The 72,089-nt window shown below is 46.8% G+C and overlaps 1 protein-coding gene across 1 annotated transcript; it reads left to right on the top strand.

Moving 5' to 3' along the window:
- The first annotated feature begins 24,939 nt into the window (after positions 1–24,939).
- LOC144105002 (uncharacterized) lies at positions 24,940–59,373 on the top strand. Its single transcript, XM_077638224.1, has 6 exons — positions 24,940–25,005; positions 26,095–26,320; positions 32,847–33,010; positions 45,704–45,849; positions 54,245–54,316; positions 59,303–59,373. Exons 3-6 carry the CDS (start codon positions 32,868–32,870, stop codon positions 59,371–59,373), a joined length of 432 nt encoding a protein of 143 aa, XP_077494350.1. The 5' UTR covers positions 24,940–25,005; positions 26,095–26,320; positions 32,847–32,867.
- Positions 59,374–72,089: the final 12,716 nt, after the last annotated feature.

Below are 72,089 nucleotides of genomic sequence, written 5' to 3' on the forward strand. Positions count from 1 at the left end.
AGTGGTACGCCAAAACCACAAGGTTTGGTATAACCAAGACTGCAGAATAGCCAAAAAGCAGCAGAATAAAGCCTGGGGTATTTTTCGCAGGTATCCAACAGCCGAGAATATTATAAACTTTAAAAAAGCATGTGCAAAAGCCCGGCATACCCGCCGCAAAGCGGAGAAAACTTCATGGCAAAACTACGTATCATCTATAAACAGTTTCATTACATCCAAAAAAATGTGGGAGCAAGTTCGTAAATTGAAGGGCGGATTCTTCACTTTCACAATTCCCTTTCTAACAGCCCCTGGTGCACAAACAAGTATAGAAGAACAAGCAGACATCCTAGGTGAACATTTCTCAAGTGTTTACAGCTCTTCACACTATACACAACAATTCATAAAATACAAAAAACCATGGAGAAAGAAAGACTTCCTACAAGCGCGTGCACAAACGAAGCATACAACAGTCTAATCACAATTCATGAAATAAGAAAAGTTCTGTCTGCAGGCAAACAGACTGCGCTGGTCCTGATCAAATTCATTATGAAATGCTGGCATATCTTTCTCAGCCATCTGTAGAAGCATTTTTGAGATTTTTTAACAAAATATGGATTTCAGGAAAAATACCCCAAGCCTGGAAAAAGGCCGTTGTACCATTCTTGAAACCGGGAAAACCACCAACCTCCCCTAGCAGTTACAGACCCATAGCCCTTACTAGCTGCCTCGCTAAATCGTTAGAAAGTGTTGTCAACATGAGGCTGATGTTTGTCCTTAGACCTCGGGAACTTCTTGATATCCACCAGTGTGGATTTCAAAAACCTTGTTCAACAACTGACCATCTGATCCGCCTTGAAAATACAGTCAGAGAAGCATTCATACATAGTCAACACTGCCTTGCAGTATTCTTTGATATGGAGAAGGGTTTTGATAGCACCTGGAGGTTTGGGATCCTGCGCGACCTCGCGGACCTAGGGATCCGTGGAAGGATGCTAAACTGCCTAAAAGATTTTCTTTCTGACCGGTCTTTCCAGGTACGCTTAGGCTCCATCCTTTCCAAAAAATTGATTCAAGAGAACGGTGTACCTCAGGGGTGTATTTTAAGTACTACCCTTTTTGTCGTAAAAATAAATTCTATAGCTAAAATAGTTCCAATGTCAATTATGTATTCGTTATATGTCGATGACCTCCAAATAGTATGCACGTCCTCCAGCCTATCAACCTGTGAGCGACAGATTCAACTGACATTAAACAAACTTGCGATTTGGGCTGAAAGAAATGGGTTTCAGTTCTCAGCACAAAAAAACAGTTGCTGTTCTTTTTTCACTCAGAAGAGGTTTGCAGATTGACCTCACCTTGTACTTAAATGAAATTACACTACCAGTTAAGCAAGAACATAAATTTGTGGGCATAACATTTGACAAGAAACTCACATTCCAGCCACATATAAACACCATCAAAAAGAAAGCCCCCCAATCCCTGAATATATTAAAAGTACTGTCACGAAAACGCTGGAGATTTGATAGAACATGCCTTTTACAAATCTATAGGTCTGTAGTACGCTCTACTCTAGACTATGGATCATTGTGTATGGGTCCGCGAGGCCATCATATCTAAAACGACCGGACCCCATGCATAACCTTTGTTTACGACTTTCAACTGGTGCATACAGAACATCCTCCATAAGCAGTCTCTATGTCGAAATCAGTGAACCCTCCCTTACCGAGAGAAGAACTATGCTCACATGCACATATGTCCTGACAATCCGTTCCTTGCCGAAACACCTCTGTTATTCCATTGTTACAAACTGCACCTCCAGAACACTATTCAACAACAAACCCCAATCAGTTAAACCTCTGCTTCTCCGCTTCGAGGATTGTTGCCAAACTTTAGGAATACTGGTTACCCTTCCTGATGTCGCCTCAGGGTATGACCCATTACCCCCATGGAACAGCCTTCCCACTGTGTATGACTTCACGTTAACACAATACCGAAAAAAACAAATGCCACACGAGCACATATTACATGAATACCGGGCACTAAAAGCAAAATATGCGAACTACACAGAGTTTTACACTGACGGCTCAAAAACAGCAGATTACGTCGGAAGTGCGGTAGTGCAAGGAAACTGGCAAAAGGTAGTAATGCCACCAAACTATGCATCCATTTTTACTGCAGTGTTATGCTGTCTCTGTAGCTGTAAGGAGAATAATAAATAACAGTTTGTAAAAGAGCATAATCTACACAGATTCCCTTAGTCTTCTAACAGCATTACATTCCAGAAATGCAGTCGGACCCTTAGTAGGAAACATAGTACATAACATAGAAAAAGTTAGAACACAGGGATATATCATAAAATTCTCCTCGGTGCCGAGCCATGTTGGAATAGACGGCAATGAACGAGCCGACAAAAGTGCTGCACAAGCTCGCGGGCGTGAATTTGGAAAAGTCAGCGTGCCCCACAAAGACTGCATGAAATTAATACACAGAAATCTGAAGGCTAAATGGCAGACAGTTTGGGATAATGAAATAACCAACCAGCTGCATTTCGTAAGGCCTGTCCTCGGCGAATGGAATACATTTACACACCAGGAACGTTTTACAGAAGTAATTTTATGTCGTCTCCGTATCGGACACACACACACCTGACGCATAATTTCTTAATAACCAATCAGGATAAGCCTCTTTCTGAAAGATGTGGAGACGAGCTCACAATACACCATATTTTATTATCATGCCCAAAACTCGAAAAACTAATAAAAGTATTTTACTCAGTTTTAGAACCAGTGCATCCCATTTCACCCTGCGCTGCTCTTAAGTGATTATAAGTCTTCTGTTTTTAACTTTTTATGAGAATCGGCATTTCTTTATAAACTCTGAATTTCCCACTTGTCGTTGACACACCTCGGCCACTTTCTCTCTCCTGAGAAGAAGGCCGAGGTGTCTATTTTATTGGTTGGTAGCCTCCAGATCCTTGGCCCCTTAAGGACGACTGCTTGGCTACCCGACCTCCTTTGAAGATTTTAATACTAGCCATTTATCAATCTTGTCTTGGCTCTCTATACTAGGTACAAGGAAATAACTCTTGAAACTTTATACACCACTTTTTTTTCTTATCTGTAACTTCTGGTGAAAACATCTCCTATACCTGGAACTTGGCGCATGACAGCCTTAGCTGCTTATGAGACATTAAACCCAACACAACACGACACTTCTTGCACCCGTTATCTTTCCCAAGATGAGATCGTATATTGGTTGTTCTACGCATTTTGCCACTACCTGTTCAGAATAAAATGGCGTGGACACTAGAACCTGGCTTCAGGAAAGTACCTTACGGTGCTATCTACAAGAGTGACGGCCGACGCTTCCCCTTTAATATCCTCGTCCTTCACGAGGCTTCTCCGAACCAAAACTGTGTTGGCTTCGCTATCTCTAAGCACCAATATAGGACGGCCCCCTATTTTCCTAACCACCACCGGTATTGCTGCTTTCGACGTGGGTGTTCCACTCGCTGCCTTATTTTCCAGCGGAGTTTGCTCTCCTTTAAGGTGTAGAAATTAAGGTGGTGTGAGGAGTTCTACCCCAGAGTCGACAACATATGCAGCTCGGTCCTGCATTCTCTATCGGAACTCATCCAGAGTATGACCGCTTCTTTTACAACTTTGACACACAACTTTTGTCTTTTGGGCAACGCTACTAGCCTGACAGTCTTCTGCATGGTGTCCCACCTTGCCACAGAGGAAACACCTTATTGGCGCCTTAGGTGCACTGCCTTATGCTCTTCGTTTTGTCGCATCTGTCTGTTGAACGTTTTGAGTTTCCACCTTTGCCTTACTCAAATTTCTCAGCCTTTGATCCTAGAGGAATTGGTCTGCAGTGTCGACAAACTCTGCCAATGTACACAACTTACTTTCAGTTATAGGGCCAGCTTTGTAATGGCACATGCTAAAAACTGCTCTGTCACCAGCCTGTCACGTACTTCTTCAAAACTCTTTTCTGAGTTTGGCACATCAAGCCACCCGTCGAAATATTTGGTTACCCTGCAGGAAAACTGCTTAACGTTTTCGGAATTCTCGGGTTTCGCGGTGCGGAATCTCACGGAAACCCTCTGCCGTAAGCCTGAATCTTTGGAGGACTGCCTTCTTGACTTTCTCGTGTTCCATGGAATCAGCAGCAGGCATCCTCCCAAACACATTCAGCGGCTCCGCGAACTAACCACATGCTTAATGCTGTGGCCCATTCACAGCACTCTCAGCCTTGCCCCAAAGCTATCCGCGCGAATCGTTGCAGATATGTGTCCAAAAGATCTCTTTTCTCATCAAAAGGAGTCATCAGCTCTCTTGGACAAACTCGGGCCGGTCTAGGATATTCTGCTCCCGCTAAAGAACGCTTATCATTGTTCGTGATCTCCTCCTATCCTCCACCGACATGCGCCTGTTCCCAGAAAAGAAAACCCTTCTCCCGTTCTATCCTTTTCTCCTGTTCTGCCTGGCAAGCTCTCCTAGCCTCCCACTCTTCTGCCTCTCGAGCGTCTGCGTGTGCTTGCGCCCTTTTCTCTCGCTGCCTCTTTGCCTCCTCTTCATAGAGACACATCGCCTCTTCCTTGCTTAACTCTAGCTTGAGAGCCAGTTTTAATGTTCTTGCCTAATCCATACTTGCTGCCGCTGAGATATCGAAAAGGTCAGAGACAAAACAAAAATAATCAAGGAAATGAATCTTGGCACAGGCTCCCCACTTTGTCACGGATTCCCGGAGATCATTCGGACCGAGAAAATGAAATAAGTGACAGGTGTACCCACACAGACGCACATTTTATACGCCCTACCTGACCCAAACACTAGCACACAAAACTACCAATACTAACACAAAACACAGTCTACCAATACACCCGACCCGGGAACACTACTACTAGCGTCTACTACTAGCGTTCTACTATTAGCGGTCGGCGTTTGTGCTCACTGTTCGGTGCTGATGAGGCGTTACATCGGGACAGTAGCCGGCGTTGAGGTGGCGTTTGAAGTGCTCAAGGTAGCGTCGCTGGCGGCGTCGTACAAGCTCCCGGACCAAGCGCCCGTGGACGTGATGCTGGCGAATGTTGACGTTATGGGCACCACCCGGATGGGTGGCAATAGCGCTGGAGGCATCCCTGGCCGAAGCAGGTGGTTGCGTCATCCGTTGACTAACCGGAACGTGTTCAGGAACGTCAGGAAATTCACAGTGCGATGCCGCAGAACTCTAGGTCACCGGAGCAGTAGCCGGCGTTGCTCTCTTCCAACCGAAGTGTTCGTGACCTGCCCGAACATCCGCTTCCCTTGTCTTCTCCTCCGTACCACGCTATTCCTTGAGCTTTTATAACCGTGGCGTTAGTACACGTCATCCTTGTCGTCGTCCTGCTCTTGTTCTGTTTTCCACCAATCACCGAATACTACTTTTAAAATTTTTATTCTTGGGTTAATACACGTCATGCTTATCGTCTTTCTCGTCGTCTTTTTCCAACCTCTTTCTTTCATACTTATATTTCAAGCTTCCTACTGTAGGTGAAAAAAGCTGCCCCATTGCAAACTCCACCTCCGCCCCTGTAAAATGGTGGTGGTGGATTTCTCTCCCGAGTTATCCAGCAAGCAACCGCCCGCCTCACCGTTTATACAGCGACTTCGTAGTTTATGTATAATGTCCGCAATAGTGCCTTGATACCGATACACTAGCCTATTCATTTGCCCCTCTGCGTCGGTTTGTTGGCCCCGTATCTGAGAGGTGCGTGAACAACTGCCATGTTTTTTGCATCCGAATTGCCCATTTATTCGGTCACAAATCTGCCCGCACTGTTTGCACTACAAGTCGAACGTGTAGGTTTTGATTTCTCGTTCCAGCTTGGGTACCTTCCTACGGAGGACCCATTATACCATTGTTTCCTCCACCTCCGAAGGAGACTGGCACGCGCTTCCCACATGTGTAAAAGTCTAGAGTCCGCCATAGAGCCCTCCTCCTCCTTCGGAACCTCTTCTGTGGTGTCGTTCTCGTCCTGCTTGCGCGCCTCAATCCAGGCTATCAATTCCTCGATTTCCCCGTTCACTGTGTCTTCCCAGACTTTCCGAAATCTGTTCCAATCCGTCACTCTAGTTCTTTTCCCCTTGTATTTGTGCTCAGCTGCACTAAATAGAGTGTAAAAGATACAGTTATGCCATCACAGTGGTGGTCCCGTGTTTACCGGCTTTGCATCCCTAATACCCGTCACAAATGTGAGCTCCGGACAGGTGACTATGCTAACGCTGTTGCCTATCCTCGTATGATCTAACAGGTTGTTCAGCATCGCCCATCGCTATAAGATCGTCCATCGCATGAACGCTATAGGTACAAAGCTGAGCAAGAAGAAAGCGAACTCAACCAGTTGGAGCTTGTACTTGAGAAGCAACGAGGCGCGGTCTAAAATGAAGTATGCGCAACTTCGACAGAAGCAGAGCGAAAAAAACGGTGTTCCTAGGCGGCCGTTATGCCCTTTAATGGTACAGCGAGGGAGCCATAAGTGCGATGCGGCTTCTATCCAGACAATACCCACTAAGAGTCAGACTGTCAATGAGTGTAAAGACGTCAACGCTGCCAATGCGAAGCAGTCGCGTAATCGCCAACGGGTGAAAACTAAACACTAGAGAAGGGTTTCGAAAGGGATAGCTGCCGTGCTGGTTTGACACGAAACCAGGGTAAATGAACCAATGCACGCGTCTGGTCGGAACGAAGGTGCAGCAGGAAAATGGGGGCGTATGACACAAGAGCGTGAGGAAAAGGCACGCGAAACCTTTGCCGAGCCTGATCAGCACGTTGACCTGAAACAGGGAACAGTGCAGGCGTGCGACCGGCAAAGGGGTAAAGCGGGAAAAGAAAAACAACCAACCCGACCGCCTAAGGAAAAGGCACGCCAGACCGTGTCCGAGTTGAAAAGCGCGACGCCACGAGAAAGAAATTTGTTCAGGCGTCCTAGCAGCATGGGAGTGAACTGGAAAAAGTAGAGGTGCCCGAATCTACAAGATCCGTATGTGAAATTGAGGGTAGCCTTGAACGGTGTGCATAGTACAAAGCAGAGCTGTACCGCTGCAGGGTGTATTACAATGATTAGCCAGGCGAGTACCAAGGCAACCAGGAAGATGCGCAAACGCAGCAGGACAACTCTCAGAGGTATGAAGCGCATAACCCAGAGGCAGTGAAATGTCCGCCGGTCGATTGCGTAGAGTTAGTGCGCAGATGCGACGCAAACGCGATTGTTATTCGTCAAACCGAGAAGTGTGCCATTAGTTGGTATGGAAAACCAAAGGGTTTGGTTGATTCCGAGGTGCAGGCATGTGGCTCGCAGCAAAAAGACGATAAGAGCACGCCACGGCCGGAGCAGAAAGAAATGAATGGCTCTCCCCTTGAGTTAGCAGTGCTAACTGTATCTAATACAACGAAACATAGGTTTGTTCCAAAACCTCAACAAAAAGAACCGCATTACTTATCAGAGAGGAGAATCTGATCATAAGACGCGTGGAATATGTCATAAAATAAACCCGCAAAAAAGGCCAGGAAATTATCCTTTAAGGAAGAAAGTGGCGGTAAGCCCCCAGAAAGGCAGCGACAGGCAAAAATAGCAGTCATGTTGTCTTATGAAAAGTGCCGTCAACATAAGAGTAAGTCCTCTTGCTAGAAACTCAGCATCCGCTTCTCTGGAAAGCAGAATAAAAGTAGCAGCGAAGAACTTTGAGTCCTGAAGCACTCAAACACGCGATTCCTGTAAAATGTGTGGGAAGATCTCCAGGCGAAACAAACGACGTCGAAAGCCACCACGCCAAGTTTGTAGCGCCCCGCTACAAGAAAAGACGCGGGAAACTCGCTTGAGTCTGGTGTGTCAGCAGACGGGTCAGACGGGAACAGCGCAGCTGGCTCAATGTGCGAAAAGGGGACAGAAAATCGTATTTCTTAAAGACCATTGGAGTGTAATAGGGCTCGGCACTATACGCCCTACCGAGAATTTTACATTGTCTGGACGGAACACAAGAGATGGAGACAGGTGTCAGGGAGTGAATAACGCGAGAGGTGTCTTTATTCGTCGCTCCTCCTCAGCTTGACGGAAGTCAGATGAACGGGACCTTGAAGGGCGCGGCTTATGTGTTAATCCCTTAACACAAAAAAGAGAGAACTTGTTCTTATAGTTTTCTTTCAGTTAGCATTTTGAACGATGTGGTTGTATTGTTTGAATATGCGAGCAAAAGCAGTGGCTTAGGGCTAATGAACGTTTTTGCTTGGTCCTGGACAGTAATGTGTTAGGATGAAGAACTTCCTTTGTAGTTGTTGGTTTATGATTTGCGAAAAGCGGTCGAACAGTAAGAAGTAAAGTTAGGTCTGGTTGCCAAGAATTTGGATCACTATCACTTATGTAGTAAACTGTCATTTGAAGAGAGAATGTGTTGTTTTGGATATCATGATAATTGAAAATCTAAGATGCCTGTCGAGGGCACGTAAGGTGCGAGTTTGCACAATGCTTTTAACAATTGTTAGCCGATAGTGTTAATAGAGTTTAATGAAACGAATCCCACAGAGAATAGTGTACAAGCATGCGGCTTGAATCGAACGCTGAAATATATCTGCTCGTTTCAATGTAGTCGCAACTTCAAGATGGCAAGCTTCTGGGCCGATATTTCTTCGGAAAGATCGTGTAAGGACAAGCTGAAGACAATTTTGTACTCAGAAAGATTCTTTTAGTTGAGAGGGGCATGCAGGTGATGCAGGCTATGCGTTTTTTAGCAATTTTTTGTTGCAGAACTGAAAGCTTTGAGAGACCACTCCTTAATCGTGCAAAGTGGCGGTTGGACCTTGGCGATTTTTGGGTTGCATGTAGCCTCGCTTTTTCGCCACGACTATTGCTGTCAGCGGGAAAAGAGTGAGTTTATACATTGCCCTTAAAAGGCATTGGTATTGCTTAAAATATTCGTGAATCTTTGGCGAATTCCGAACGCTTGCTTGTGAAGTATTTCCATGTTGCGGGGAACAGCTAACTGACGCCTTCAACTCTTGAATATTCGAGTTTGAATGACGTTTCTGGAAGACAACCCTTTAGCACGGGATAGAAGAGGGCTAGTACCTTTTATTCCAAGCCATGGAAGAAAAGGTACTTGCCACCTTCCATCCTGCACCGAAAGAATTCTCTTCTACGTAGACGACTTCTGCATTTTCAAGAAACAAGACGCCTTACGCTACCTGGACAGCCTAAACGCCCCGAATACGCATATACAGTTCATCATTGAACTTGAGAAATGCGGCTCTTTTCCATTCATAGATGCATTGGTTCGCAAGGATGAGGGCGCCCTCACCTTCTCGGTGTATAGGAACCCTACGTATACAAGTCGCTACCTCATTTTTATATCTTGTCATCTTGCTGGCCGCAAGACGTCGGTAGTATTGTCCCTAATAACACGTGCCGTACGCATTTGCTCAGATGAAAATTCATTGGAAAACGATGTGAGAACGATTCACCGAGAGCTGACTAATGACGGCTGCCCGAGTCGCTTTGTCTGCATTAATCAGAAGCGGATATTAAAGCCGAAAACACAAAGCAATAAGACATTTCAGTCACGTGCTGCCACTCCTTACGTGCAGGGAATCAGCGAGGCCCTATCGCGCGTGTTTTACAAATGACATTGCAGTAGCGTTGAAATCCGGGTCAGTTGGTACATGTTCAGAAGTAAAACCAGTCAAAAGACGGAACACAGCGAAGAGACGAGGCACACACACGACGACTGGACTAGCAACTGTGCTTTATAGAAGAAAACAGTCTCCCAGGAAAAGTGGCAAAGTTTGCGCAGCTCAGTTAACAACAATCTAGATCTAAAGATAAGCTGTGATCTAACGCCGTTGCGAAAGGAAACTATGTTCCTTCTGCATGAGGTAGATAGGACTGCTGACGCAATCATCTCCTTGAATACTAATGAGGAACGCTTCGAGGATTCCGCGCTCAACTTTTCCCTTGCCTCTGCCGACAATACTAACATTGGAAAATAGCGGGTAGCAACCGCATTCTCGGCAATGTCGACGCAAGTTAGCGCCGTCAGTAGGGTACAGAGAGTTGTGGTGTTTTCTTAGTCTGTCATTAATACATCGGCCTGTTTGCCCAATGTACACTTTTTCGCAGGTCAACGGAATTTTGTAAACCACACCTGTGGCACAGTTGACGTAGCGGTTTTCATGCTGCGTCGAACAAACCGGCCAATAAGTCCTTCCACGTACAACACGTGAGCACAGGCGTGAAAGCTTGCAGGGAGCTGAAAACACAACATTGGCGCCCTGCTTTCCGGCGACCTTTTTGATGGTGTGGGCGACTTTATGCACATAAGGCATGGCTTCAAAATTTCTCTTTTCCACTGTCTTTGGGTCAACCCTTTTGACGGCTCGAACCTTTATCTTTTGCAAGACCGTCTCGGCCACTGCCCCCAGAAGTTCGTTTGGAAAACCGGACGCCTCCAAACGTTCATACTGGATATCGAAGCTAGTCTTCATGCTGTGGTGGCAACTCTTTTGCAGTGCATTACGGAAACAGTTAGTAGCAATCCCCCTCTTGACAATCTTGTAATGAGCTGACGAGTACGGTAATAAGGACTTCTTAGTTCTAGGTATGAAGCACCAGCAAACATGGCCATCGTCACGAAATGTTAATTGAAGTTGTAAAAATCTAATCGAGTGGTTAGCGCATTGCCCACATCCCGACCAGCGAGCTCCGTAACCAGCTCGTGAACGTGAAAGACAAACTGCCGATTGAAACATTTCCAGGTTTTATTTACCAGATCCCTTCTGCTGGTTGCCCCGAGGTGTACGTTGGCGAAACAGGAAAGTTCACCAGAAGGCTTATCGATAACAAACGTGACGTAATAATACCCACAGGAAGAACGTCATTGCCCAGCATGTGCAAGAGCATGCTCACACGATTGACTTGGACCACGCCACTGTCATCGCGAGTGAAAGGAGCATGTGATCTCGGCAGCTGATGGAATCTCTAATCATCCAATCGACACCGGCTGCCATGAACTGGGTGCAAAGAACCATGCCACCCATCTTCGCGGGCTCTTTACGCCACGTGTTACGTATATCAGTCGCGACGATTTCTTGTCCCGCTCAGTGATCAAGGAGCCCGTACGAAGTTCCGAAACGTCTTGCATTTCATGACTTGGCCAGTGACCGCATTCCGTTTTTTCCTCATATTCGGCCGCATTTTATTACATACAGGAAAAATAGGATCCGTAGGACGTATGTTGATGCACAAAATTAAATCACCTGTTTAAGAAGGCTCTCCGCAATGTAATCATTCTAGCTATGACGTAAAACGAACATTACAAAATTTTCGTAATTATTTTCCTGAAGTAACAAAACTACAGTTCAAGAAACATCCTGTGTTGAGCCTTGTGGCTGAGAACTTTGAAAGCCAACCCAACAGGGTTCGTAACGTAGCTTTAATACGAGGTTCTGAAGAAATATGTTCTTGGTTTTCCTACTTACAGCTTCCACAATTTTTAGGCTTGGGCTGAAGACTCATGCAAAAGACCTGTAGACACAATATGCCGCTTTTTTTTTTTACAGGACGTGCACAAGAAAATTCAGAAACAGACTTTGAGATGACGAGATTTCTTGTGGAGCGCTGTAATACCAGTGCCTGGTTGACCGTAAATATTGGGAATGGTGGTAATTTGCACGCTGGTAACTTATTTCTTATATAAACTTTTTGAACTACTATAGTTAAGCAATTGATTTCAATTTACGATTTCTACCATGCAGTTGGTAATAGTTATCCACAGTTTTTTTTTCAGGAAGTGTGAGGAAATTTTGTGTCATGGCTATGAAAATTGTAAGGCACTCCTAGAATTTCATATAATACGGTGCAGTTAACGTCGAGCGCTAAGCGTCTCTGTGGGAAGCGTGACCCTCGTCACCTTCCCTGTTTCGCCTGCGCAGCGGTGCTCGCCGCTGATTGCTGCTCCAGCCCAGAGAGGAGAAGAAAACGCCATTTTGCAAGTGCACCACTGTGTGATGTCTGGCCATTGGCTACTCTTCGTCTTCGCCGGAAATTCACACTTTTCAAAACGAGCGCGCCACGGGGAAGCTATATTGCACTTTTACGCCTAGGCTAATCGCGTTTTCGAAATTCTATAAATATGTGTAGCTATTACACAACGGCCGGCAAAAAAAAAATCTATTTCGAGCAATGCACCAAACAGTTGCAAAGTTAACGGTGAGACTTTTTTAACCAGGTTACGAGTAAATACTATTCGCGTGTTTTCCTCTATCAGGCAATGCTGTCATTAGAACGGTACAATAAACATCTCAATACCATAAAAAAGTTTTCAAAAATTATGGTTCACTATCACTGAAAAAAAAAAACAATTTATGCGAGAAGCCATGCCTGATATGACGCTCTCTGATCACTTGTAAGCTTCTGACGCGGATGCGGTGCTCTATGGGCACAGAATTTCTGTCTATCGAGCCCCTGTACGTAACGCCTCAAAAATATCAGTGCTTCCAGGGCCCTTGTTGGAAGGACCAATAAAAAAATAACCCCACAGTAAGACGGGATTCATCCGGCATCACAACACAAACGAACAATCTCCTCGACCAATGAGCCATCTCGCCTCCTGTTTACAGCCACTGAACAGGAGGCTCTGCTCTCAGAGTCCATGCCTTCTCCAATCCCGTTCGTTTCTCGTTGTTTCCGCTAGTTCAAGTCCTGTTTCATTTCATTAGCGCTTCCGCTCCTGATCGCCCAACTTGTCATACACTTATTTCCATTTACTTTGTCCTGCCTTTATATGCGATTGACATCGGCAGATGAACTGAAGGAAACCAGAAGGCCGAATCATGGATTTCTTGGTAGAACATCTTCATGCGTTGATCTTTCTCCTATATAAGTGCCTTTATTTCTATACGATGTACCAGCTCCATGGCGGCATAGCGCAGTAGTGCGGGGCCGCCTGAGATGGGAAGCAGTGGGTTGTAAGCACCCAACTGCGGGTGGCAAATGTAGCCCTTGTTGGCACCTGATTCGGGGGCCGTGCGCTCTCAACGTGGTGGATATTATTCGCGCCATGCTTCGTATGACGAAGCGTTGTAAGGCGTGAATTTTGAGATTGCCGAAGGAGAGGGGAGCTGATATTGTCGTCAGACCCGCTGCACTCGCCTGGCCTTTGAGCGACACCTTACATCCGTTCCAAATACCTTCCCTAGTTGTGCGGGCGAAAAGAACAGATCTATGCCAACGTCACAGTTTACTAACGGGTTGCCCTAGCTATAATTACATTCCCCTAGATTGTGCAGAGGGCGCACAAAGCGGCGCTAATATGAAGATTGCGATGCAAGCTCAACTAGACTCATGCGTCGTGCATGCTCTGTATTAGGCAGTTGGATCATTGCGGGGAGACCCTTCCTCTTCTGCCGCTCTAAGGACAGCGGAGATCTACGATTTGAAGTGGTCGAGTTCCAAATCTGAATTGGGGCCAGTGCTTGCGGAATTTGCGATGGCGGAAGTGGGCGAAATATATGAATTACAAAGAAATGATGCGCAAGCATATGCCATCTCATTTTTTTGCTTTTCCGGTAAAAAGTTTGTTTCCAATGAGATAAATATAACTGCACAGTCTTTGTCAAAGGTGGGGACACAAGTCAGTTAGGCTGTGAACGTTTGATGAAGGCAGTACCTGTCCCGGAGCACCAAGGCAAAGAAAGCCTCATGTCATATTTATCCTGTTCTCAATATTTATTACGTTCGGAGGGGAAAAAACACTGTAATGTAAAAACAGAGAATTTAGCCGAAATTTTATCTTCTCCATTTAATACTCTGAGTACAGTCACGGGCTCAAATTTAAGATCTCTTTATTTATTTCTGTCCCCGTGCGTGAGATAATTGTGATCGCATAAATTTCTTTCGTTTTATTTTTCGAAATACTCGCTTTTCTTCTTATTGTCAATTTTAAGCCCCCTTTATCACATGATCACAGTTGAATTGTTTTGACTTAATGCTGGGTTACGCGACACATGCATTCTCTCATTACTCTATGAGTACTCCGCTTATATGTAAATTGAAAATTCTAGTGTTTTATGTCCCCAAACAACAGGCGAGAATTGAGAGACGTCGCAGTGGAGTGCTCCGAACTGGTTGAGGCAATCCAGTGTCATTTATTTTGCGCCGGCATCACCCAGATAACAGGCATTTCTGTATTTCGCCTGCATCGAACTACAGTCGCACCACCCGAGATCGAATTCTCGACCCTCAGATCAGCGGCCGAAAGCGAGATCCAGTTAGTGAAAGCTGTTGGTTACTGCTTTTCTCTCGCTGCATGGCATCTGCAAATGACCCACAGCAGAAGGCGTCCACAGTAATATTAGCTAGGTGTGTTCTGTGGGGCGGAAACTATAGCTGTAGGTATTATTCTACACAATAGATGTTTGGAAAACCATCAGATTTTTGCGTGCATTCTGCCGAATGTTTCCAAGAATAGTTCAGAAAACCATTAAAAGAAGAAGCTCATGTATAAAAAAATATCTTTTCTGTAACGACATGACAGCCGCAGTGGCGGTCGGTTATTATACCAAAACATTCATGATATGTTGTTAAACAGATGACATTCATTATACGGAATTATGTGTTACAGAATGATGGTAAGCTCAAAAACTGATGAGCATATAAAAATTATTATTTTAAACATGAAAAAAATTGAACCTCTATATTGATTCAGCAAGGAAAATTTGCCTCTTGTTTTGCACTCATAAATTAATCGCCAGTATTGAGGTGATAAGGTGGTTTCAATCAAACGCTACCTGTCTCAGCGTCTACGGCGCCCAATTCCAAAGCGTGAGCTGTTGTACCAAGTCAAGTAGGAGGACTGTGATTTCTAACAAAGTAGGCGGTATTCATGAAAAGCGTGTATCTAAATAACTTACAAGCTCTGCTGCATCAGATGAGAGTTAAAAATTGCAGCCGTAGTGACTGCGGTACACTAAAAGAGTATGTTGCCTCTATAGTGAGCTTCCTGCCCGCCACACACCCAGAAAAGATAGGCAGTAGACGCCTCATTTCTTTCAGTGGAACTAGACTTCGAGCCTTCCTTTACAAGAACAATCCTTGGTCATAAACAAACCTTGCCATAAATTGCGGGTATCAGTTAGAAGCGATGTGAATCACACAGCTCTCGAGTGTTTCGTTACAGATCCATGAGGACGTCACTAGTTGCTGCTTTTCTCCTAGAGCGTTGTGCACTTGGCTGATGAAGGTGAAAAGATATATGCACGTAAACATTTGTGAATTAATTTGATGTCTTTTGGGCTATCGGGATTTTACACAGTTCTTTCGGAACAGGACTGAAATTTCAATGCAGTAAATGCTCCGTGTCTCATGTGAAATAATGGTGTGCTTATGAGTAAAATAACGACACAATAAATATTTAACTCACAGCCGACACCTGAGGAGCGCCGTGAGGGAAGGGATCAACGAGAGGCTTACAAGAAGAAAAAGTGTCTATGTAGTGGAGAGCCCCGAAATAAATCCCAGCTTCTGACCTTCGCCAATGTCTTATAGCGTATGAACTTTTTGCATTTAGTATACGTACCAATTGATTCGCTGCTATAGAGGCCAAATTCAGGCAAAATATTTTTTGCAATATACATGCCAAACAGGCATGAACCGACGAAGAGAGGTAAGGTTGTCAGAATTACTCTATTTTGATTGAAGTGGTGACGCAGATTACAATTATTCTTCGATCCATCTTCCTCAAGTTGTCTGGTACGGAGCGTCTTCCAAGGTCGCTTGCAAAGCATTGTGTTACAAAAATATACAGCGCCAACTGACTACATTTCTTGTAGTTACACAGATTTGCTACCAAAAAAAAAGTAGTCTACAGCATTTGTCAATATTAGCTCTACAAAATACGAGCAAGCAGATTGCTTTCTTTCCTCTGTATTATCGTTCTTGGAAAACGATAGGAATAAGCGTCCTTTCTTTAATCAAATTTGTCGCACCTTTTTATTTTCACGTGAATTAACCCAAGAAGAGAATGGATAAAACCATGATGCGTCAAGAAATGCGTGCAGATTTACTCGTCGCGTCAGTTTCGTTCCCGCTACGTGTTCTAGAAGAAAGACTTATTGAACTCTGCTGAGACATTAAAAGAAGTTTTCACGGGGTTCGCAGGTGATAGTGTTTTACTTAATGATTATGACTGCGCTTAAAGATGGTGTCCACTGAATTTTGTATGGCGTACCCCGGAGGTACACAGGAAAAGCGTACCGTTTGCAGCGCACCGAGCTATGGGTGAATGAAATCAAGGGAGAACAACGAAGGAAAGGAGGGACACGGACAAGAATGTCAATAAATTTAGGATTGAGTGCTCGTATCAACGAGGTCTCTGCGACATCATCATGCGATTCGCGTAATGCGGTCAAACGGACAACTACGATTTCACTGCTCCTGCTTGTGACGGTGGGCGCTGAGAGACGCGCGTTGTCGTACCAGGGTAAGCACTCTCAGCTATGAAGCACTGTTGTAGCAGACATTAGATAACACAGTGCACGTCAAAGCTAATGCGCTGCGTAATACAACAAAAGCACTTTTGTGCGTTAAAACTAAGTGTGTTGCTGGGAAAAACCGTCTGGTCTGAGGTTGATGCCTCCGAGCACAAATAAACTAATATAAACACTTTACGGCCGCGAGTGAAGTTCCTATCTAGGGCGGCATGAACAGATGCGCGTTATTGGCCACTGCCTTAGGCCGTTGCGCCAACGCTGCAATGCGTCTCGGGTGGGCTACTTGTTGACTATCGCCGCAAGCTAACATACCGCGTGCTGAACTCAAAATCTTGTCGTATTCCTCGTATTCTTCCCCTTAAAACATGCCGCATACCCCCATGGGGGATTGGCCAAGGTGTAGTGGCATAAAAAAAAATTTAAATAAGGGATTACGACCACATTAGAGCCAAGCGCGAATTTTGAAAAATATCGTATTCTGGTTTGTGCGTCGTCGTCTTTATCAAGTCCCATTTGTGCGCAGTGGAGAAAAAAGCCGGAGCTGAAGTGAAAAACGAAGCGCTTGCGTACCAAATTAGCAGTTGGACTGAACACGTCGCTTGCGAAATATCCGAAATATCTGTGGTTAATTAGCGCGTGAAAGAACCTGTCACAGTTGACAAGTGGAAAACAGAGACAAAATTCTCGTTTCCTCTTGCAAAGGAGAGGCGGGAGAGACGACAGACTCAGATGTAACAGAAATCCTGGATTTAACGAAATACATGGCTATAAGTAAAATAATAATGCGATAGCGTTAAAGGACTCGTTACGCACGAAATAAGACATCGGCACTGTCAGCGTTGTAAGCGATAAATATGGCAGCGTAGGGTGGCCTAGGCCACCACCCCTGGAGAAGCAGCCTGGATGGTCTGACCATGTAAAATCGTCTAAACCAATCAACGGGATTGTGAGATAACTAAGTGGACCGGGAGGCCGCAGTTAAAATACTTGTTCACTGAGAAAGGTTGGTCGAAAAGAGCAACGCGGGTCGCACAACACCGGTGGTAGCACCCGCCGTTTCTGGGCAGTAGCACATCCCTTAACCGCTGCACCACTGCGCAAGGAGTGGTATGAGTAAAGCTGAAATTTGGGCGAGTTGGTAAGCATTCATGGTGGGTGAACAGCGCAACAAAGGCGGGACAAAGGCAAGACAAGCGCTGACTAGCAACTCAGTTTATTGAAGAACGATAAGTGGTAATATATAGTGAACGTAAACAATAAAAATTAAAAAAAAATACAAAAGGAGTGAACTACATATGTCATGTGCAAGTCCAGATATTGAATTTACTTATCACTTAATGTCACAAAAGAATTGCTGATGCACTTTTCTGCTAGATTATAAATGTGATATGCTTACATGATTTCTCGGGTCCCCTTGTTCTTATGGTAGAACAGCACTGCTGTCTTCTTGTAGTATGAGTGGTATGAGGACTCCCAGGACATATGAATCGAAAATTAAGAATGATAATTTCCGCATATGTTCGCATTCATTCCTTATTGAGGTGCAGCTTAAGTGCCCTCTCCAATTTTTGAAGCGCTTCTCATTACTACTAAAGCGGAGCCGAAAGGTTGTATACTTTCGCATTTCCGCCGCATCAATAAATTTATCGCACTAAGTTGAACCCCCGATATAACCCCTGTGTGCAAAATCGACAGGTACACAAAGTAATGTGAATTTGCTGGCACACCTACACAGCATATATATTAAATCTCTTGTTTTAGTGGAATGGAGGCTTAACTTTGTAATCATGTATATTCTGAAAGACTGATCATAATCGTCTAACGTATGCGCTGTGGAAAAAATTTGAAAAAGAAATCTTTCCCAACTACTCGTATCCATGGCATTTTTAATGGCTTATTAAACATCTTTGTAAGCATACATTGGGACATTGGCTTAGTCTCTACAAGCTCTGATGTCCCAACTACTTGTATCCATGGCATTTTTATTGGCATACTAAACAGCTTTGTAAACATACACTGGGACATTGGCTTAGTTTCTAGAAGCTCTGACGTCTAAACAAACTCACGCTATGACAGACGGCGTACTGGATGTCTTCGGATAATTTCTACCACCTGAGGCTCTTTAACGTCCCCTCACATTGCTCATTACGTGGGCCTCTAGCATTTCATTTCTATAAAAATGCGGCCGCCATGGCTGACAAACACGCGTCTTTGTGGTCATGAGCCGAGCACCACAACCACTGAGCCACCGCGGCGGCTACATTGACAAATTGAAACATAGTTTGGCAGCATTTGCGTACCCGTATGAGTACGTAAGTTGCTACAGTTGTATTTCCTACAGGGATATTGTAGAGCTCCTGAAGTCAGACTGTACCGATAACGCACCAGTGTTAAGCCTTAAGTGCACAACCTTCACTTTAAAGGGAGAGGAGTTTACAAGCAAGGAAGAAGGTGGCGCGATCATCAGGCGATTTCCAAACTGCCGTAAGCGTCAAACACCGCCGATCCCTTAGGCTAGGCGACACCGCCATGGACTTCAAAACAGTGTCGAAGGATTCTTCTTGGATGTATATGCCAATATGGGCGCGAAAATTTACCAAAAAAATTCCGCTGCACTGAATGCGCATTTTGATTTGGACAAAAGTCAAAATATGCACAAATTCGCATGGAACCAGATTTTACTAAAACTAAACCTACGAAAGAGGGCTTTTATTTCCGCGTATAAACATTAGGAGCGCCTTCCCCGCACTAGCTGGCTTTCTTCTTTTGATGGGGCTTGTGGCCGCTCATTTCTTGGAATACATACCGTTGCTTGTGCCATGGATTCAGAAGTGCACAAGTGATGCAGGTCCTATGCACCTCACACTCCCAGACCCATGACTCCAAACGGGCTTGTTGTGACATTCAAGACTGCCACGGATCTCCCCGGAGAACACTCGAACCGAAAGAATGGACTAGGCGACAGGTGTACCCACACAAACGCACATTTAATACACAATACGTGACACACACACTAGAACACAAAACTAACTCACAACACAAAGGCTATAAATACACACGACACGGGCACACTGCTACCGGCGTCTACTACTAGCGTTCTACTATTAGCGGTCGGAGTTCGTGCTCACGGTTGGTTCGGTGCGGCTGCGGCGTTGTATGGATCCCGAAGCCGGCGTCGAGGTGGCGTTCGGCGTGCTTGGGCTGGCGTCGCTGGCTGCGTCGTATAAGCTCCCGATCCAAGCGCCCATGGAGGTGTTGCCGGTGTTGTTGGTGTTGGGGCATCACCCGGATGGGTGGCAACAGCGCTGGAGACACCCCTGGCCGTAGCAGGTGGTAGCGTCCTCCGTTGACTCCCCGGAACGGGCTCAGGCATGGCAGGCAGTCCACGATGCGTTGCCGTAGAACGCGAGCTCTCCGGAGCAGTAGCCGGCGTCGCTCTCTTCCAACCGATGTGCCCCTGACCCACCGGAGCCTCCGCTTCTCTGCTGTTTCCCCCCGGGCCTCGCTCTCACTCGCCCTTTTATAGCCTTGGTGTTAGTCCACGTAAGCCTTGTCGTCATCTCTTCTCCACCTCACCGAATGCTTCTCCACCAATCATCTCCTCCACCTCACCGAATGCTTCTTCTTCCTCTTCTTTATTCTTCGGTTAATCCAGGTCGTCTTCTTCAGACCTCTTTCTTTTAAAATTTAATTTAGGCTCCTTAATATATGTTTCAAAGGCCCCCTCTCTCAAGAGTTTTTCCATGAAAAACTGCTCACGTCATACTCATCTTCAAGCCATCCAGCCAACCGACTATCTTCCGTGGCGATTCTGGACCCAGCACACACCACACCGCAGATGTCCAGCACACACCAAGCGCACACCACTAACACAGCACACTAAATTGCGTTTCCAGAACACTAACACACCACTGCCGTTGTTCGTACAGAGCCCTTAATAAACATGTTCGTGTCCACAACACACTCCCTTGAATGATCACATAACACAAACAACAGCAGCAACAACAACATAAATCCCAGAGATACAATAACACCGCAACAACAACACCAAAAGATACATTCCAGAGATAGCTAGAGCTGTTTGATTCTCTTCTTGGAAAAGAACGGTTCCTAATACTCTGTCTGGTACTTCAGTGCGAAGAACAAATTCTTTATCCAATGCCTATAGCCACTCTTTGAAGCGGCAGGTCGATGGCTGGCATCTTGCCCACAGGTAAAATACCAACCCTTCCCTTCGGAACTGTGCGCTGGCACACGTCACACGAGCGAACAAAGAGCTTAACGTCACTCTGAACACCCGGCAAAAGAACTCCTCGCTGATCCTAGACACCGTTTTTTGGTCACCCTGGTGTCCGGCCATAAAGGCTTCATGTCCTACGCTTAGCACGGCCTCTCGCATATCTATTGGTAACACACGCTCTTGGACCTGCCTTCCTGATCTAAATATGCACTCCCTGTGCAGACGACCATTTACCAACTGATATTCGAATGACGTACGACTCTTCTTTCTTTTCACTTTTTCCCCGACTCTTTCGAAGCAGGTCTTCAGGCTCGGGTCTTCTTTTTCCCTAATTGCAATTTCGCCCGGTGTTACGCTCAGGCACATCGTAACAGGAGTGGAGAGCGGCCGCTGCGTTGCTCGGGCAGTCGCTTGAGCTCTTTCTTGTCTTCACTGCCGCCGAGGAAATTACTGCACCCGTCTGAGCTGTCGCAGCGCTTTCCTACTTTGGATGTTCTTCAACGTCGAGCATCCTCCACTCGCGATCGGGGTCTTCGACACTTCTTGCACCCGTAATGTTTACCAAAATGAGATCGTAGATGGGTTGGTCTACGCATTTTGCCACTACCTGCCCAGTATAATATGGCGTGGACACTAGAATTCTTGCCTCACGAAGGTATCTTACTGTGCTATCTACAAGAGTGACGCAGACGCTTCCCCTGTAAGATCCTCGTCCTTCACCAGGCTTCTCCAAACCAAGACTGTGTTAGCTCCGCTGTCACTAAGCACCAATATAGGATGGTCCCCTATTTGGCCAACCACCACCGGCATTGCTGCTTTCGACTTGGGTGTTCCAGTCACTTCCCCATTTTCCAGCGGCGTTTGCTCTCCTTTCAACTGCGGAACTTCGGGTGGCGTGACAAGTTCTACCCTAGAGTCGACAACGCATGCAGCTCGGTCCTGCGTTCTGTATCGGCACTCATCAAGAGTATGAGCCCTCCTCTTACACCCTTTACACACAACCTCAGTTTTTTGGGCAGCGATACTAGTCCGACAGTTAGCTGCACGTTGTCCCACCTTGCCACAGAGAAAACACCTTACTGGCGCCTAAGATGCACCGCCATAAGCTCTTGGTTTTGCCGCATCTGTGTCTAGGACCTTTTGGGTTTCCTTCATTGCCTTACTCAAATTTCTTAGCCCTTGAGCCTTGAGGAATTGGTCTGCAGTGTCGGCGAACTCTTCCAATGAACACAACTTTCTTTCTTTCAGGAATAGCGCTAGCTTCGAGCTGCAACACGCTAAAAATTGCTCTGTGACCAGCTTGTCACGCACCCTTTCAAAACTCTTTTCTGTGTTTGACATATCAAGCCACCTGTCAAAATAGTTGGTCAGCCTGCAGGAAAACTGCTTAGCGGTTTCCGAATCCTCGGGTTTCGCGGTGCGAAATCTCTCACGAAAACCCTCTGCCGTAAGCCTGAATCTTTGGAGGAGTGCCTTTTTGACTCTCTCGTAGTCCATGGAATCAGCAGCAGGCATCCTTCCAAACACATTCAGCGCCTCTCCGACCAAATACATGTTCAATGCCGTGGCCCATTCACTGCGCTCCCAGCCTTGCCCAAAGCTATCCGCTCGAATTTTTGCAAATATGCATCAAAATCATCTCTCTTGTCATCGAAAGGAGCCATCAGCTTTCTTGGACAAACTCTGGCCAGTCTAGGAGATTCTGTACCCGCTAAGGAACGCTGATCATTGTCCGTGATCTCCTCATATCCTCCCGCGACATGCGCCTGTTTTCACAAAACAAACTCCTTCTCCCGTTCTATCTTCCTTTTCTCCTGTTCTTCTACCTCCCGAGCTCTCTTCTCTTGTCGCTCTTCCGCCTCGCGAGCTCTTCTCTCTGCCTCCCGAGCTCTTTTCTCTTCTCGCTCTTCTGCCTCACGCGCGTCTGAGCGTGCTTGCGCCCTTTCCTTTCTCTGTCTCTATCTCATAGAGATGCATCGCCTCTTCCTTGATTAACCCTAGCTTGAGCGCCAGTCCTAACGTTCTTGCCAAATCTATCCTTTCTTCCGTCGAGATATCGGAAAGATCTGAGACAAAGCAAAAAGAAAAACGGAAATGAATCCTGGCAGGCTTGCCACTTATCTTTGTCACGGATCTCCCCGGAGAACACTCGGACCGAAAGAATGGACTAGGCGACAGGTATACCCACACAAACGCACATTTAATACACCCTACGTGACACACACACTAGAATACAAAACTAACAAAACTAACGCATAACACAAAGGGTATAAATGCACACGACAAGGGCACACTGCTACCAGTGTCTACTACTAGCGTTCTACTATTAGCGGTCGGACTTCGTGCTCAAGGTTGGTTCGGTGCGGCTGCGGCGTTGTATGGATCCCGAAGCCGGCGTCGAGGCGGCGTTCGGCGTGCTTGGGCTGGCGTCGCTGGCTGCGTCGTATGAGCTCCCGATCCAAGCGCCCATGGAGGTGTTGCCGGTGTTGTTGGTGTTGGCGGCATCACCCGGATGGGTGGCAACAGCGCTGGAGACACCCCTAGCCGTAGCAAGCGGTAGCGTCCTCCATTGACTCCCCGGAACGGGCTCAGGCACGGTAGGCAGTCCACGATGCGTTGCCGTAGAACGCGAGCTAACAGGAGCAGTAGCCGGCGTCGCTCTCTTCCAACCGATGTGCCCCTGACCCACCGGAGCCTCCGCTTCTCTGCTGTTTCCCCCCGGGCCTCGCTCTCACTCGCCCTTTTATAGCCTCGGTGTTAGTCCACGTAACCCGTGTCGTCGTCTTCTCTTCTCCACCAATCATCTCTCCCCACCTCACCGAATGCTTCTCCACCAATCATCTCCTCCACCTCACCAAATGCTCCTTCTTCCTCTACTTTATTCTTCGGTTAATCCACGTCATCTTCTTCACACCTCTTTCCTTTAAAATTTAATTTAGGCTCCTTAATATGTGTGTCAAAGACACAAGCCGCGAATCGGCTCTCCTGTTAGAATGGAGTGCATACTGGGCCAGAACTGCCCGCTGCCAACGAGCGCACCCACAAACTGCCGTGAGAGGCTTCCACGTAGCGGCTTCAGCGCGGGGCACGCCCACTCGGAAGCACCCAGTGTTACCATTACGAAGAGCCACGGCACTGCGAATGGCGCCGACGTGTCGATCTTAATCGGGCTAACATTCTTAAGCCGCGCATTCTTCGGCTGCATCTTCACATCTTCAATACCATGGCGCCAGGAGCGCAGGAAGCGAGTGATGATGTAAACGAATTCAACGCGTACAAAGGGCATTTCGACTTCGTTGTTTCTCATGTCCCGCGTACTGCTATGAGGGCTGAAAGACTCTTGAGTTCCAGATCGCGTAATGCGCGGAGTCGTGCTTGGGCGCCGCCTGCCACAGTATCGTCCATGTCTTTCCGGCGCAGTTCCGTTATTTTAAAGAATGGATTAGGCAGCGCTGTACTCATAAACAACCCATAGATTCACAAACCAGCATCGGTTGAGAGAGCAACCCTCAAACTTCATGTACGCTGTAGTCGCATACGCGCCGTGAAGTTGATTCATTCCCCTCTTACACATGCAAACATTACTTTCCAGATTCATTTCAAGAAATGGGTTGCTATGCGTCATTATATCGTTTTCGTGACCAATCATTGCCTCCTAGAAATAAAAGGCCTCTGCAGACCTCTTGTCATGCAACACTTGTTGACCGTTTTACAGCATTAACCCATAATTTCGAACACAAAATGTCAAAATGCTACAGCTGCAATGATCTTGGAGGCCGTCGCTTCATGAACTTTGTGTTCTAAATTCATGCAGTGGTAGGTTCAATCGGGCAAGGTACTCATCACTGGAGGAGTGTTGAGGCCGGCTCTTTCCAGGAGGCACTCGCACACAGGATGTACAGCAAGACAAGGCCGCTGTAAAGCCTTGCGGCGCTGCGGGCCATCGATAGAGTAATTGTAACAAAGGGCGCGATCCATGCACAGCGTACGTACAAGAAAGGCGACGACGAAGAAGAAAGATTCTGCTTTATTTGAGGCCAACCAACCAACTGCAACGGCAGGCACCGCGTCAAAGCAAAACCAACAAATGCAGATGTAAAGCCTTGCGGCCCTGCAGGCCACTGATAGAGTAATTGTAACAAAGGGCGCGACCATGCAGCTGCGCGCGTACAAGAAAGTCGACGAAGAAAAAGAAAGATTCTGCTGCGCAGAGCCGCACCGAACTGCTGCGGCCGGCACCACGACAAATCCTAACGAACGTGAGTGCCGCTTCCACTGCAAACGCCTCTTGACTTTCATCTGAGAGTAGCCCAGAGTGGGGCAGTGACCCCGGTGAAGTCCTCGAAGCAGGTCCTTCACAGGCCATTCTCTGGGATTGTTCACACACACTCGAGACCACGCTAATCAGGTAGTGTGCACTCCCGCGGGTACATATAACGGCCTTTTGTCTTCTTTGTGCCTAATGTGATTTAGGTTATTTCAACTCACTGCATCGATTTGTTTCAGACGTTTAGTACACGCACTCTCGTGGGCAGTAGTATTCTGCATACTTTGCGGGAATATCTCGGGGACGAAATGTTTGCCTGACTTCATTTTTCAAAAGGCCGGGCAGCACATCACAGGTGGCAGGGGAGAGTGCATTCTAGTTGCTCGCCGCTAAGTGGGCTGTCTTCTTGCATGTGGCTGTCTGCGTTAATCGAATGAGTGACTTCATTTTCACGCGCCTGTAGGGCAGGCTTTGTTTGCAGCTTGACTAGAGTCACTTTCACTTTAGTCTCACTGGCCGTACAGCGCCGATCAAAACCCTCTTTTTAATTTTATGTAGCTACGTGGCTATTGGGCAGCAGAAAAGCACGAAAGACGATGAGTGTAGTGCTTAAAGGCTATCCGCTATGCCGTAAATAGGCGCGTTGTTCATTATAGGTAGGCGATTTTATTTTCATTTGCGCCATCACCATTCATTGCACAGTGCCTTTAGAACAACTATGTAACTAAAATATTAAAATTGTATTACATTACGCCCTGCATATAAGTCGTGTCGCCTGAACAAATATTGTTGGCAGCAGCGGTGGCGGCAGGGGCTATCGACGAGCAACTTTACAAACCTACCTTCGTGTTACAGTGTCAACGGTTGGCAAGGTTTTCCGAGGGCTGACGTCACTGACAGTCTGCGAGAGTTATCTTCGTGGAAGCATCAAGTGGCCTACGCCCCCAACAAGCGGACTACAGCGCCTCTGCTGCCTACAAAAGCCCGTGTGCCCTGCAGCAACCCTTTCACACGCTTGGCAGCAGCGGTGGCAGCAGCGGCTATCGACGAGCAACTTTACAAACCTACCTTCGTGTTACAGTGTCAACGGATGGCAAGGTTTTCCGAGGGCTGACGTCACTGACAGTCTGCGGGAGTTATCTTCGTGGAAGCATCAAGTGGCCTACGCCCCCAACAAGCGGACTACAGCGCCTGTGCTGCCTACGAAAGCCCGTGTGCCCTGCAGCAACCCTTTCACACGCTTGGCAGCAGCGGTGGCGGCAGCGGCTATCGACGAGCAACTTTACAAACCTACCTTCGTGTTACAGGTTGGGTTTGCTTCACTGTACTTTCTTCTGTCACTGCCGTTGCCGTTGCTACCACCGCACTGTTTCTGTCTTTGTGTCGTGGAGCCGTACTGTACGCTCTTAGCTGATTCATAGTCATGGGAACTTTGCCTGATGATACGTGCCTTTCCTGTTATAAGTTTTTTCAAGAAGGGGAAGAAATGATGCAATGCGCTGAGTGTTGCCAGTATTACCATCTAGGCAAATGTGCGGGTGTTAGTGAGCAGGCGTATAAAAAGAAAAACATTGAGGCAAGAAAAATCTTGAGATGCCCGGTATGTCGATTATCAAAATCCCGCACCGATGAAAGACAGCTCTCAGGTTCTCCCTCCCCAATTTTGGCTCAGCACCTTGCTGAAATAAGCAAAGCCTTAGTCGCTCTTACAGCTAAGGTGGATGATTTATCATCCTTAAAACAAACTCTGACCAGCATTGAAGCGTCTGTGCAACACATGTCAGATACATATGATCAGCTGCTACTAACGTCTGAAAGGCATGAGAAAGAAATCGATGATATTCGCAAGAGGGTCGACGAAATTGAAAAGAAACAGGACGCAGAAGACATTGGAAAGTTGAAACTTGGATTGAATGATATGGAACGATACAGTCGTTGCCAAAATATGGAAATTCGAGGATTGTCCCTCTCAGCAAATGAAAACTTGCTGGAAAAAGTGAACCACATTGCCAATCAGCTCGATTAGCCTTGGCTCACGGAGAGCGATATTGAGGGATTACACCGACTGTCCGCTCGACCAGACACTGTACCGCCTGTATTGATCAGGTTTGCGAAAAGATTGACAAAAACAAACTGGATGGCTAAGCGTGCAGGCCTCAAGGACGGTGTCTATTTTGTTGACAACCTGACTGTCTTGAATAAGAAACTGCTGTGGCTTGCAAAATCCGCCGCCAAAGAAAAAAGGTACGAATTTGTCTGGACAAAGGAAGGGAAGGTCTACGCTCGAAAGGAAGCAGGGGCAAAGGCCATCAGGATTGGGTGCGAGGAAGATTTGGCTAAGCTAGTGTAGTCTGATCTCGTACACGCACTTCATACGAAGATCCGCTTTTTGTCACCATGCCCTACTACAATACTAATACATTTAAAGACTTGCTCACTAATGCTAGCTACTCTGTAGATAAGTCTTTATCTATCTATCATTTAAACGCTCAGAGTTTGAAAAATAAAATGGAGCACATCGAAGGCGAAATAGAAACTTTATCGCACATATTTGATTTCCTAGCGTTTACGGAAACTTGGTTTAGCTGTCGGGAGGATGTTATCCCCCTGGCAGGGTATGAAAACGTATCTCAGTTCAGGGTAAATAAACGAGGAGGGGGAGTATCCCTGTTCATAAAGAGGCGCCTGCATTTTGACGTACTGAACAACTATTCACTGGTGACTGAAATTTTGAAGTTGTTACCATCCGGTATTATAATATAGCTATAATGGTGGTGTATCGTCCCCCTCACAGTGATGTGGATGTGTTTTTCCAGTTTGTTGAACCTTTTTTGGAATTTACCAGTCAACAAAAAATGCACGTTGTATTACTAGGTGACCTGAATACTGATATCATGAATGTTAATCCAACACAAATCAGATTAATGGATATGATGTTATCTTATGGCTGTGACAACATCATTGATGCGCCCACTCGAATAAGTTGTCAATCGGAAACCTTACTCGATGTATGTTTCACAGACTTTTCACCCTGCAATACCAATTCTGGTGTTTTCTCTTCGGGAATAAGCGATCACCTTCCCTTTTTTGCACTTTTTTCATGTGCGAAGGTACCAGATACTTCTGTCTTTATACGCAAGACATTTGACCAAAAGAACATTGATAAATTTTGTTTACTTCTGTCTGAAACTGGCATGGATGAAGTATTAAAAACAGAAAACCCATCTGCCGCGTATAACATCTTCCTTGACAATACACTGGATGCGTTCGACAAAGCCTTTCCAGTTGTAGAAGTCAGGAAATGTAGGAAAGCAAGAAAAGAGTGGATCTCTGGTGACCTTCTGAAGCGTATTAAACAAAAAAATGCCTTATTTGCACGATTTCTTGACACTCGCAATCAAGACGATTTTAAGGAATTTAAAAAGTTTCGAAATAAACTAAACCTTGACTTAAAAAAGGCAAAGTCGCTTTTTTATCGCCTAAAGTTTTCATCAATGCAAAACACTAGATCACTGTGACAAAGCATTAATAAACTCATTGGAAAGAAGCAGCACGCTCTTCCTTCGGAAATGCAAATCAATGGAGTAATGTATAGCGGTGTCTCTCTCGCCAATAAGCTGAATGCCCATTTTTTAAATGTAGGAAATTGTACTTCGTATAATCTTCCCTTAGCTGTAAAATCAGTCGATTCCTTTTTGGTCCCAGCTTGTAAACATTCAATATTTTTATCCCCCCCTTCTGAATATGAAATTCTTTCCATTATAAACTCAGTTCGTAATACATGCTCTCCTGGCCCAGACGGCATTACTGCACTCGCAATAAAAGCTGCTGCTAAGATTATTGCCCTTCCTCTTGCGCATATTTGTAATCAAATGCTTTTTACAGGAGAGTTCCCGGATAAAATGAAGTCTGCCCGTGTTACAGTAATTTTGAAAGGAGGCAACAAAAATGATCCCAATAACTACCGTCCGATATCTATACTGCCTTTGTTCTCCAAAGTTGCTGAGCGAGTGATCTTCACGAGGGTATACAAATTCCTGCATTCCAACAATATCATCTGCAAGGAGCAATACGGATTTCAGCCCGGAAAATCCACGCAGGCAGCTCTGCTCGAGATAAAAAACAGTCTGATCCATAATATCGAACATAAGCTCTACACTGTCGGTGTCTTCCTTGACTTCTCCAAAACCTTCGATTCCATCAAGCACGACATACTACTTCATAAGTTATACACGTATGGTATCCGCGGAACACCTCACAGGTTACTACAAAGCTATTCGTCAAATCGCACTCAGTTCACGCGACTAAATGATGCCATATCCGACGCAGAATTAAACAAATTTGGCGTTCCTCAAGGATCCATACTGGGGCCCCTTCTTTTTACACTATACATCAATGATATTGTAAACATTTTATCTTATTCTAGCATTGCTCTGTACGCAGATGATTCTAACGTTTTCTTTTCCGGTTCAGATCTTCGCGAACTCGAGCGTCGTTCAAATTCCTGGCTACATGAACTTATGTTGTGGCTTGCAGTGAACAGATTGGAACTGAATGTCAAGAAAACAAAGTTTATCATTTTCCGTCCCAATAATAAGCCTATAGACTATCCCATCCAACTCCAGTTCAACAATACATTGATTGAATCCGTAAATTCTTGTAAATTCTTGGGCGTATTCTTTCGTAGTGACCTAGGCTGGGGTGACCATGTAAATTACGTCCGTTTGCGTGTAGCTCGATCTATTGGTGTGATAAATCGCATCAGGTACTTGTTGCCCATACAAGCTAAAAAACAGTTGTATTTTGCCCTCATCCATTCACAACTGGTGTATTGCAATTTAATTTGGGGCACTTGCAACAAAACTGACACAGCCAGATTATTATCATTACAAAAAAGAGCTCTGCGCGCAAGTTCTCCTAATCCTTCCTCAGGTGACTGCTTATTACAGTCCTTCAATGTTCTTCCATTCCCACTGTGCTATAAGCTTTCAGTTGCTGTTCATATTTATCATAAAATAAAGCAGGACATCACATCTTTCAGAAACAAGTACGTGAACAGAAACATACGCTATAGTCTGCGAGTCACATCTTTTATTTCCAGTCGTGTCCGGACAAACTACGGCACCGAACACATTGATAACCAAATTTCTGCAGTTTGCAATGTGTATCCTCCCATAATTGACGAAGCTGTAACTTGTAAAACCACTTGTCATTTCAAAAAGAAAATGAAGATGCTTTTTATGCGTACGACTGACCCATCAAATACTTGTGCTATGTAGTGTTTACAGTGATAGCCTCACTCCTGTCATATTTTCTATTGTGGTGCGAACTGTAGCGTTACTGGTCTTTTTCTTTTCTTTTTGTTATCCTATGTGCCTTCATTAACTTTCAACTACTGTGAAAATTGAACTAAAGAGCTTCTTGAGTTTTAATGAATTTAACCACCCTTCTGCCTTTGATGTGTGACCCGGGGTGAGGCCTCGTCAGGAAGAATGCCAGCAGCTTCTTCCTTTTGTCTCATCTCGTGGGCATGTACTGTGCATACAAGTTCATGTCTGAATAAAAAAAATGATTGATTGATTGATTGAAAGTAAAAGTAAGTGTCTTTCGCCGAAGCATGGTTAGGAATATTTTTATACCGTGCGTGGAAGAGGAATTTCTGACGCCACATCATTTTCGTCTGTTCACTAATCGCTTTTCTTGAAAGGAAACTATCCTATTTATAGAAGTACCCATTTTAACAACTTTAGCCCCCATTCAAAAGGATATGGCTTGAGTGCCGCTTAGGGGCGTTCTACGTTGTCCTTGTCCGATCTGAATGCAACCACTTCTGCGCTATATCCAAAGCACTGCAAATAATGGTACACAGGGTGAAGGAAACAGCCGCGTTCATAGCGCCACTGCAGGTGCAGTTTTATTCCAAGCGTCCCTGCTGATAGGCATTGCAATATGCATTACGAAATCAGGGCGGAAGTTAGTTGCAAATACATTGCTAAAGTAATACGACGCCATCACCTTGGCGCACACTCGGCTAGATATGTCATTGCTTTTTTGTCAATGAAGCGCGGAAGATAGTCACTGAACTTTCTCCTCTTTTTATATTGTACAAGCGCGGACAAAAGTAAACACAGCACTCTTTTAGCTTCCTATACTTTTCACGCGTTGTCTAAGGGAAATTGCCAGCAATGGTGTATGCATTCTGGTAGAGGACGCCAGTGCGCTTTCTCGTGGGCGAACAATGTTCATTCAGACCCTACAGGAAAGACGTGCTTGCACTTAGAACGAAATCGCGTGCTCCGTTTACCTGTGTCCGCACCTGTACAGATCCTCCGACGATATCTTCTTACTTGCTGCTCGTGATTTTCAAGGACACATGGATTTGTCAACAGTGCAGACCAGTGCTTACATTTGCTACAGCTGTCGCGAAGATAGCTTCTTACAGCAGGTTTTTGCACATGGCCGCTGTGCTCGAGCATCCGTTCAATAGCCATCCAACGATTTGCCTTAGTTTTCGTTTCCGCAAGATATACGCACAGAGCATCTTCGTTCTATGTGAAAGAAAAAAAAGGGATCTGCTTCTTCATGGCGCATCCCCATGGCATCCGCTCTTCTACTTTTCCAGTCGCGCTCAACAGACGCAGTTGATTGGGCGCAGAGGAAAGAGCCATTTGCACCTACACCACTGGCAATCTTTGTCTGGTTGTGACTGAAACGAGGTAACGTATGATTGAGAAATATGTCCGTCCGTCTCATGCCTCGGTTGGCCGATGTCAAGCGTAGAAAGTCCTAGAATCGGAAGGAGAACACGGGAGCCGTCGGGTGACGGGTGGATGAGTGTGGAGAGGAAATGCCCTTATCCTCTTCCAGGAGAAGATAGGTGTATTTCTCAACACCAAACGATTTTCTGCCTTAAAATTGATACCAGGTGGGAGCCATCAGAAATCCGAACTTTTTGTGCGAAAGCCAAACTCCGCGCCTCCACATAAAGCAATAACCAAGCACTGAAAAACTGTCAAAAGATTTAAAATACTGTCTAATAGTTATTCCAGCTGTGTCTTAAAAGCGCACAAAATCATAGCAGTGTTTCTTCGGTCATGTGTACGGTTGGTGATCCTAGTTTCGAGATGTCACCAGCCACTTCCCACAGCAATAGATTCTTCACAAATTGTCACTTATAGGGGCCACAATGCACACGAGCTTTGGCACTATCAGACATTGTTCCTTGAAGCAGATGCGCGATGCTCATTTCAGGTTCCAGCGCTTGAAATGATTATTACGCATATTCCTATACAGAGTTAAAGGCGCGGTAAACTTCTTCATACTATTTCATAGTGTCCCACTCATTATGTCAGGCTTTAAAATCATGAAGGTTTCGGAGGGCACAGACTTCCACCAGTATTGACAAGGCTTTTGAATTTCCCTACCCAACTGTCCTCGAAATAGTAGACACATCTCTTAGAATGGAGCCAGACTGTGAGAAGTGATTATATGTTACGTCTTTTGTATTCCCTTTCGTCAAAGGCAACTAGCACATATTGTTTTGAAGTTGCTTTTGCAATGATTCATTACAGAATGAAGAAATTTCTCTTTATCTTGTCTTTCGTCTGACTCATTCAAAACGGAGCTGGTAACAATCCATTGTTCTTGCTTCTTTATTTTTGTCTTCCACTTCACATTGCTACATTTATGGGCAGCTTAAGGCCGCAAGCATGCACAGCAAACAATTGTTTTCAGGAGAGGTTTTGTTGCATGTTACCCTCTTAGTATCTTCTAACCTTAGTATACAACTTGATGAACTCTAGTTCACCAGGGGACGCCGCGCCTGCTTTCCAGGGTGCAGTGTGAGTTTGAGAGATGAGCGAGGAGGAGGATGTGGGAAAGGAAGGAAAGAAGGAGGAAGAAGAGGATGACGAGGATGCCGGAGCTGACGACGGGGCACCCAGCAAAGGAAAGAGGCCACCGGACTCCATCATGGTGCAGCGGAAGTCAGCCCGAGGGTAAGTAAGAGACCAGATAAATGCTATGACAAGTGCGTCAACCACGTCTGGAATCAGGGAATGAAGAGCAGGCAGTTTTATGGGACGGGAGGTGATATATAGAGGGCTTGTGCTTTATTTACTTCGATGGAACACCTTTCGACCTATCATGGCCTAATCAAGAATGCTTACACAAAACTTAAGATCATACTAGAAGTCCACTACTTGGCAAGCAGTGCACCTCTTTAAAAAATAGCTTTGTTTTCGTTGAGTGGAGGTTGTTGGAAGCTCCTGCCGCAAGATTATTCATACCCAAAAATTCTTGACAGTAGCACTTTTCAGCGGTGACCAATTATGAACGCAATTTCTTTCATTTAATTGAAGATTACGTTATAAAAATCAATATATCGCTTGATCGTCCTACGACAGTCTTGTTTTTTTGTATTAACGTTCTTGATATCGTCTGAAGCGTTTCCCTGTGGTTTTCTGTGGCAGTCTTAACTGTTAGATGCGATCGCTAGAAACATATTAAAGAAACATTTTGCTACTTATCAAAAAGATGGAATATAACCTTCAATACTCAATAGCGTCGGACAATTTTTCAGTTTAAAAAATTTATGCCCGAGATTGTTGGACACGCCTCCACGACATGCTCCACGCCGTTGGGGCATTTAGATGCAAATGGGGCTCGGGAATTTGATGCACCGTCTGTGTCCAGGTAGGTCTATGTCGCCACACAAGCAATTGCCCACAACAGTCTTCTTCAGGTACTGTCTTCTACTTGCAGTCGAAATCAGAGTTAAGAAATTTTATAACATGACAGGACACCTAACTCTTCCATGGCTGCTTTCGTGGTGGGCATAAAATGTATCAAAATGGACCTTCAGGTGGTGGTACTTCCTAGCCCCTTAATGAAAGCGAGCAGGACACAGCACTCCGCGTTTCAGTATGCACATACATTTGGGGCGATGCACTTCTCCACGCACACACTTCATCAAGAATCTGGACGATGAAGGCATCGTCTTGTGCATGCAAGTTGGGCACCAGCAGAACCAGAGTGAATGCCGTGTGATGCAGAGGCTTGAGGTCTCTTAATGCCCTTCTTCATTTACACCGTTTAGGCTGGCACCATCGGGACCTGAAAAGAATGAGGGCCGTTTGTTTGAAGACGCCTTCCAGTTATTTCGAGGCTTTTCTTGATGGATTTCCAGGCAGCGTGGCTTGGGGGAGGGTGTCTACCACCTCAATGACAGATATTTGCATGGGTACCTGTTTAAAACGTTTACAGATCTGATAATTATAATCTGCAGCAAAAGCAGATAGGTAAGGGATAGCATTCTATTGTGGATAGGACGCTCTAATTTTTGAAGGGTAGACTTCGAATCTAATGAACAACTTGATTCCTCGCAGCCGCATGTGGAACTTCACAGCTGGCATTTAGGACTCTTAGATGTACGTTTGAACATGTTTTACCTATAATGCAGATTAGATTATAAACGACAGTTGTAGAATTTGGAGGCCACCAGCAGACGTTTTTAGATTTTACTACTCTGAATGAATGGTTTCGGTACTAAGGTGAAAGAATCTTTTAGCTCATGAGTGTGCGCGACGTGTCCACAGTAAGCTTGTACAAGAAGTTCCACTACACCTGTCAAACAAAATAAAAAGTAAAAATATATAAAAATAATATTTTCCACTGTTATAAATCATCCTAGATCAAGGCAATTTTGCCAACAAACTAGTGTTTGTTGAGCAATCAACGCTAGTGACTTGTCTTAGCCGCCGCCATATATTAACATACAGACCTGACTACAATCTTTCAGCTACTCTTCCAGAAGGCCAGCCATTACAATGCCTAAGAAACTGAATAGTACGCTTCATTTGATATCATTTATTTATCTTAAGGCTAATTTCGGGGTTTTACAATAGATGTGGTATAATCAAGAAGTTGTGTTACGTATTGTCACGATGAAGAGGGGTCTATGGGGACGTGAGAACTACCAGCAACGAAGACTTGACCAGATGTAATCGCGTAATCGAGAAAGCAGTGGGGCGAGAGGCACGGTTACGCACAGAGCAGTTCCCGGCACGAGCGTCAGTAGTCCGTCTCCAGAGCTTCGTACGCTACATGACGTTGGTGAAGGTGAAAAGCTGGGATGTATTTTGGGGCTCTCTACTACATAGACACTTTGTCTTCTTGTATCTCGTTGATCCCGTCCCTCACGGCGCTCCTCAGGTGTCTGCTTTGAGTTAAATATTTATGGCGCAGACAGCTGAATAATGCCGCATTGCAGCATGTCGCTGACTTGCTCAGTGATGACTCGATGCTCTGGGGGCGACACAAGGTAGGGGTACTGGCGGAGAGCAGCATGCGCACCGGTGTCCAAGCGATGAACGACAGTGGTCTCACGGTCAAATTAAGAGCTAGGCTAGGTGAGGAGGACATGAGAGAGACCAAATATTTATTTGTAAAAAGGAGACCGGAGCGGATTGTGGGTGGAGTCCTCAATCCAAGACTCCAGTAGCTTTCACCTACGCTTTGGCGATGGCGACTAGCGCATCCTCGTCTTCCTGGCATCCCACTGCTCCAACGCCGCGTTATATAGCTTTGAGTGGTTTTGTTTAGCTGAGCATGTCCATGTACTGCGCATGAATTGGGAATTTCGCCACACCAAGAACACGCATCAGCGTATAAAGTTGGTTGATTGCGCTGTAGGTGGTGGAGATTATGAAGGGTGAGTGTTTGGATATGTCTTAGGTGGCAGGAGTCCTCCGGTGAAAGTTTAATTTGCGGCGGGGGGTACAGATGCCTATTTAAGCGGAGGGTCTGTAAGCGGGTTGAAAAATGGTTTGAGAGGGGGTAGAGACGACAGTCAGCGCCCCGCTCGGTTGGTATAATCTCCAGCTAGGGCATCTGCCCTAATAATATTGCCATCGAGACCTGCATCTCCTAGGGACCCAGGAGATTACATGATCATACTGGAGATTACCGCCCAGTTTGAGCCGGACAAAGAACTTGAGGTCGCGGTCGATGGAGCGGACTAAAATGTCCGACAACAGCTTTTGATACGGAGCGGCGCTATGCGGAGTGAGATTAGCGGTGTAGGCAGCATAGGAAGCCACATTATCGTTCAAGGAAGAGATAAATTGAGCAGTTTCATAATTGCCGGGGCACTGTCCACGAAGCAAGGCGAACGTAGAAGAGGAAATGTTCGGAACTAGGATTTTTTGTAGCACCATGGTGACGATGACGGCGAAGGGAAGACGGACGTGTCGATGAAAAGCAAAAACGGGGGAAGGCGATCTAAACGGTGGCGTCAGAAGCAGAGGCGGCGCACACAAGGTCGAGCACAGCATTTTCGGGGATAATGACGATGTTCTTGGCGACAGGGAGCTTGGCATTGCGAGCAGGGTCGTCATATGGCGCATCTGACACCGAATTGATCACGACATGGGCACGGGCAAACTCAATGATGGCACTGTAAGGCGGTGTATATCACATCCAACGGTATTTTCATCGGAGATTGACAGGACGACTAAATAATTAGCGAAGTATAAAACGCGTGCGAGAACGACTCGTGCTGTGCAAGCGGAAGAAGGAATAACGCACTTTGCAGTACGAAGGAATAGTGCCGAATGCGGGGTAGTAAGTTTACTGAGCAAATGGCAGAAGTTATTGTTAATAACAGAAACTAAGGCACCAGCGTCCACAAGCGCAAGTGCTCGAAGGACGTCAACAATGAGGTCGAGGAGATTTGGCGGTGAAATATGAGGACTCGATGCTTGTAAGAGCGCGCCGTTCTTGCCCCAGGAACTGCGGCTGCTACTTTTCCGAATCGGTTAAGGCGCTGCGGCGACAAGGAGCGTCGAGGAGAAGGAGAGTGCTGAAGAGCGAAGGGCAGGCTGCCGTGAGCGCGTTCTGAAGAGGTCTGTCGAAGTGGTCCGGAATGCGTGCGAAAGGTGCGGTACAATTTGGAGTAGTCTGGAAGAGTGTGCATAGGTGTCAGCAGAGTACAGCGAGAGGCAGGTGACGTGGCGGGGCATACCACACGCGCAAAAAATTGGCCGATTATCGGCGGTGCGACAAGTGTTCTATGTCACCTGCGGGGAACGGAGTCTGGAAGAAACAGGCGCGGGCACCACAGGCGGAACGTGCGCAAAGGCTGGCGTTCGCGGTGGGAGTGTGACGATCTCGGCATACGTGAGAGTAACAAGCGCAAGGGCCGGCGGCATGGTAAGGTAGTGCCGTAGTTAAGGAGTTTCGCAACAGGGGTGGGCTGTGTCGTAAGAGGGCCGACATGGGGAGTGAAGGCAGCCGGCATTTCAAGACTGGGCAGTGCATCGGCAATCGCTTGCGTGATGGTATGCCGGAGCTGCGGAGGGAGGAACGTGAGTGACGCGGTCGTGCAAGACAGGAGCGACAGTTCTCAGGCGACCTCATTCCGCACGAAGTCTTTAATGCGAGATAGAGAGTCAGTGTCTACGGCCCAGCTGGAGAGGAACTCGACAGGCACGGGAGAGCGACGAGCGCAAAGGCGTTCCTAACATAGCAAGTCGAAGCTTTGCCATAGGTTGTTGACAGAGGCTATGGTAGTGGAATTTTTGTCCAACAGCATATGGAAAACGCTAGCTTCTACTCCCTTCGAGATATGTTTGATCTCAGCCTCTGTCATAGAAGAGTCAACACGCTTGCAAAGATTCATCACATCTTCGATGTAGTTGTTGAAACTTTAAGGTATGTGCCCGGCGCAGTAGCGCAAAATTTGTTCAGCTTAGAGTTTTCATGCAGCGGGACGACCAAAGACCTCCGTAAGCTTGGTTTTAAAAATGGCCGAAGCCAGAATGTCGTCCTCATGATTGCTAAACAGGAGGAGCGCGAAGTCGCTCAGGTAAAAGATCACATTGTGAGATCACATTGTGGAGCTTTATGCCGTCATCCCAGTTATGTCAGCTCACCTATTCGTACGAGACCACCCAGTCATCCACGTCCTGATCGCAGTGCCAGCTGAAAACAGCGGGAAGCCGCTGCCGGATGGCAGAAGTACAGGTCACTGGCTGCGACGGGGTGGCGGGCTGTTTACCGCCTTCGGTCGTCGCCACTGGGATCGTGCGGCTGCGGAACTCCACGATGATGGTGGACAATTAAGCCGGAAGCCGCAATTTACGCCAAATGAAGAGTGATTTATTGGGACGTGAGCAGCACCGGCAACGAAGACTCGGCCACAGGTATCCGGGAAAACAGCGGGGCGATAGGCAGGGCTAGACACATAGTAGCTCTCAGCACGAGCATCAATAGGCCGCCTCCAGAGCTTCGGTGTCGTTGGCGTCGGCGCTTGGTCATCTTCATTTAACGGTGATATATAAATGTCAGTTTTGGCATTGAATGATCATGGCCAGGAGAAAGCAGCGATAGAGTGAGAGAAGTCGTCCCAATCTGATGCAGCACGCGGAAAGTAGGTGAATCGGGATGCTGTATGGTCGCGCGGGCGAATAGCTTGAAAGGAATGACCAGCCCGAAGGGATATGCGTGGCGGAGATGCGCAGATGTACGGTTATAATTACCAAAGCACCTGTAATAAATGTTATGAAAAAGAAGTACAGCTCCTCCTTAAGGGTATGACCCCATAGAGGTAAAAGGATGATGCTCAATTAAGCGAAATTGTTCATTGCTTGCTTTACATTTACAGATCCCTGGTAGCCGAAATACAACTCCTGGTGCAGTGGTGCCGGGGTTAAGCTTTGCGCCACTACCCTGCGAAGAGAGGTGCTGCTATCGGCGGGGCACGTGATACCTACAGGCTGCACTTGCCAACGAGCCTCTTGCGTCTGGTCTCTAATATCACTGACACCTGCCACGGTTGGCAGCTTGCTCAACATCCGCTGGGCTGGTTTTGATGACAGCACAAGCTCGCGTGACCTAAGTGTCCTACTTGCAAGCACAGTTCTCATCTGGGAAATTTGTGCGCATTTGTCGATAACGGTGAACGACACTATCGGAGACGACGACGGCGGCGGCTCCTGTGCGAGGCGGGGTCTTTAACACTGTAGTTCTAAAATGGCAGATAAAATAACACATCTCCTGATACGACCCTCTGTGTCCATAAATTCCGAAACAACAATACTCATATCGAATAACTACCGATTAAAGAGTGAATAAATCATTGAAGATGTCCCTGAACACCCACGCATCGCTATCTATTTAGTGCTTCCCTTTGAAGGGCACCCTCGTAAGCATTAGTAACTTACTTGTTACTAAGCATTAGTAACAAAGCAAATTGCTGTCACTGAAAGGCCGAAAGCTGATGATCAGCATGGCTTACCAGTTCCAAGGCGCTTTCCTGTGCACTCAAATCTGTGCTTAATATAGCGTTTCATAATTAAAGTACCTTCCTTTTCTCTAGCCACCACGATTGGTCTGGACTTTACAACTTGTCTTTCACCTTAGATACTCGTCTAGTGAGTGATACAGGAAAAGGCTTGGCCACGTGCAGAGGGCAAAACGCTTGTCGAGAACACGAACTGTGTGTGTTTCGGGATGAACATGTGATATGAAGTGATAACATTTGGTTAAAAATTGATCCGGACATCAGCATGGTAAGTTCAACTCACAGTATTTCATCTTCAAGTGTTGCCTTCCTGGTCGCAGTGACTTAGGGAGCTGCAGAACACACACAGCTTGGTCGTTCTAGGCAAGTGGTTTGCCCTTCTGTTTGCTTGGCTGCAGCATCGAAACTACACAAGCGTCTTTTATCTGCAGGCAGAACATCTCCAGCCTTCCAGACTTGACTGTAGTTGTTCAAGAGGTCCTTCCTCTGCTAGGAACAGGTTGTGCAGGATTCAGTGGGTGGTGGCTTTGGGACCAGGTGCCCAAAAAACGCAACAGACCCCTCAGATGCGACTGCTCTTCTTGAAGCTTTAACGGGGAGTCCATGCAAGGCGCGGACGGAGCAGAAAAAGGATAGCCCACTATTACAGAATATGCAGCTGAAAAGTCATGTAAAGTCATCAGCCAACAACGCAAGAAGCTGCCGCTTGCGCGAAGTGAACGATTCAAAACTCTTCTGAAACGACGTTCACCAGCCATAGTCCGAGTGACTCCAAGTCTTCTTCTCAGTGAGAACATACCGTCAAGCTAGATCATATAAAATGTCACTGTGACCTTTACGTTTTATTTGTGGGACGTCGATTTCCTGAATTCTACACATTAAAGGCAGCGTTCAGCGCCCTGTAATTATACTTGTACGTGAGTTGCTGTACCACTCTGCTGCTCTCGAGAAACTCCTCTGGCAGGAGGTCCAACATTTTTTTAATAGTCACTTCAGTTCTACGCCTGAAATCTCAACGCGTCCATGAACATTCTCGCATTAGGCCACTCACTTGCATTTTCTGATTAGTGCACCTTCACACCTGGGTGTCGGTCAAAACTCGGAAACCAGACGCTCTCAAAAGTTTAGTGTGTAATGGCGTTCATTCGTAGTGCAGGTCGGTGGTCGTAGATCAAAGAGCGTCACAACGAGCACACTCCCGGGAGTCGCATATAGCGGCAAAGCAATTTCATGGCTAGGCCGAGAGTGGAGGAAGCAACCCAGAGCCAAACGAGCGCGCCGCAGGGATACGACGCGGGAGGGTCCGAGGGGGCCTGGCGGTGTTTCTGGTGCAACTGGAGCTATGTGATGAGAGAGCGCGCAAGTTGCCGACATTCCTCGGCATACATGGATGCTTCGGAAAGGGGCTTGGTCTAGGTAGACTCAGGGCGATAGGGAAGAATGGTGTCCACAGTGAATGCAGGCAACGAGCCATATGAGAGAAAGAATCGGGAGAATCCCGTCCTTGTCTTTGTAGCTGTATTAAACGCGTACGTGAAGAGAGTACTTCGTCCCAGTTGCTGTGTGCGGTATCAACGTACATGATGGCCATGTCACTGAGTGTGCAGTTCAACCGCTCATTCGTGCCGTTTGTTTGGGCAATGATATGCGCTGGAACAGCAATGGACGATTTAGCATTGCTTTAGCAGTGCATCAACGGCGTCCGAGAGAAACCCACGGCCGCGGTCACTGAGTTCTTTCGGGGTGCCGTGGCGAAGAACAAGTCGGTGGAGGATTTTCGAAGCAACATCCTGTGCGGTGGCAGGTTGGGCAGCCTATGTTTCTGTGTAACGGTTGGGGCGGTCAATGGTCAAAATGGCCCAGCAGTTGTGAGCCGAAAAGGTTGGAAGCGGAATGTCAAGATCAATACGGACGCGATCAAAGGGGCGGCTAGGGTGGAATAACGGCTGTAACGGAGTGGCATCGTGGCGAGCATGGCTCTTGCGACGTTGGCAGGCTTTCCAGTACCTAATGTACTGACCCATAAAGCGGTACATACTGTGCCAGTAGTATCGCAGACGCAGGCGAGCGTATATTTTTGATTCACCAGCGTGCCCGCATTGTGAATCTGCGTGCAAAGTGGCGCAAATGGCAGCAGGAAGGTGGCGAGAGATTACCAACAGACATTTCCGCCCGTCCTAGAGGTAGTTAAGTGGTATAAAAGACCATCATGAACGGCAAAGTGGTGGGCTTAGAGTCGAAGGGTCCTGGAAGAAAAATGCAGTGAGGGATTAAACAAGAAGGTGAGCTGCGAGTGATCCAAGTATCCTTCAGCTGTTCAGAGAACATATCAGGGACGTCGAACGATGAGCAATCGCAGGCACAGACGAGCGTAGAGGTTGAATCGCATGAGAGCGTTGAACGAGAAAGGGCATCGGCGTCAGACCGCTTGCGTTCAGAGCGACCTCAATATCATACTCCTGGAGATGTAAAACACAGTGGGCGAGACGGCCGGAGGGATCTTTGAGGCAGGACAGCCAGCAGAGGGCATGATGGTCAGTGACGACATAGAACGGCCGGCCGTAGTTGTAAGCGCAGAACATGGCAATCACCCAAATGACGAAATTCTTCTTAAGTGACAGAATACTTCTATTCCGTATTGGTGAGGCCACAGCGGGCGTAAACGATAACATCATCCGGGTACCCAGACTTTCGCTGGGCAAGAACTGCACCGAAACCCACACCGCTCGCGTTAGTGTGAATTTCTGTCGGACAGCCGACATCAAAATGGCGAAAGATTGGAGAGTGGTCACCTGCGAAGTAGTGTCGAACGCGGTAAAGCAGGCTCGTGACCAAGATGAGAGGTTCGGGCGGCTGATAGGAAGCTCCGTTAAACGGGCAATTATATAGGCGAAATTGCGGATGAAGCGGCGAAAATATGAGCACAAGACTATAAAAACCGAAGTTCTTTTAAGTTGGTCGGCTTGAGAAAGTCAGCCAAGGCGTGAAGTTTGTCAGGGTCATTAAAAAGATGGTTCGAAATGACATAGTCTAATATTGTCAACTTCGTAGCACTGAACTAACATTTCTTCGAGTTGTAGCCCCACTTCAGGAAGGCACGTGAGTAGGCTGCGAAAGCTCTGGAGATGGGAAAGCAAATCTTTGAAAAGACAGCAGTGTCAGCCAGATGACATAGACAAGTTTCTCATTGAAGCCCGCTGAAAATATTATCCATCATTCTCTCAAATGTCGCAGGGGCATTCCATAGGGCGAATGGAAACAAACTGAATTATACAAGCTGTCCATGGCGGCGCAGGCGGTTTTCGGCTGGTCAGCGGCAGCCATCGGAACTTGTCAATTATCGGAGCGAAAGTCAAAGGACAAAAAATACTCCACTCCCTGCAAGCAATCCTATTCTTTGTCGATTTGGGGTAGGGGATAAACATCCTTGCGCGTAATCTTGTTCAGATGTCGGAAGTCCACACAGAAGCTGATTGAGACATCTTTTTCGTCACCAGGACAACAGAAGAGAACCAAGAGATGTTAAATGGCTGTATGATGCTGCGCTGTATCATATCATCGGCATTGCCACGGATGACGCTGCGGTCGGTGGGCGAGACATGGTACAGTCGCTGGCGGAAGGAGGCGAGTGTACCTTTGTGAAGTTCGGGAGGAAGGGCCAACGCACGGCCCAGTGTATGTCGTGGAAGGTGAAAACACGTGCTGAAGCGTGGGAGAAGTGTGAATATCTGAGCACGTTGAGCGGGCGGGAGGTCGGCAACGATGGCCCGATAAAAAGTGTCGACAGGAAGCGGATCCGGCATGGTCGTACATAAGGTCAGAGCAGTGACCTCGAGACAGGCAGGGTGATCAGAGAACTCGTAGGCAAGTGCAGGGTCCAGTTCTTATATACGACCGAGGAATTTCTCTCAAAGGGCAGCAGACAGGCAAGGAATTGGCTTGGAGACATAGATGACACAGTGGCCATCGGAAATCGTGATTACGCTGAAGGAATCATTAGACGTCGATGGCGGGTGGTTGGTGTGCAGTGGGTGTAAAGAGAAAAGGGCTGTGGAGGGCAGAGTAAGGTCGGAAGGAATGAGGGTAGAAGAGAAGAGATGTATGTCGGTGTCGGCAGCAACAAGAAGCGCAGCGGAGCGCACTGGCTGGTCGCACAACGAAGGTTATGCACGGAAGAAAGCGCCAGTTTAGCACAAGCACAATCAATTACTGCACAGTGGGTCAAGAGGAGGTCGCCACCGAGTATAACATTGTGATTGAGAGCACTCATGGAGCACAAAAAACTCGATGGTACATGCTACGTCGTTGATAAAAACGCGTACTGGCTGCGAAGGGATGAATGCACTGCGAGCTGCCTGTAGAGAGCGAAAAGTCGGACAGCGGCGTTATCATCTTGAGAATTTTGCTACGAAGAGAGTCACTAATATCCGACACAGCAACACTGGTGTCAACGAGCGCGACAGTAGGGACACTTGCGACAAACACTCGAATAACGTAAGCGGGAGGAAATGGAGGACTTAACGAGTTCGCAAAAGACGCAGTTCTTGCCTCCAGAACTGCGACATTCAGTTTTTCTCTCCGAGAGAGTCCGGTCGCCGGAGCATTGGAAAAATTGAAAGTCGTCGAGGACAAGGCGAGTGGCGGGTCGAACACTGTGCGCGAGGCACAGACGAGCCAGAGGACCACTGGGCAAGGGCGGCACTTAATTGTATCTGTACGGGCGCACATCATCCCCAAACGGAGGCCCGGAGAGGTGGCCCGGAAGCCCACAAGCAGAGCAGATGCGTCGACTGTCGGCGCTACGCCAAGGGTTCGTAAGGTGGCGTCGGCTGCGAGGAAACGAGGCTGGTGGATGTGGCAGACACGGGGGTAGAGCACAATAGGCAGACCTGCTGTGGTACACAAGAGGGGCGAGCGAGCGTGGTGTCTGAGTGACGTCTTCAGCATAGGCGAGTGGTGCTAACGCAAGGGGAAGCGTGGGGCTGGATGGCAAGACTGCACCGACTTGCTCCTGAGCAACACGGCGGATAGTTTGCGCAAGGGTGGGCGCTAGATCAGCAGGAGAGCAGATAGGATCTTGAACGTGATGGAGAATAGAAAGCGGGCGGCGACTTATTCGTGGCTGATGTCATTCACGCGCTGCATGAGCAGGCATTGCTCACTACATTAAGGACCAAGGGCCAAGACAGCAAGACCCTCGGTAGAAGCGCCATACTGCAGCGTAAAAGCGCGGTGTTTTTGCGACTCGTCAAAGCTTTGGCGCAGCTTGATGACGGTACTGACGGAGCTCGGCTTCTTTTCCAGCAGCATTGGGAAAGCGTCTACGGCGATTCGTTTAAGGATGAGGCTAACTTTTTCTGTCTCGGACATGTAAGGGTTGACGCGCTTGCATAAATCAACGATGTCAATATCGTTCATGAAAGTTTCCCCCTGGAGCTTAGCTTGAGCACGGAGACGTCGCTCGGCGCTGAGTTTACGCACGGCTGGACGGCCGAAAACGTCGGCGAAGCTTTTGTTAAATGAGGAGCAGGTGAGAAGGTCGGCATCATCGTTTTAAAATCACAGGTTGGCAACGTCTTTGACGTAGAAGAGGCCGTTGATCAATTTAATGGAATCGTCCCACCGATTTTAACTGCTCACGGGCTCGTAGGTGGCGAGCCAATCGTCGAACTCCTGGTCGTTGTTCCCACTAAATAGACAAGGGGCACGCGGACGCTGCACCCCGGAACAGAGGACGGTGGTAGGGGTGGGCAGCGATGGTTTGCTCGTACCTTCTGGCTTGGTCGCCAGGGCGAGTAACGTTCGGATTCGAAGTTCCATGATGAGGACCAGGACAGGAGAACCGAGACGCCCCCGACAAGTGTAAAGGTGTTTATTCGCAGTGCAGGTCGGTGGTCGTAGATCGAAGAGCATCACGACGTGCACACACCCAGGAGTCGCACAGGATCCAGGGATCACACAACTGTACTTCGTCGACCGCTTCGCCCCCACGCTTGAAGCGCTGCCGGTTGTTCCCATTACCGATCACTCATTTCCCTTTTGTGAGCCGTAAGGTCTTCACCCGCCGAGTATAACACTTCGAGTCGCACATACTAAAGAACTAGCTCCCAGGGTGTTATTCATTGTTATTCAGAGTTATTCATTGCTACATTTTATTTCGCACAAGGAATAAAGTTTCTTGTAGAAATTAACTTGTTACGACGCTTCTAGAATTAGGTTTCAAGTCATATAACTCCTCTCAACACCTCCACCAAGAAATAAGGTAAACATGCGTCTTTATTTTTGCACACGAGGTACTGAGTGCTCTGATGCACGATGCGAACGTGAATGCCCGTGGGAACAGGTCTTTTGCCAAGTCCAAATAGCAGCGCAGATGACGTCACTGCAGGAGCGGCAGCAGCGCCGGCTCGGCGGGCAAGTCGGACAGCGAGAACAAGTCGGCCGCCTCCATGATCATCACCATCGGAGGCCTGGTTGCCTTCGCCGTTGTCGTGCTGGGCGCAGTCGGCTTCATCGTCTACAAGGTCACGCAGAGTGAGTGGCCTAGTCGGCTTCATCGTCTACAAGGTCACGCAGAGTGAGTGGCCTCCTTTGGCCCGGTAGCATCGCGCAGATGTTTTAGTAAAATATTAGGATGGGTCTAATTTCTGTTGTGCCGAACTACAGAGATTCACACGTATTTCACATTTTGTTGTCTACCATTAAACGCAGCAGAAAGTCAGAAACCACCACTTCGCTGGCGACCGTCCCGTACACTGCTGACAACACGTACATTATCCGCGTGGAGACATTCATGGTCAGTGACGAGGAACGCGAAATGCAGCACAGATTTTTAGGTTCCTCTGGATAAAGAACTTCCGGAAAGCGCACTGCCATCAGCTTGTTTACTGGTTATCGAACTTGAACCTGTCCCAAAATAATTTTAACTCTTATTACATTTGACGAGAAAAGAAACGCAAGAGAAGACAACAAGGTTGTTTGCGTTTGGTTTCATCGTTATGGTGAGCGCAGCGGAAGCGCGGCACAAGCTATGGTTGAAGGATAAACGCCAGATAGAATAATTCCGTGAAATGCACTATAGCTAACTCACTCATTAATTTTTTTTTGCATCATCACTTAGTTACTTCAGCGCTGTCGCTTCCTATGCGGAGCTGCGCTCGACAATTCTTCCTCCCCCCTAACCTCAAGACTAAGTATAACTGTCTCACTCAAAGACTCATAGCACTCACTCATAGCAGCAGCCCTGCGACAATGGACAGTCAGCTTTGCTCGGGACCCATCCAGGAAATATGAGGAGGCGCGGTACTTTGCAACAGAAATGTGAAATGTCACGTTCGGTCTGGCTACCAAACGTGTTTTTGCCTGACACCTATAAATTCTCCTTTATTCCTTGAGAAGTTAAGATTATAATTAATAAATATTCACAACACCATGCAGCGGACATAGCGCGCCTGGTTTTGGCCCCAGCTGCTTCAGACCGGTCGTGCGAAGCCATATTTTCTTCTTTTCTTTAACTTTCCGCAAATTTTTTGTGGGAAACCGGTCAATTGAAGAAGTTTTTCGCTGAGGAGAGGTGGAAGCCTGGATGATATTCTCATTGACCAATCTTACAACGCCTTTATGGGAAAGGTGTTACGGGGGCGATTTACACGATTTTCGAGGCTTTGAAGTACCCTGCGGTGAAACTAAACAAATGAAACACATTTTTTTCTATGAGCGCATTTTTTTTAAGTGAGCAGCGTCGTTTTCTTCGCGTTTTTTATGCTCTGCAGAAGAATGTAGGGATGATACCCGGACAATTGCTTGCTGCGAACTGACAATTGCGACTACTCAACGCGACCGCCATTTTAAATGCACGAGTTAATAGATTTCTAATTCAAGAATTATTTATGCTTTTATGTGGGGTTAAAATGCGTGCCTGAGCTAAGTCTGCAAGAATGGACAGTCGGGCTAGTTGGTTCGAGTTCATCCTGAGAAACAGTGCAATATACGGGACAGAAGATAGACGACAGGACCAGCGCTGACTATCAATTGACGTTTTTATTTCAGAGGGCAGAATTATATAGGCTTTTGACGCTGACAGCAAAGATAAAAAATAAAATCATGACTGTCACAACTCTTCATACAAAGGCCACAGGGAAGGCGTGTGCTCCGCTTATGGCTAATATGATCCGGGGGGGGGGGGGGGGAATTGACGGAGCAACAACAAAATCTTAAAACCGAGGAAAAACCAATAGGAAACAAAGGAAGGCCCAACAAAATGGTTTGTAAACATATACTGTAATAGTATCGCGAAGTGAATGCATTTTTCGCTATCAATGAGACAAATATTTCTTGCACAAGAAGATATACCGAAGATAAGACAGATTCAGTACGCCCAGGGCAAAGCCGCGTTACCTCGCTGATCGTCAGCAAGTCACGTTTCAGACCAGGATATCTGTGCTCCTTAAAAAAAATGTGACCAAAAAGACGAAAATATGCTAAACTAAGTGAGGTTCACTTACGTAGACAGAGGCAGATAAATTGCGAGTTGTGCGCACTCATATGAAGTACCGAAACGTATGTGAATTCGCATTTGACACGGTCAAAGATCGTCATTGTGCTGAGAAATATGGGATAAGCTGGCGCAATTTTCTCAAACCAGCAACAACGCCAAAACACATAGCTCTGTCGGACATACGGACAAACGGGAGAGACGGAGTTTTTTGCATTTTATCCGATGTTTGTAGTCGATGTACCTGAAGTGGCCCTGCACACTCGGTGTCACCGAGTCTCTGGAGCGAGTTTGGCATGCGTGGTATGAGCGGTGTTTTGAGGCACGCCAACGCGTTCTTAATAACGTGGGGAACTCTAAGAGCTCCTCTCCGCAAGGCAGCATTTGATGCCACGTTCATACACAAAATTTCCACTTTCTCCGAATTAGAAAGGAGAGTTCATCCTGTGCGCTGATCGCTGCTTTTTAAATCGTGTTTTTACAGTTCTGAACAGCCTTCAGAACCGTGCAAAGCGCTTTAAAGGAAAAACGAAACAATCTGGCTTGTCCGTATTTGCAATACGCATCACGTGTGGACATTCAATAAAAGCGAAAAAAGGCAGACCTAGCGTTTTGCGTTCTAGTCTTGCATTCTTCTTTTGCTTAGCATTCACGTCTTTCGCCACTCGCACGCCACGGAAACGGCATTTTGTTAGTACGAGTGGACTCTATCAAGGCAGATGATTTTGTTACGTTTTGTAAACCATGCAGGCCTCGGTGTTGTGGTGGCGGTGTAACACGTTTATTAGGGGCTCGGAGGTAAAGAAGAACCTGAAAAGCAATGCTATGTCGGCTAAGGCGCCATTCATACAGCGGAGCTTCACCTATACACAGCAAGAATGCTGTCAATCCCTGGAAGCAGTGTCCGGCCTGGTATGTAGGCGGAACGTCTGCTTCACTAAATGGGAAAAAAATCTCTTATCTTCAATCCTCTTTTTTCTTGTGACGCAGAGTGCACACGGAAAAAAATTCCAAAGCCAAATTTATGCTTACTGATATAGCCCATAGCTAGTATAATGCGTTATAAACGTCAGCCGCAGGGAATGACCTTTACGCACGCAGCGGATGCTGCGCCTATTTTAATATCTGGCGGTCTCGTGTTTCCTTCCAACTTTTTGCTGCAGGCGACGATACTAAGACTACGACGAGCGGGGACACTTCGAGCAAGTATACAACTGCCATGCCGAAGTTTTCGGGAAAACTACTTCTCTAAGCGGCCAGACTAAGTAGCCGCGTTTATACAATTTCAGATGTCAAAGATACCCAAGAATTGAAAAAACTGCCACAGTTATAATGCCATAACGATTATTCTTGCTATGTACATTCATGCTGCTCTGCTCATGAACAGAATGGAAACTGTTTGTATTAAGCAAAGGCGAAACAGATTTGCACCACCAGACCAGGCGGGTCCGAATCATATTCTAGCAAGGTAGATTCAAATCCAGGTGGTGTTTTTTTTTCTGAGAAAGCTTTTCTTTTCGTTGATTGATAATCACTTCATTATACGCACTTAAATAGATCTGGTGAGGGAGGGTGAAGGCGGAGGAAGATGAGCAAGACGGCGAGGGGACCCTCGGCAGTTCTAGGTGAACGGGCACTGTTGGGGCAGCAGCGTACTTCAATGTCCAGCCCACGATTGGAAACTGTAGCTTCTTTTGTGAGCTGCGCATAACAGCCTCCCATCGCTCCTGTGATTCCATCCCTTGGGAGAGAAGTTTCAGTACGTTTAGGGAAGTTTGACAGGTGTGTTTAAAATCCGCTCTGGTGCTTGGGCTAAGGGACTGCTTGGAGATTTTTCCCCTCTATCTATGAGGAAGCGGAGAAAAGGGGATGACACTGTGGCGGTTTGTAATGAACATCATATCTCCTACTCGGTTTTGGTTAGGGAAGGGTGAGGATAGTGGTAGATTTGGCCTGAGTTTCTATAAATCAGAGTGTTGTCGTGACTGGTGAAGAGGCGGTCCTTTGCACTGCGGAGCGGAGGGCCGGCCGTCCACAGCCGGGTTGACGACAGCTCGGTCTTGCTTGCGGGCGGCCGTGTTTCCCGGGCGTCTGCAGTGCACTGGAACCGAGAGGAGTGTGATGTGGCGATTGGAAAGGGAAGCATACTACAGGATATAAACAGCTGGGGCGCGGATTTTTTGTTTTTCAAAGTCGCTGATAGCTGTCTTTGAAGCGCAGAAAATTAATTATGAGGAGGAGTGGGCAGCCCCAAGGGCTATTGCCGCCTCTTCCGCTTTGATGGACTGGATGTTTTTTGTGGGTTCTCTCAAAAAGCAAACAAAACACTGCACTTTAACTTTTTTTTACAACCATTCATTGCACTCCTAGGCAGCTGTGCCTTAAAGAGATAGAAATAAAGGAAATAGAAACATTTGTACCCTTACATTAATTACTTTTTTTCAATAAGGGTGTAATTACTCATTGTATCCACTCAAGCGCAGCCTTACGGCTACGAAGGAAAGTTATGCAGCTTTCTTAGAAACTTCGTAGTTAAAGAAAAATTCGTCCTGGTCCGGGTTCGAACCCGGGACCACCACTCCACCTTCTACTCCAGCTTCAACTACTTCACCTTCACCTTGTACTCCACCTTCAACTAACCTTCTACCCTACGAAAGAGGGTGGCCGCCAGAAAAGACCAAATAAGATCAGCCTTTGCAATAGGTACAGAAATCTGCAAAGGGGATAATGATGATTTTCAGGGAAGCTAATCGACTACTTGGTTTCTCGCCATATACGACTTCTCTTGGCAAGCCTATATAAGACAACCAATCACTCAAAATTTCTTAATGCCGGCGCTCTTCTCTAGCTAGCGCTCTTTGCTCACTTTTCCTGCATTGTTAGGACCTAGAGAACAGGAATGTTTTACGAGGGCAACGTAGTAAAACTAACAATGTCCTGTTTCTTCCAACCGATATGATGAAGTGTTCTTGAACCAGATATGCGAACAATAGTTTACTCTCTTGGAGACTATATTCTTTCCCCCTTTTAGTTGTTTAGTTCGCGTTTTTGTTTTCACTTTTCTTGCGAAGTGCTGGATTTTGGTTCTTTGTAGCTTTCACAGATCCATCCACCTGCTGTAAAAATGCAAACATGTAAATGTGCGCACGATTCACTACGGCAAAATTTCATTACCTCTTTCTTTTTATCTCTCTGCTTAATAAAGGCACGGCTGGAGATGGCAACACCAGTGTGGAAGAGGGCAGCGCTGCGGTGATCTTCTTCCGAAAGGTCGCCCCAATGAAAGGTTCGGTATTAGACCTAATAATTGTTAACAGCGGCCCGCCACTCCACCACGCTGAGGAAACAGGCATTGGTAGCGTCAGTTCTGCGCAGGAGCTATTTCACGCATACTACATGCCGTGCATGAGGCATTAATTGAGCGTTGAGGTGACCTTTCGGGTTGGAATTACGCCCGACATTCATTGCGGCAATTCTGTATTGTCTTAGCTGCCGATTCCACCAGCATTAGCTTTATGGTATATTTACAACCGCTACAATTGTCTGGACCATAGAATAAAACGGCCTGCAAATGCGTTTCTCTAAACGCCCTTCATCACTCCATTTGACATGATTGGCTTAGTCTGACGTTCGCCCCTCGATATTTTGCGGACTGCTGTAGATGGCTGACAGCTGCTTTTGAAGAACACCTGTCTCATTGTTTTCATTGCCGCTTGTATTTTTCGACGACTAGGGCGAAGCGCCCTATAGACTTCGGATTTGTACTGTCGCGTTCTCTCTTACGCTTAACCCGGTGGTTGCTACAGGTAGCTGCCAACTTCCTTAGTGGCCATAAGTAGCAGCTCTTTTTGGAACGATCGGGAAAGTGATCCGCGGTTTTGCCTGCGGCCGGCACGCCCACAGGTGGGGAATTATTGATTTCGAGTTGAACCCTTATAACCAGAACCTGCGTGTTTAAAGGAATAGCAAGTAGCAGTTTAAACATGATTAGATAACGTAAAACAACAGAAAGGAGACAGAAGAAGCCACATCTTTCAGTATACTCCACAACACTGCAGTTGACTTCGGCACCTATCCTTTATCACTCAACTTTTATCTGTTCTACGGGGGATGGAGGGGGGGGGGGGGGATGCGAGCTGCCGGCAGTACGGAATCTGTGTTTTCCTTGTTACTACCTGTACAAGTGCGGTTAAATGAAATTTGTCTCGCGCTTCCACGTTCATCGTCTAACAGGGCGTGATTATATCTTAAATGGAGAACAAACGTGTTTTCACACTGTACCGCACGTGTTTTTTCCATGAGGTGCGAGACTAACTCTGCACATGGCACCACATACATTGATTCACATCTTCCTAGCCTTATGTAGTTTACATGTTGCTGTAAAGAGGATATTTTGATGCCAATAGCACTAGGATGGAGATTATGCCTGTCACCTTTGTAAGAGGCTCCTGGTTTTGCGGTCATTTCATGTTATCAATGTGACTGCGCCCATTCCAGGACGAAGGCCTCTCCTGGTGTTTCACCTGGGACTGTGCACAATTTTTAAAACTAGGCTTTTTTAATAAAAAGAGTGCTTTTCTCTGCGTATCATTACCAGTGGTGAAGTGCATCGAAATACAGCTAAGATGTGCTAACTAGCAGGCTGGTTAACTAATATTCAATAGACAGCTTTTTACTATCAGCCACCGCGATAACTGAGGGGTGCATACACCGCGGTAAGTAATAACCATACCACTTTTTGATATTTCGAAAAACTGGTTACCCTCCGAGCTGCGTTATAACAAATTATGCCTTCATCGCACCAATATGCATGCTCTTTCGGGAAGCTTGCGGGCAAAGCAACCTCTCCAGTACATGTAATTGCCATGGTCGAAATAGCCAAAATTTGTTTGCCACAGCGCCGAGGGTAATCTCATTCTAGAAATCATAAAAGCTAATATGGATATTGCTTACGGTTGGCTACACTCATCTGAATAATTAAGTAGCCTAACACTAATAGTCTAAAACTATCCCTGCCTTTGCCTCCTTCTACCTATCTATCTATCTATATATCTATCTATCTATCTCTCTAACTGTCTATCTATCTATCTATCTATCTATCTATCTATCTATCTATCTGTCTATCTGTCTATCTGTCTATCTATCTATCTATCTGTCTATCTGTCTATCTATCTATCTGTCTATCTGTCTGTCTGTCTGTCTATCTGTCTATCTGTCTATCTCTCTATCTATCTATCTGTCTATCTATCTATCTGTCTATCTGTCTATCTATCTATCTGTCTATCTGTCTATCTGTCTATCTGTCTATCTATCTATCTGTCTATCTATCTATCTGTCTATCTGTCTATCTATCTATCTGTCTATCTGTCTATCTGTCTATCTATCTGTCTATCTGTCTATCTGTCTATCTATCTGTCTATCTGTCTATCTGTCTATCTGTCTATCTGTCTATCTATCTATCTGTCTATCTGTCTATCTGTCTATCTATCTGTCAATCTGTCTATCTGTCTATCTATCTATCTGTCTGTCTGTCTATCTGTCTATCTATCTGTCTGTCTGTCTGTCTGTCTATCTGTCTGTCTATCTATCTGTCTGTCTATCTATCTGTCTGTCTGTCTGTCTGTCTGTCTGTGTCTGTCTGTCTACTGTTTGTCTGTGTCTGTCTGTCTGTGTCTGTCTGTCTGTCTGTCTGTCTGTGTCTGTCTGTCTGTCTGTCTGTCTGTGTCTGTCTGTCTGTGTCTGTCTGTCTGTCTGTCTGTGTCTGTGTCTGTGTCTGTCTGTCTGTCTGTGTCTGTGTCTGTCTGTCTGTCTGTGTCTGTCTGTCTGTGTCTGTGTCTGTGTCTGTCTGTGTCTGTGTCTGTCTGTCTGTGTCTGTCTGTCTTTCTGTGTCTGTGTCTGTGTCTGTCCGTCTGTGTCTGTGTCTGTCTGTCTGTGTCTGTCTGTCTGTCTGTGTCTGTGTCTGTGTCTGTGTCTGTCTGTCTGTCTGTCTGTATGTCTGTCTGTCTGTCTGTCTGTCTGTGTCTGTCGGTCTGTGTCTGTCTGTCTGTCTGTGTCTGTCTGTCTGTCTGTCTGTCTGTATTTGTTCTGCATGGATCAAAACACATACAGAGGTTCCGCTTGTGTGACGTGTTCCTCTTCGTTCATTCTTGCCTCTATCGATCTATGACGGTTTGTCACTGAGATAACAGCAAACTAAGACCCCGCATGCAAGGCACCACTCGCGAAAAATGAATTTTCAGTTGTCTGTGCTGCTTAAAGCGCGAAGAATTGAATTCAGCAATGTCGGATTCCCGCGAACGCTCATTGCGAGAGCGTACTTCTTCTCATGTTGACCTTGTTATACAGCCCTGGTACGTTCGTTACGAGAGCCCTTCGCGGCGACATATTTTGTGCTGCTTCAGCGATGTATGCAGCGTTCCCCCGCTTTCCTTACAGTTCGCAAGGACGTCCGCAGAGGTGTGCAACAGTTCCTGGTCTTCGCCGAGGCCCCCGATGTCGCTAATCAAGGTATGCCGCCTGCTTAGTTGGTACGATGCAATCTCCAAAGCATCGAAATAAAAGAATGCTAGTTTATTTGCGACCAGATGATGTATTTGAAATGGCTGTAGAAGATTTGAAGCAGGTTGGACGAACTGCTTCTGCTTAGGGTGTAATAAACCCGTGACAACAAAAAAGGACAAAACGGCGAACTTCGCTACATCGGTGAAATTTCTTCATAAATATCCTCAGTTTGTTCCTTTCGCGGATTGGACCACAACGGGGCTCCAGGCACGAGCTCTTAGCAAGAGAAGCATTCGCAACGTTTCGCTCGCATAGCGTTGTAGGGAGAAGGTGAAATTGTGAAATCAGTTTCCTTTACCTCCTTTATTCCGCATATCAAAATTTCAGTTATATGCGGTTGTTTTTCCTGCAGCCTCGTTTGCGCTCGGCAATTAAATAAGGTGAACACTGATTACTGCATACAGAAACTCGACGAAAAAAATTACGATTTAGCGTGGTTAGGCTAAATGCAAATTTGATGCGCTAGCATGTCGGTTCTTACTCTCTCACTGTTCTTTCAACACCTTGCATTTATAGGTCTATGGGAGTAATCATACCAATCCTGGCACAGCAACTTAGCAGTAAAGCCTTAAACCACTGCCCTGGTGTGTCCCAGGTTGCTGCTTTCGCGCAGCCTCTCGCGAACAATGATTTATTGAACTGTCACCTGCTACCGCCGATGAACAGGTGGTGTTAACGAAACGAAGTAGAGTGACGTAGGAGGCCCACCTGCAGCTCCAGCGGGTGGCATCCATCCTCCCAGGCCATCAAGATCAAAGAGGGACTGCGCAAACATCGGCAAAATCAGTGAGTGAGGGCTGTAGTGTTAGCTCACTAAAATCTCGAGACAAGCAACCTAGATGTCAGGCGGATGCTAGTTCACGTGACCATGTGACATCATCATCACGCTGCCCACACAGAGAGCATCCACATACAAAAACTAACCTGCTGATCGGAAGCTCTAGGGATCCCGGATATCCAGATACCTACTCTGTTCAAACTATTTTCCAATAGTGTCCGAAACTTCTGGTCACTGTCGTTCCACTGGTTATATGCTGTGACTATATATATAGTATTTTATTAAGAAATACATTTAAAGGATGCTTCCGAACCAATTTTGGGCGCAGCCTGCTTACACAGCTCAATGTAATGCTGCGATTCTGGGGCTATGCAATTTTGCCCCATTAATCAAGCATTATGCACTGCTGTGACCCTCGGGCACGCCTGCCGACTCTCGCTACTCCCAAGGCTCGTGCGACGCTGTCCTGCTACAACCTTTTGGATTCCAGCGGCTGCGAAATCCCCCAAAACACTAATGCATTTCAATATGGTCTCTGATTGCGCTGTAAGTTTAGCCAACTCTCATACAACTGGTGACATGAGGATAAACTCTTAACCGTTGTATATAATAAAAATATTTCAGAAGGACTGAGTGTCAGGGCCCCAACCATCACTTTGCCAGTGTCTCTCTATTGTGACTTGTACCTCAAATGCTGTTTTCTATTACTGTGCCATATCATCATCATCATCATCAGCCTTACTACACCCACTGCAGGGCAGAGGCCTCTCCCATGTCTCTCCAATTAACCCTATCCTTTGCCAGCTGCATCCAACCTTTGCCTGCAAACTTCTTAATCTCATCCGCCCACCTAACCTTCTGCCGCCCCCTGCTACGCTTACTTTCTCTTGGAATCCACTCCGTTACCCTTAAGGACCAGCGGTTATCTTGGGTTCGCATTACATGCCCTGCCCAAGCCCATTTCTTTCTCTTGATTTGGACAAGGATGTCATTAACCCGTGTTTGTTCCCTCACCCACTCTGCCCGCTTCCGATCTCTTAACGTTACACCTATCATTTTTCTTTCCATGGCTCGCTGCGTTGTCCTTAACTTAAACTGAACTCTTTTCGTTAGCCTCCACGTTTCTGCCCCGTAGGTGAGTACCGGTAAGATTACGCTGTTGTACAGTTTCCTCTTGAGGGAAATTGGTAAACTGCCACTCATGATCTGCGAGAGTTTGCCATATGCGCTCCACCCCATTCTTATCCTTCTAGTTATCTCCCTCTCATGATCCGGATCAGCTGTCACAACCTGCCCTAAGTAGACGTATTCCGTCACAATTTCCAGGCTCTCGCTGCCAATTCTGAACTGTTGTTTCCTTGCTAGGCTGTTGAACATTACCTTCGTTTTCTGCATGTTAATTTTAGACCCATCGATCTGCTCTGCCTGTCTAACTCATTAATCAGGATTTGCAGTTCACCTCCTGAGTGACTCAGCAATGCAATGTCATCAGCAAATCGCAGAATATTTAGGTATTCTCCATTTATTCTTATTCCAAACTGTTCCCAATTCAGGCCTCGAAATACCTCCTGTAAACTTGCGGTGAACAGCATTGGCGAGATCGTGTCTCCTTGACTGACGCCCTTCCTTATTGGAATTTTATTGCTGACTTTATGGAGGACTATAGTAGCTGTGCAGTTGCTATATATATATCTTCCAGTATTTTGACATAAGGCTCTTCTACCCCCTGATTACGCAATGCCTGTATGACTGCTGAGGTTTCCACTGAGTCGAATGCTTTTTCGTAATCAATGAAAGCTATATATAGAGGTTGGTTATATTCTGCGCATTTCTCTATCACCTGATTGATAGTGTGAATATGATCTATTGTGGAATATCCTTTACGAAAGCCTGCCTAATCATTTGGTTGATTTAAGTCTAATGTTGCACTGACTCTATTAGCGATTACCTTAGTAAATACTTTGTAGGCAACGGATAGTAAGCTGATCGGCCTGTAATTTTTCAAGTCCTTGGCGTCTCCCTTCTTATGAATTAAGATAATGTTTGCATTCTTCCAAGCTTCTGGTACAGTCGAGGTCATAAGGCATTGCGTATAAAGGGTGGCTAGTTTTTCTAGCACGATGTCCCCTCCATCCTTCAACAGATCTGCTGTTACCTGATCCTCCCCAGCTGCTTTTCCCCTTTTCATTGCTTCTAATGCTTTCTTTACTTCATCTTTCGTTACTGGCGGGATGACGCATTGCTGTGCACTGTTGTCTTTCTCATTAACGCTCTGATTACATTGGCTACTGTACAGGTCTGTGTAGAACTCTTCGGCTACGTTAACTATATTATCCATATTGCTAATGACATTGCCCTGCTTGTCTCTTAGTGCATACATTTGGTTTTTACCTATGCCTAGTTTCCTCTTCACTGTTTTTAGGCTACCTCCGTTCTTTATAGCATGCTCGATTGTTTCTATATTAAACTTCCTTATGTCGGCTACCTTGCGCTTATTTATTAACTTTGATAGCTCCGTTAGTTCTATTCTATCGGTAGGGTTAAATGCCCTCATGTTTTGGCGCTTCTTAATCAGATCTTTCGTTACCTGAGATAGCTTCCCGGTATTTTTTCGAACTGTCCTACCGCCTACTTCTACTGCGCACTCCATAATTATTGATGTCCGATTATCGTGCATTGAATGAACATCAAGATCATCTTCCTCAGTTAAAGCCGAATATCTGTTTTGCAGCGCTATCCTAAACTCCTGTGCTTTCCCTCTTATGGCTAACTCGTTAATGGTCTTCTTCTTCACTAGCTTCTTCCGTTCCCTCTTCAAGTCTAAGCTAATTCTAGACCTTACCATTCTATGGTCGCTGCAACGCACCCTTCCGAGGACGGCCACATCCTGAATGATGCCAGGTTGAGCGCATAGTATGAGGTCGATTTCATTTTTAATCTCACCATTGGGGCTCTTCCAGGTCCACTTCCTGTTTTCTCGTTTGCGGAAGAAGGTATTCATGATCCGTAAATTATTTCTATCCGCGAATTCGACTAATAACTCTCCCCTGCTATTTCTAGAGCCTATCCCATAGTCACCTACCGCGTGGTCGTCAGCCTGCTTCTTGCCCACCTTCGCATTGAAGTCGCCCATCAGTACAGTGTACTGCGATTTTACTTTATTCATTGCCGATTCTACGTCCTCATAGAAACTTTCAACGGTCTGGTCATCATGGCTGGATGTGGGTGCGTAGGCCTGCACCACTTTCAGCTTGTACCTCCTATTCAGCCTAATTACTATAGCTGCTACCCTCTCGGTAATACTGTAGAGCTCCTCTACGTTGCCAGCTATATCCTTAACAATGAGGAATCCCACACCTAGTTCTCGTCTATCCTCTAACCCGCGATAGCACAGTATGTGTCCGTCCTTTAGTACTGTATATGCCTCACCTGTCCTCCTAACTTCGCTAAGCCCTATCACATCCCATTTAATTCCCGCTAGTTCCTCAAACAGCTCTGCTAGGCTAGCCTCACTAGCTAAAGTTCTAGCGTTAAACGTTGCCAGGTTCAGATTCCAATGGCGGCCTGTCCGGAGCCAGAGATTCTTAGCACCCTCCGCTGCGTCACAGGTCTGACCGCCGCCGTGGTCAGTTGCTCTGCAGCCGCTGGGGACTGAGGGTCGAGGGTTAATTGGTTTGATCATAGAAGGTTGTGACCAAGTACTACACCAGGGTGGCCAAATCCTGCTCTGGTGAGAGAGTGCGTTGTCGGTTATGGTCACCGACATCAGGCCGCACTCCAGGCCTGGCTATGCAATTCCATCGACACGCGGACTTTTTTTTAAACCCGGTGGAGAATTGCGCGGCACCAGGATTTGAACCCCGGTCCTCTTGCACGCGAGGCGGATGATCTACCTCTACGCCATCGCTGCGCCATCGCTGTGCCATATCAACTATAGCAAAATTGCCACCACAGCGACAGTTAACAGCCCACCTATTATGCAGCACCACTGCATGCTTCCGGAATGTAGCCATTTGGAATACCCAAATTTTGAACCGGAACATCCTAAAAGTCATGATTAAACAGTCGGAGTAAGGTCCAGCTTGGCCGCGTTCAGTGCTCTCAACTTGTTCTGGCCTACTGAGCCCATTAAAAATGTAGCACTTTTCACGCAGTGGAGCAGCAGACCTTCCAGAACATCTCCGGCGGCAGCGACAACCGCTTGGATATCCTGGACAACTTGTGAACAAGGCAAGCCCATTTCATTTGTTCCTTATAGCTCCAGTGACCTGAGAAATTGTCGCGCCTCTTCAAGGGACACCTCAGCTCTACAAGGAGTGCCCTTACGCTAAAAGCGTCCTGTTCCTATAAAGGTTGTTAACGCCGCCAGTGGACGCTCGGAACGTGTAAAGTTTTCATGGAAGTGCCACTCGCTTCATTCATGCAAAACCATTTTTTTTTAGTTCGGATTCTTCATAGCAATCTTGTGTGCTGTTCTAATACCAGTTGTATATGAAATATTTGTTTTTATTTGCACTTAAATTGATTCAATAGAAAGTGCTGCTTGAGCCCACATGAGGAAGTTGAAAATATAGATCATGTGTCGTCACGCAGCCTTCATCCCTGCGTTTCTCACTCCAGAAGTGACGCTTCATACGTTATAAAACAAACTGCCGTTTACAATAAAATATTGCCAATTTTAAGCAATTTCGCCTTTTAGCACATAGAAAAATCCATTGGCAGTTTGGCGCATTGTGTAATAGTAGATTTTAACATTATTACTTGCTGTTCCGCAGGGTCAGTGTACTCCAAATTGCCCAAATTTGCCATGTACTTCTCGCTGCCCTTGCCTTTCTTTTCCGTGTTTCATTGCGCATTTTAAGAAAGTACGACCAGTCAGATCAGTAAGCCGTGATGACCGACAAAAGCTATGTGCAGAACAAAAATCCTTAAAATCTAGTTTTATGAATGAATGAATAAATTCTTTAACATGATAACGTCAAGTAGCTCGTGTCGCAGAAATTCGAGCATCGGCATTACCGGCGTCGTTGGCATCGTTCACCCTGTGCGGAAAAGCCACAAATCAATTACCAGAGAAGCATTCTAGGCGGCAGGTGGGCAGTCTAGATTGCGTTTGCACTGCGTTTGCAAAAGCTGTTTTGAGATAGTTTTTGTGGCCGAGTGAGCTGTTCTGTACTGTAATGCACAGGGGCGGTGTTCCTTGCGATAACTGGTGCCTGCAATATGCCTTAATTTTGGTGTGTGAGTGAAAACACACTTCTTGAAGAAGCAAAACGAACATGCAAATGGCTGTCGCGAACTCCACAATCACGCGTGAAGTTTGAAACTAAGTGTAACATAAGCACAACATTGCTACCGCATTTACTCCCTAACAGGTTTAATCCCATACAGGCACACGGTAAACTAGGGGACTAAATTCAGAGGCTGGAATGTTGTATAGGGTACCCGGCGGATCCTTCGTCAGATAATCTGAGAATGCACTGGCGGCCACAGCATACCACGATTTGCTACACCGGCATAGAAGTGAAAAACGCTTCACCGGATTGACGGCTGTCTTGGCCGGCACATAAAAAAACATACAGACTCTATAGACATCGTAACTTAAAATATATTGCGGGGAAACCACTTCTTTATTATTCTGTTTACGTTCGGTAATGGAAACATCTTCAGCGGTACATATGTCTTGCATTAAAACGCTACGGACTGTGTTAGTTTTTTTCTTAAGCAAAATTTACTGCCGCAGCGCATCACTAATGGGTGAAGGTTGATGAAATATGTAGGAGTGAGTAAATGAATGGAAAAAGGCTAGCTTATTTGATGAAGTCCGGTAGAGAACAATGGTACGGTCCCTGCGCCCAGGCAATGAATGGAGCAGGGTTGCTTGGTGAAAGACCGGCTACCTTCAGGTGCCGGATCCTTGTAGGCTTGAGAGCTGGGCAGGCCCACAGTATATTATGAATGTCGGCTTCAATGTCCTCGTGTTTACATATCGGACACCCTGGCCGATGAAACAAATCTCGGTACTGAGGCCACTTCCGCGTGACGGCAGGTGTGAGGGTAACCCCTACTAGGATCCTCCTAAGCGCAACTTACTCAGCACGGGTAAGACCGCGGGGGAGGGTTACCGCACACGGAGGGATGAGAGCACGTGTGCGGCCCCGGAGGAGTTCCTTTCTTGATGAAATGAGGGTAAAATTGTCGAAATGAAGGGGCCGATGCGGTAATGAGTCTCGATTCGCAAGGCGGGTCGCTAAATCTGCCTGGATTTGTTAGGTCAGCAGATCCCGTGGTACCCACTCCATACGTGCTGGTTACAGGTTGCGTGCCGCGAGCCAGTGGATGTCCTGACATAACGTTGAACAGCAGCTAACACGTCGTAGCAACCGGACAACTTTAAAGGCGTCAGTGCGGATGACAACGTGGGCCGCAGGGAGCATAGTTATGACGGCCACGGAGCAAAGTGCTTCTTGAACTGCAACAAACTCAGCACAAAAGGACGAAGGGGGTTCCGTAAGCTGAAACCTAGACGTTTTATTCAGAGCAGGTCTGCACGGGCAGCAAACTGCTGTTGTTGCTTCGCAGGCTTGTATGCTTGCGTCTACGTAGAAAACAATGGATCCTTCAGGCAGGCAAGCATCTTGTTCCTCAAATATCTCGTGAAGCAACGATGCCGAATCAGCACGTGTTGGCCGGCGATTACCTGTTTGGTTGTCGTCGCTGAGCTGTACAAACTTCCATGGGGGAAGAACTAGCGTTGGCGGCTGAAGAATGGAGTGTGACGTTGCCTAAGTCCTTAGTGCTTGCGTGGAGTGCGATAGACTGGCCGTAAGGCTGCGCGCATCATGTCGCTGCTGCACCAGCTCATCGATGGTACTGAGCTGCACAATCTCTTGTAAACCTATGACCGGTCTGATGCGTGAACGCACACCTTCAGTTCACGGCTTCAAGGCGATCCCATTGGGCTCTTGTAAGATGTTGAAAGAGGGCTTGAAATACAATACGTGGCTGCAGAACTGCCCTCGCGAATTTCCATGCAACGAACGAGGCTGCGCCACCCGTTTTAGGAGAAATTCTTCTGATCAAACCGAAAGTCTGAATAGGTTGCCTTTTCGCCCGAGAAAGCCATGCAGTCGCTTATCCTGATTGGTGAATCATTAAGCCAAGGATTTTTACAATCGGACTTTCCTGTAGTGGAGTGCCTGATAGACAAAGACGGATTGGTCTTGCAGCAAGTTTATGGCGTCCCCAAAGGTTAGCGACAGACGTGTATATCGTTTTATGCACGGATAGCTGAAGCACGATGGATGATGCTTAATTAGAGGTAACATCCAAGGCAGATTGAAGGGCAGCCTCTTGAGTACGGAGACCTTGGTGAGTACTCCACACAGTGATGTCGTCAGCGTACTAATGAAATTTTATGTCACAGATGTCATGTAAGCGCCAAGCCAGCGGGATGAATGCAATATTAAATAACGTCGGCGACAATACTGATCCCTGAGGTACGCCGCAGAGAGGAAAAAATGATCCGACCGCTTCGCCGCTGAGGAATATTGCAAATTTTCTGCCTTCCAAAAGTGAGAGTCCTCGACAAAACTACGCACTCTCAGAGGGAGACGAAGCAGGTCAATTGAGTTCAGAATATGCCTTTTCAACGTCCATTGCCCAAACGGTACGCACATTGCGGCTGCAGGTAGATGACAAAACTGCAGATGCCAAGACAGCCAACCCGTCCTCTGTACCAATATATGGACGAAAGCCGTTTGTGCAGGGTGATAAAAACCGTGCGGCTCTAGCCACCATGACAATCGTGTGGCTAGCATTTTTGGAGCCAGTTTGCACAGAGTAAGAGATAAGGAGATAGGTCACAAGTTTGCAAGGTCCGTCGGTGGCTTTCCTGGTTTCGGGATAGGAATCACGACAGCGGATTTCCAGCTCTCAGGCACGACGCCATGCAGCCATACTTTTTTTATGGTGCCTAGTTTTTGAGGGAATGCAGCGCTACTTAGGGTCGTGTACACCTTGTACTGAATATTGTCCGGGCAGGACGCTGTTTTCCGTTTCGCATCATCTATTGCAGCCAGCAACTCAGGCATAGAGAACGGACACACGATTTCATCTGCGTCGACATCAGACGATATTTGATATACATACGCTGGGATACCTGCCATATTTAAACTAGCGGCTGAAAAATGCACAACATCGTATTTTGGGAAAAACTTTCGCGCTGCTTCTTTGATGAGATCGTCTGGCGACAAGTTAGCTGCGAAGTGTGCGGTTTGTGCTGCGTCAGTCGAATGGCGACCGGGTTCCATTGTACGGAATGTTCGCCAGAGAGAGGCATTGGAGGATTTTGCAGAAAATTGCTCCCACCACGCATGCCACTGCCGCCGAGAGAGTTCGCGTTCATACTTGCGTGCCTTAGCTGTAAGATAGTGCAATCGCGCACGTGCCTGCGACGAAGTACGGTCTCGCGTAGCAGCCAGCTCGGCTTGACGGCCTGCCGCCAAGTTAAGAAGGCTTTGGTCTGGTGCCGGTCGACCAACATCAGTCCAGGCGGTAGTTCTAGCACTGTTGAGCGCTGTTTGTATGCTCTCAAAAAGGATTGGCGAAGAATCTGAGGAGATATTGTCCAGACTGGAGCGAAAACTGTCCCAGTTGATCACAGAACATTTGTTGCGTAAAGGTCGTAAATGTGAGGTGTGAGGACCCATGATGATAGGGTGATGATCACTTCCCCAGCAGTCTGGCTCCATGTGCCAGAAGGGAGCACCCGCTCCCGACCACCACGTCGTCTGGAGCATAAGAATCACTGCGAGTTTAACGCACTGGCAGTGTTGCTGTTCCAGGAAGGTTGAACAGCACAAATTGGGCATCCGTGAAGGTTTCCCGCACATGCCTGCCACAAGGGCTCGAAGTGAGGTAACCCCAATCCTAGTGTGGGGCGTTAAAGTCGCCTCCGAATAAAATCGGACACCCGGGATACTGCTGACGGACACTTGTTAACCAGCCAAGATTAATACGCGAGCGAGCACCACCGGCTGGTGTAGCGTAAAATGAAACGACCACAATGGTTCCCTTCTTAAATTTCGCAGTCACTGACACTACCTCTTGATACAACGTGCACCAGTTTTCGAGAGCAAGGCGTACATGCGGAAAACGTGAGTCAACGTACACCGCCGCCTTTCCCAGGGAAGCAGCAGGTTGTACACGACGGTCTATCATTGAAGGAGACATGTAGGCACTCAAGCCTGGAATCGATGGCAAGGCGTTTGTTTTCTGTATCAACATGGACCATACCTGCAGCTTGTGAATTTGTAGTCGGGTCTTGAGCTCTCCCACCTTCGTCGAAAGGCCTCTGCAGTTCCACTGCAGCACAACAGCACGACTAGAACTTGCCATTTCGAGTTACTAGCCCAGACGCTGTAGAATCACGGACGTCAGATTGGACAACGGATTGACCATAAACCGGAGCAAAGATGTCGCAGAGTTGTCCAGTGGCATAGCAGTAATCTGTTTAACGCTAGAACTTTAGCTAGTGAGGCTAGCCTAGAAGTGTTGTTTGAGGATCTAGCGGGAATTAAATGGGATGTGATAGGGCTTAGCGAAGTTAGGAGGACAGGTGAGGCATATACAGTACTAAAGGACGGACACATACTGTGCTATCGCGGGTTAGAGGATAAACGAGAACTAGGTGTGGGATTCCTCATTAATAAGGATATAGCTGGCAACGTAGAGGAGTTCTACAGTATTAACGAGAGGGTAGCAGCTATAGTAATTAGGCTGAATAGGAGGTACAAGCTGAAAGTGGTGCAGGCCTATGCACCCATATCCCGTTATGATGACCAGACCGTTGAAAGTTTCTATGAGGACGTAGAATCGGCAATGAATAAAGTAAAATCGCAGTACACTGTGCTAATGGGCGACTTCAATGCGAAGGTGGGCAAGAAGCAGGCTGACGACCACGCGGTAGGTGACTATGGGATAGGCTCTAGAAATAGCAGGGGAGAATTATTAGTCGAATTCGCGGATAGAAATAATTTACGGATCATGAATACCTTCTTCCGCAAACGAGAAAACAGGAAGTGGACCTGGAAAAGCCCCAATGGTGAGATTAAAAATGAAATCGACTTCATACTATGCGCTAAACCTGGCATCATTCAGGATGTGGCCGCCCTCGGAAAGGTGCGTTGTAGCGACCACAGAATGCTAAGGTCTAGAATTAGCTTAGACTGGAAGAGGGAACGGAAGAAGCTAGTGAAGAAGACCATTAACGAGTTAGCCGTAAGAGGGAAAGCACAGGACTTTAGGATAGCGCTGCAAAACAGATATTCGGCTTTAACTGAGGCAGATGATCTTGATGTTCATTAAATGCACGATAATGTGACATCAATAATTATGGAGTGCGCAGTAGAAGTAGGCGGTAGGACAATTCGAAAAGATACCGGGAAGCTATCTCAGGTGACGAAAGATCTGATTAAGAAGCGCCAAAACATGAGGGCATCTAACCCTACCTTTAGAATAGAAATAACGGAGCTATCAAAGTTAATAAATAAGCGCAAGGTAGCCGACATAAGGAAGTTTAATATGGAGACAATCAAGCATGCTATAAAGAACGGAGGTAGCCTAAAAACAGTGAAGAGGAAACTAGGCATAGGTAAAAACCAGATGTATGCATTAAGAGTCAAGCAGGGCAATGTCATTAGCAATATGGATAAGATAGTTAACGTAGCCGAAGATTTCTACACCACAGACCTGTACAGTAGCCAATGTAATCAGAGGGCTAATGAGAAAGACAGGAGTGCACAGCAATGCGTCATCCCGCCAGTAACGAAAGATGAAGTAAAGAAAGCATTAGAAGCAATGAAAAGGGGAAAAGCAGCTGGGGAGGATCAGGTAACAGCAGATCTGTTGAAGGATGGAGGGGACATCATGCTTGAAAAACTAGCCACCCTGTATGCGTAATGCCCTATGACCTCGACTGTACCAGAAGCTTGGAAGAATGCAAACATTATCTTAATTCATAAGAAGGGAGACGGCAAGGACTTGAAAAATTACAGGCCGATCAGCTTACTATCCGTTGCCTACAAAGTATTTACTAAGGTAATCGCCAATACAGTCAGGGCAACGTTAGACTTTAATGAACCAAAAGATAAGGCAGGCTTTCGTAAAGGATATTCCACAATAGATCATATTCACACTATCAATCAGGTGATAGAGAAATGTGCAGAATATAACCAACCTCTATATATAGCTTTCATTGATTACGAGAAAGCATTCGATTCAGTGGAAACCTCAGCAGTCATACAGGCATTGCGTAATCAGGGGGTAGAAGAGCCTTATGTCAAAATACTGGAAGATATATATATAGCAACTGCACAGCTACTATAGTCCTCCATAAAGTCAGCAATAAAATTCCAATAAGAAAGGGCGTCAGGCAAGGAGACACGATCTCGCCAATGCTGTTCACCGCATGTTTACAGGAGGTATTTCGAGGCCTGAATTGGGAACAGTTGGGAATAAGAATAAATGGAGAATACCTAAATAATCTGCGATTTGCTGATGACATTGCCTTGCTGAGTCACTCAGGAGGTGAACTGCAAATCATGATCAATGAGTTAGACATGCAGAGCAGATCGATGGGTCTAAAAATTAACATGCAGAAAACCAAGGTAATGTTCAACATCCTAGCAAGGGAACAACAATTCACAATTGGCAGCGAGAGCCTAGAAATTGTGACGGAATACGGCTACTTAGGGCAGGTAGTGACAGCTTATCCGGATCATGAGAGGGAGATAACTGGAAGGATAAGAATGGGGTGGAGCGCATATGGCAAATTCTCTCAGATCATGAGTGGCAGTTTACCAATTTCCCTCAAGAGGAAAGTGTACAACAGCATAATCTTACCGGTACTCACCTACGGGGCAGAAACGTGGAGGCTATCGAAAAGAGTTCAGCTTAAGTTAAGGACAACGCAGCGAGCCATGGAAAGAAAAATGATAGGTGTAACGTTAAGAGATCGGAAGCGGGCAGAGTGGGTGAGGGAACAAACACGGGTTAATGACATCCTAGTCGAAATCAAGAGAAAGAAATTGGCTTGGGCAGGGCATGTAATGCGAAGGCAAGATAACCGCTGGTCCTTAAGGGTAACGGAGTGGATTCCAAGAGAAAGTAAGCGTAGCAGGGGGCGGCAGAAGGTTAGGTGGGCGGATGAGATTAAGAAGTTTGCAGGCAAAGGGTGGATGCAGCTGGCAAAGGATGGGGTTAATTGGAGAGACATGGAAGAGGCCTTTGCCCTGCAGTGGGTGTAGTAAGGCTGATTATGATGATTTTGATGATGATGATGATGATGATGATAGCAGTAATCTGGGAAGAAGCGGCAGGAAACGACACTGGCGGGCGGCAGGAAGGCGATGTTGCTGCGCCATTGATAGATGCGGCGGATGATTCCGCTGCCCGTCTACGTCGAGCGAGCAGTTCACGGTGTTGCCGGAGCTTGGTGACCTCCGCTAAAAGACGTGCGATTTTTTCGTCGACTGCGGCCATATCGTCCTACAGTAGTTCAGGTACAGGGTGCTGCTTTGTTGGCTGTTTTCGGAGGCATTCGTTTCGCGCAGTATCGTTAGAAGGCTGCTAAGCAGAAGGATCATGCGATGTGCGCTCAGGGAGCTCCAGCCACTCATCCTCATCCCACTGGAGAGCTGCGAACCGATCGGATGGCAGTAATGAAGGTATACTGTCATGTATTGACCAATGCTTAGTCATTGGACGACGAGCCTTTTGTGTTGCCTTTAGTTTTGTCGTACAGCTTGGAGATGTTATATCGTGGTCACCGGGTTTACAAAGACCGCTTCGATAAGCCACTTTCCCTTCCGATGTACCTTCACCGGCAGCAGTGAAGGGGCAGGATTTGCGCAGATGCACTGTACGGAAGCAGTTATATCAACCTACCGCACGCGGCTTATATGGCCGAAGCCGTAAAATACAGCCATAATAGTACAGACGGGCTGGTGGTGTCAGAGGGCCTTGCAAGGTGACTATGCAAGAGCGCCCATTTCCCATGCGTCGGGCATGGATGACACGGTGCGCGGGCTAGTACAGCTCACGCTGGAGTGCAGTTTGATTCTCAGTGATATAGACGTTGTAGACGACGCTGTGCTGCAAGTCGGAGCCTTCAACTAAATACACCTGTACTGGCACTGAGAGTTCGCTTGTTAGTGAAATACTGGTGAGTGTTTGCAGCCGTTCTAGGGCAGTCAGAGTCAGTAGCCACACTGCATTGGTGTCCGACTGTGTCCTTGCTGTGAAGCCGCGAAAAGATTTAGTTCCGAGGCACGCGTCCAAGTTAGCTTGTAAAATCTTGTTTGATATATCCGTGAGGCATTTGTTGGCCAGTTATTTAATGGTCACTTTGTAAGAAGACGATCCAGGTGTAGTCTCCACCGAGTTCTCGATTGTAAGACAAGTGCGCTTATTTTGGGAGCCATTACTTGTCGAATACGAAATCGGATGGCTGTCGTTTGTGGGACGCTTGTGAGGTGCACGAGGGCACTTTTGCACGGGTAGTGGTGCCGATAAGTCTAATGAAATGCCCGGTTCATCATGCCGTGCGGTTTGGGGCCCATCCGGAAGTGTAGAGTCGCTGACCATTGGCCCTAGGGGTAAATAACTTACGAGCAGTTCGGCATTTCGGGAAGGCAGGAGGGTTGCATCTGCCGATGAACCGGGAGCACAGAGCTGGACCTGGCGCCACGGATCAGGTGTCGACTGCGTGGCAGGTGCTGCCACGAGAGACGCCGGCCGCGCTACCTGCACCAGTGTGGTAGCGGAGGCACCAAGCCTAGCGTCAGTGCCCAGCTCAGCTGCAATCGTGCATGGTTCCCAGGAAGCCTCAGACGGTGAGAGGACGTCTGGAGCTTCATCAGAAGGCGTGGATGAACTTCTTTTCAAATATGGCACGTATTTACCTGGGTGGCGAGGTTTTTCTGAAGAACGATGTGGAGCCACATCAGCAGGGACACCGACTATATTAGTTCTAGGGAACACTATGAAGGCTTAGTTACACGCAACACGATTGCTCCTGGAAGTAACCGGTTGGACAGCGATCTTAGTGAGCAAAGTAGTCAGATACATCAAGCACGACAGCAAAGCCGACACTTGACATAGAGCATGTGATAATAGAGATCATACCGAAAAAGAAAAGGAAAGGGGGAAGTTTATTCATCGTCAATGTGTACAGACCGCCACAGCAAAGCAAAGCAATTTTTTTTAAACTTTTTCATGGTGCCCACAAACTAGCGAAAAACAATACGATAATCATCTTGGGGGACTTCAACGTCGTGGACAAGAGCTGGGGGCACCAAAAAGCCAACATTAAAAGCAGAACACTAGCCCATGTTGCGAATAGCATCAACTGCAACCTACTCACCGACCCAGCAACCCCTACCAGGGTTGCAAATAGTGTCAGCATCGACGCCTGCCCCGATCTCACATTCGTAAGAGGAGTCGGGCCGACACAATGGGAGAACCTATAGGATAATTTAGGCAGTGACCACTACATACTCAAGACGCAAGTAACCTCAGAGAGGCTGAGACGCCAGTTGAGCACGGCAAAAATAACTGACTGGAATGCGTTTCGAGAAGCATGCGACCGCAATCTTACCGAGAATGGCATACCGTCGATAGCGGAACGGGGAACCATGCTAAGGGATACGCAAGACAAGTACACCATAAGTACAAAATAAACCGAACGGCACAAGCGCCCGACGTAAATGCTTGGATTCTCAAACTCTTGGAAGCTAGGCGCAGTCTCACCAGGAGATGGAAAAAACAAAAACATAACAGGAAACTCAAGCTTAACATCGCCGAAAATAGAGCGAAAGAGGAATACGCCACAAAGCTGGAAAAATAAAATTGGCAACAATTAAGCGATTCTCTTAGTTGGACGCTAAGCACGACACGGACTTTGCATATCCTTAGAGTGCGCCTTGATCCGGCTAAGACAAAAGCGGAAAACAATAAAGCCATCTACCGTTGATTTACCACTTCGAGGGCACTGACTCCTAACCCCTCGACAGAGTGCGCGCAAAATGCTTTCGTAGCACAAACCCGCCGACCTATACAGTGAAGTACCGGGGAGACGATAACGCTAATCTAGACAGACCCATCACACGAGAATAGATCTACGCGGCCATACGATACGCCACCAGAAATATGGCTGCGAGTGCGGATCTATCCGCTACATCAGCGATGAGCTGGTCCCGAACTGACCGACTTCCTCAACAAGCGTTGGCAAGCTGGAACAGTCCCCGAGTAGTGGAAACATGCCGAAGTGTTCATGATGCCCAATCCAGGCAAGAAAACTGCAGATAGAAAGCCTCCAACCGATCTCGCTTGCGTCATGCCTGGGAAAGCTATATGAGGGAGTGGTAACGCAGGGACTTAACAATACATGGAAGACAACGAACTATTCCTTCACAGCATGTTCGGGTTTACAGCAAAATTATCAACTCAAGACGTACACTTTCAATTATATGAAGTACTTCGGAACGTTCCCACGGACGGAAAAACCTAATAATGGCCCTAGACATCACAGGGGTTTTTGACAATGTGAGCCATGAAGCAATCCTTACGGGCCTGTATGACCTGAGCGGCAGGAGAAGGTTTCATAGCTAGTTCAAAGCCTTCCTATCTAACAGAACGGCAACCAACGGTATAGGAGAACTTCGGTCAGAGAAGTTTCGAACGCCTAACAAGGGAACACCTCAAGGGTCGGTCATCTCCCTCACGCTATTCAACGTGGCCATGATGGGACTGGCGAAGCAACTAAAAGATATTGACGGCATACACCATTTCATTTATGCCGACGACATCGTCATATAGACTAATACTGGCTGACTCGGCGAGAAAGAGGATAGGCTACAAGAAGCGGCCACCTGCCTGGAACACTACGTCAAAGCAAGAGGGTTAGCGTGCTCGATCGAAAAATCTGAGCCCCTACGGGTGCGGAGACGAAAACAGTGCCGAACAGTCACTACCAGTAAACAGCTTCGACTAAAAGTCTACCTCAAAGGAGAACGAATACCATAGAAGACACTCATACGAGTCCTAGGGATGTGGGTACCGTCATTTCAACGCTGTACTAATATTCTCGCGCTTATAAAGGAATCTACACTCCAAGCGGCTTGCATGATTACACGCATTTCATATTAACGTCATGGCATGCGCGAAGAAGACGCACTCAAGCACGTCGGGAGCCTAGTGTTAAGCCGGGCGACGTACAGTCTCCCGTACTACAACCATATTAAGGCTGAGATACAACAGGCGAGTGCTATTCTGTGCAAAGCGTATAAAATCGCGGTTCGACTACCCCATAGCACCTCATCTGAAAACCTGTTCGCCTTGGGGCTGCACAACACGTTCGAAGAACTACGGGAAGCCCAGCATGTCGCCCAAATGCACAGACTACATCAGACCCGCACAGGCAGAGTTCTCTTAAAGCAAGTGGGCTACACCAAGGAAATTCGGGAAATACTGAGAACTGAAACGATCCCTGATGAGTACCTCAGCACGCTCAGGGTGGTAACTATACGTGAAATATGGACCCCAGCCTCCACAAAGACCGCAGAGAGACAAAGGCCGACCAATTAGAACACACGCACCCCAGGATACAACACTGTACGCGAACGCTGCCACAAACGCCATGACCACAGGACAAGACACCAACAACACAAAGAGTATGGTGGAGCTGCCATAAGAAAAACGTAAACCAATGAGCTCCTGCCTGTACCACTAAAGTATCACAGGCTTAACCCAATCGTAATATAAATGAAAAGGCCCGAAGGCAATGTTGTGCTTTTGCCACCCGAAGGTGGGAAAATAAAAAAATGGGGTAATGCTACTAAGCGACCCAGAGCCGGGGAGCGGGCCCGGGGAGACTCCCCT

The sequence above is a fragment of the Amblyomma americanum genome, chromosome 9 (genome assembly GCF_052857255.1).
Source record: "Amblyomma americanum isolate KBUSLIRL-KWMA chromosome 9, ASM5285725v1, whole genome shotgun sequence".
NCBI lineage: Eukaryota > Metazoa > Arthropoda > Arachnida > Ixodida > Ixodidae > Amblyomma > Amblyomma americanum.

Bases quoted from the DNA above. Each gene is read 5' to 3' on its own strand.
- LOC144105002 (XM_077638224.1), top strand. From the start codon at position 32,868: ATGAGCGAGGAGGAGGATGTGGGAAAGGAAGGAAAGAAGGAGGAAGAA. The intron at 33,011-45,703 runs GTAAGTAAGAGA...ACGTCACTGCAG, and splicing joins CAGCGGAAGTCAGCCCGAGG to GAGCGGCAGCAGCGCCGGCT. The intron at 54,317-59,302 runs GTATGCCGCCTG...CTTTTCACGCAG, and splicing joins CCCCGATGTCGCTAATCAAG to TGGAGCAGCAGACCTTCCAG.